Source organism: Rhinopithecus roxellana, chromosome 8, assembly GCF_007565055.1.
Source record: "Rhinopithecus roxellana isolate Shanxi Qingling chromosome 8, ASM756505v1, whole genome shotgun sequence".
In the NCBI taxonomy this organism is placed as follows: domain Eukaryota; kingdom Metazoa; phylum Chordata; class Mammalia; order Primates; family Cercopithecidae; genus Rhinopithecus; species Rhinopithecus roxellana.
In genome coordinates, this window is record NC_044556.1 from 55,876,940 (window position 1) to 55,937,887 (window position 60,948).

Here is a 60,948-nt window from a genome sequence, read left to right on the forward strand (position 1 = left end):
GGCGCCATTGAACCACAATTTCCCTTCTTGTCCTTTGGTGACCTTCCCTCAAGCATAAACTACTCTACCAGTGCCCCGGGGGGGGGGGGCGGAAATCTGATGCTACCAAAGGGTGACCCACTCCATTGCTTACAGATCTGAAGTCTCTGCCAATGTTTTGCTAAATTTATCTCCAAAAGTACTGATTCCTCTTCATGGGTAAGAAGAGGAATCAGTATCTTTTAGGAGCTGATTTCTATTTTCAAACATTTTCCCCCTTATAATGTATCAGTCGGTACCTATATACTTTGGATTACTCAAGCTTTTATCAAATCATCCCATTAAGTAATCTGATTTTTTAAAAAAACTATTCTCTCTGCTTCTTCAATATTAAGGCCGAGATGGTTTTTCGACTGCTCTCTCTGTTCATCTTTAGGAGTGTCAAGTCAAATAGTGCCAGGAAATGTTACAGACAAAATCAATTTTATTCTGAAATTTTGATCAGTGAATGTATTTGTTCTTCTACTTCAACAGCAGAGATGAAAGGGGTGAATATTTTGAAGTCAAATAAAGATTGGGTATCACTTGGCCCCAAATGGATGCAATTTCTACACTTAGGGCAACCTTCAAGTAATTTCATTTTCACATTTCATTCTGGAGCAATATTTAAGGTGAAGAAGTGCCAAAACTACAAGGACGTGGCTTTAGTTGCTAGCATGTGTGCAATTACTCTTTTCACCCTTCCACACACATAGTGCTGTATTCTCACGGTAAATACCAAGGGACATGACTTGTGCGGGATATAAGAAAATGTCGCCAAATTAATTGTTTCTTGTTAGAATAAAATTAGAGAGTGACGCAGGGCAAATTACCAACATGAGCCTATAGATGGAGTGTATTGTTCTGTCTTAAATGTAACTTCAGGGTGAGACAAGGAGTAATGAAAGAAAACAGTAGCTCCATGCCATTCTCGGAATGTGGGTTCAGAGGACAGGGGCAGGGTTGGAGAGTCCTAACCAGTTTTGCTTCTACTTATCAGTTGACTATGAAAAGGGATCCAGAAACAGGACACTTCTTTTTTCAGATGTCCAAGGCTGAATTGAAGCTCTTCTTTCTGTGATGGTTTTGCACCTGCAGTGTGTGACCCTATGGAGTTTTGCCATAACTAAGCAGGTCACACTTGTCAGATTCAGTCATTCCTTCTTTTAACAAGAATTTGTTTAGTTCCCATTGTTTAGGAGCCGAGGGTATGACTGGGGAGCAAGAGAGTCATAAGGTTGTAACCTGCCTCTTTTACATCAGTTTTACCCCTTCCTCATTCCGTAGAAGCCAAATGGTTTGGGTTACTCAGTTCAGGTGGTAGCCCTTCTCCTGTACGGTAATTAGTTCAGGAGTGTCACATGACATGGGTTGATTGTATAAGGCCAGGATGACAATGTATTGCTGTGGAAAGATATGCAACTGGGACTACCACTCACATGTGGCCACCACACAAGCATCCCGGCCTCCTCCCTCCCCTGATCCTCAGCTCACTTTCTACCTCACACTCTTGTTTGTGCTTTATCCTCCTTTCTGTTCATCTAAATCTTATTCAAACCCCGTAAATTCTGGTTTAAAGCTCTTCCCTGAGGAAGCCTCCAACTCCTCCTCACACACATCCCCTGAAAATTTACCACCAATTTCACTTCATTAACACTTTAAATTCTCCAGAAAGAAATATCCTCCCTGGGTGGTTGTTGGATATATCATTTTGCTGTGGATTAGCCAATGATCGGTCCACAGGATTAGAGGCCAGATCACCCAATGATGGGGTCACCAAGTCCTGCCCAGAGAGGGGGTAGAGGTGGCTTCTCCTCCTCTAGCATGTGGCAGAGGGAGAAAGGGCTCTGGCCTAACTGGGAGTCAGGACCTTGGGTCCATTCCTGTGCCTCAGTAATCATAATTTCAGCAGCAAATGCCTGGTGTTACGCTGTGGTTTGTAAGCTAAATCAGTGGGCATCCTCTCTCCTGATCCTTAGAACAGCCCCGTGAGATAGAGCTTAAGCCCTGCTTTATAAATTAGGATACTGGAGTTTTGAGAAGTGGAGTGACTTTCCTAAAGCCCCACTGAAGAAACGTTGGAAGAGGAAAGAGGAGTTAGTTCTTCACCTCAGAGGTCTGTGTGGTTTTCACTACTGCTTCAACATGTTCCACTTCAAGTTTTGCTTTCTGAACCCTCATACGGGAAATAAATAACAACATTTAGTTTCCAGGCATTTGGGGAAGATGAAGTGTGAATACGGATTTGAAAGCATTTTGAGAAGTACAGAGTAGCCTAACAACAAGGTGGGAGGCAGGTGACAAGGTTGGGAAATGGGAGCGTAAGAGTCAGGCCTTGAGAAGACTTCCCATCTTTTGGTTTTATTTCTGCACAGATAGGTAAAAATGAGAAACAGAGATATCCCAAAACGCCTTTGGATGAGTTCTCAGCAAAGTGAGCCAGAAAGTTAAGATGGCCATGAGCATTCCCCACTACATCCCCCGCCTGCCTTTGGAGGTGGAGGGAGCTGGGGCAGGATACCCTTTGTCTTTTGCCCCAGCCGAGACTCAGATGTCTTTGCATCAGGGGGAGTCAGCTGTAAGATGTCCTCTGTAACAGAAAGGGATAACAGGTCCTGCCCGTTGCCACCTCTCTTTCCTCTTGGTTGTCATCTCCTCCCCTGTCCTGTCCCCTAGAGTCTCACGAGTTGAGTGGAGGGAAGGAGCCCGATTATGAGGAAGATACATTATCAGTGCAGCCAGTACCAAGAGATGGCGATATAGCAGGAAGACTTGGGGGGAGGGGAGAGTGGAAAAGCCTACCTCCTGCTTGCCAGCCCCGTCCCCAAGCACTTCTCTGAACACTTGGTGCCTCTGTCCAAATGCACCAGTGTGTTGTGGCACTCTCCTCATGAAAACCATGGACCAGAGCATCTCAGAGCTGGGAGGAGTATCAGGGATTACTTAGTCTGATCTCATTTCACAGACGAGAAGGCTGATATTCAGAAGATTATGGCGATGTTTCCCAAACCAGTGGAAGGCCAGGATTAACAGCCAAGGCTCCTAAGGCAGGATTTTACAGACTGTGCCCCCTGCCACCTTTGGAGGCAGTGGCAGTGCCTCAGTGTATTTCTTGGGAGCTCAGGAGGAGGTTTAAGGGGTGAGCATAGGATAGGAGGCTATGGGACTTGCCTCCGTTAGAGAGACTTCAACTCTATACATTGGAGTCATTTATTTGCTTTTTTTTTCTGTGTAACATTTCATTTCATAAAAGGAAACCATGGATTAAAAAACAAAAGCAAAAAACCCCAAAGTAGTTTGAAATCTATTGCACTTTACTCAAGTCCTCCTTAACGAATGAAAAAGCAGTGTAATTCAATGCCGCACAAGGCAGCCACAGACAGAGGCTTGAAAATTTCCCACTTCACCGCACACCTTTCCCATCACTCTAGCCCTAGCCTACCACATTCACATTTACGTTGCTCACCACTTTGCTCCTCACTCATCACCTGCCCCCTCTTCCTTGTTTATTCTGGTTCTTTTCAACACTCTCCTAATTCCCCTCACTCACTTTTTGTTTTCTTTTTATTGATTGTCTCCTCAACACTACTGTATCATCGAATCATTGGCAGATTACTGTGCCCATTTTTCAGATGAGAATACTGAGACCATGAGAGCTGCTCCTTGGACCCTCTGAGTTTAGCCAGGGTGGCTCCCTGTTGGTACACCCATATCCCAGAAACAGAGCTACCTGTTCTTCTTGGGCCTTTCCAGTTTCTACCTCAGATTTATGTACCTGGCGAGGGAAGAAACCCCAACTCGTACTCCCTGAGGAAGATTCAGCTCAAATACACATGTAGTGAGCATCTCTTTGGTGCCAGGTCCAGTGACCAATGGCTTGTTGTGATTAAAAGAGCACTAGCTTTGAAAACTCAATCTCTGGCTACCTTTTAAACGCTGTGTTATCTTGCCCAAGAAACATGATCTCTCTGTTAAGCCTAAGTTTCCTCATCTATACAACAGGGATAATGATATCTGTCTTACAGACTTATGAGGAGGTGGTATGAAAAACACCTTGGATGTAGTAACTTAATAAATGGTGATTATTTTAATAATAATTTTGCATTTGATATGTCATTTAAAATGTCACAATAATTCTGCAACTTAGATTTCATTCTCTGTTACACACCTGAGAAGAGCAAGGCTCAGAGGGGAAGAGTAATTTGCCCACAATAATACATCTACTAAGTCAAACCCAGGATGCGCTTGTCCAGGGCCAGGACTTGTGCCACTGCCCTGCAGACTGGAAGTTCCAGGACAATCTCTGTCTCCTTTCAGCCTCAGGAGGTGCACTACACAGGCTACCCACAGCCTCTGGAGCAGGGCAGAGGGGGACCTGCATGGCAGGTTTTCCATACTTGGCTCTTTCACCGACAGGTTTCAGGTGGACACCTGGGGCTTTCAAAATCTCTGCCATTTTCCCCAACCCCTCCAGCTTATCTCCCTCAAGTTCCATTTTTGCTCATCATTTCCGTTCAGGGAGTGTTTTTTTTTAAAGTGAGAGCCTATTCCAGAACCACCTGGTTAGACCCAGGTACTTCCCAAAAATACAAACTTCTGATGAATTCAAAGCTGGTAAGAGTCTGCTGATGCTGACCACTTAGCGAGGCCAGATGATACAGGGAAAGTACTGGGGGCACCAGCCACCTGTGTGGTCTTGGGCAGATCACTTCAAGCAGGCTCAGATACACATAATGAAGCAGTTATGTGAAGTCCTCATAGGGTGACCTCATGGTAGTACTCCATGAGATTGATGACAGAAGATATATTTCTCATTTATGGGGCTCCTGATCCTTTTTGAGAGCCCTTAGGATAGAAAAATCTTCAAAGACTAGAATACTAATGACAGGTGCAGAACCAACCTCTGTCCTCCATGGGCTTAAACATAAAGTGCCTATGGTATGAGATGGTTCTTTAAGCAGAGACTGATTAGATTGCTTGAGTAAGGAAAGAAAATTCAATTGATTCTTTCCATTTATATTACTGTTATGCATAACCGGTCTTATAAATACATTTATAAGTAAATAAATACATACCTGTACAGTACCATTTTGTTCTTAAAGTTGCCCTCAAAAGGAGAGAAGGCTAGAAGATAAAGTTTCTGAGGCCCAGGAAAACTTTAACATTCCTTATCTAACTCATGGCAGAACCTGGATTAGAAAAATGGTCTCTGATACCCAGCACCACTTCCTTCAGCTCCTTCATCCCTGGGACAGTCAATAGAGGAGTCAGTTCTCAGAGTCAGTTTTTGCCCTCCCTCTAGTCTCTTCCTGACCTGAGATTCAGAGATCAGAGGATGGCGAAAAGCAAATGTTAGATGAGAACACAGAGCCTCCTGAGTTGAGCCAGAGGCCCCGAATGGAACAAGAAACCTGGAACTATTCAGGATGTGGTAGACAGGAGAGCAGGAGAGTGGAAGAGAATCCGGCTGGACTCACCTGTGTGCTGCCAAAGGATATAGATGAGGATGAAGCATGTTGGGGAACCAGCCATATTGCTCTCTGGAAGTCAGCCACTGAAATGAACCCACTTCCCTCTCAAGTATTACTCAGACCTCTTCCCCAGCTGATGTTTAAAGAACTGGGAGGGGTCACGCCACAGACATGTGAGACTAATTGCTAAATTATTTTCAGAGTGAATAAAGTAAAATCTTTGCCACCAGCAATCTATGAGAGATCCATTTGCTCCCCATCTTCATCAGCATTTGGTATATTCCTATTTTGTATTTTAGCTCTTGTAATAAGTGTTGCAGTGATACCTCATTGTGGTTTTAACTTGCATTTCCCTAAAGCCTAATAATGTTGAACATTTTTTCATGTGCTTATTTGCCACCTATATATCCACATCCTCCTTGGTGAAATGTCTATTTATGTCTTTTGTCCATTTTATAATCAGATTCTTTCTTTCTTTATTTTTTTACTGTTGAGTTTTGACAATTCTTTGTATGTTCTAGGTATAAGAGTCATTCGTCAGATATGTGGTTTACAAGTGTTTTCTCTTAGTCTGTAGCCTGTCTTTTCATCTTCTTTAAGGGGTCTTTTGCAGAGCAAAAATTTTAATTTTGGTGAAATTCAACTTATCAGTTATTTTTCTACCCACCACTAGGGCCCAAAGGTTTTCTCCTGAATGTTTTATAGTTTTATGTATTACATTTAAATGTATGATCCAGTTTTAATGTAAGGTGTGAAGTTTAGATTGAGATTCACCTAAATATATTGTCTATATTCATTGAGAACCATATCAGGTAATACGGTTGACAGTTCTTTTTCTTTCAACACTTGAAACTTTCAGATTGAACACTTTCAGATTGGGCATTTTCTACTGTTTATCTTCAAGTGCACTGATTCTTTACTTTTTCATCTCCACTTTGAAATTTTTTATTTTTTTATTTTTTCATTTTTTCTGAGACAGAGTCTCGCTGTGTTTCCCAGGCTGGAGTGCAGTGGTGCGATCTTGGGTCACTGCAACCTCTGCCTGCTGGGGTCAAGAGAGTCTCCTGCCTCAGCCTCCTGAGTAGCTGGGATTACTGGCACCCAACACCACACCTGGCTAATTTTTATATTTTGGTGGCTACAGACTTTTGCCATGTTGGCCAGGCTGGTCTTGAACTCTTGACCTCAGGTGATCCACCCACCTTGGCCTCCCCAAGTGCTGGGATTGCAGGTGTGAGCCACTGCCACCGGACTCCATTTTGCTATTAAGCTCATTAAACTCGTTCAATTAGCTTTACATTTCAATCACCGTATTATTCAATTCTAAAATTTCCCTTTGGTTCTTCTTTATATCTTCTATTCTTTTTTTAAAGACTTTCTAGTTTTTTTTTGTTTATTTGTTTTCAATGTGTTCATAATCGCTAGTTGAAGCATTTTTACTATGGTTTCTTAAAAATCCTTGTAAAATAATTCTAACATCTGCGTCATCTTGGTTTTGGTGTCTGTTGCTTGCCTTTTGTTCATTCAAATTGAGATTGTCCTGGTTCTTGTTATGATGAGTAAATTTTGACACCGTGATGATAAGGTAGGGGACCACATTACTGCTGAGCAGTGGTAAAAATCCAGACTCTCCATTTGGCCTTTTCTGACACCACCCAAAGGAAGAATTGGGAGGAGTGCCTCATTGTTTCAGGGAGGCAGTGGAGATTCAGTCTTCCTACTTAGCCTCTTCTGATGTCACCCCAGTGGGGAGTGGGGAGTGGGGAGGGATGATTCCTTATTTCCAAGGGGTGGGGTGGGGGCTTGAAATATAGGTTTTCCACTTGGCCTTTGCTGGTGGGGGTGTGTGTCCCGTATTTCCACCTGGTGTTTGGCTAGAATATGGTGATTATTGTGTAAAGGCTTCTTCCAGCAGTCCCCTTTCCAGTCTTTTGGCAAGACAGAACAGAAAATCCTTGGGATTGACATTTCTAGATTATATTCTTATCTAGCACACAGCCTAGAATACACAGGGGTCAAAAAGAAAACACAGGTAACTCATTGTCATGTCATTCCTCATGTCCAGAGGTCCCTTGCCACCACTTCGTCTCTCAACTATTTAGAATCTTCCTGTGTTTGTGTTTTATACATTATGTCCAGGGTTTTATTAAAATCTGTAATTAGTGGCAAGAATGGAGATAAATTCACTCACTCCATCTTGTGTGTAATTTCTCATGTCTGATCACATGTTTTTATATCCATTCTCTGCACTGACTTGATTGAAATAATGGTGAAATCTTTTAAAAAAGACTTCCTGTCAAGTGGCAAAATGAATCCATGTGGACTTGAAAAACACAGTAATGATAGATAAAACATTTTCAAATGTATTAAAATGTATGGCTTTGCTCAAAACTAAGGTGAAAATTTCTGTGAGTGAGAAGCATTGTAGAAATCCACAGCACATGAAAAGTGAGGGCATATGTGTCTAAAAGGAGTCCTGATACCCAAATCCTGCAAATACAGGAAAAGAAAATTACACACCAGCATCACTTATGAAGATAGTTGCAAAGATCCTGAGTGACACTCTAGCAAATCAAAGCCATTGGCATATAAAAACACACCATGACTAAATAGCATTCATCCCATGAATGTGAGAATGGGCCAATATTTCCAAAATTTATCAGCATAGTCCATCACATTGATTAAATGTAAAACAACATATGATCATCTCAGAAGACATAGTAAAAACTTTGATAAAATTAAATATGGATTCATAATTTCAAAAATTTTTAGTAAACTTTAGCAAACATCATACTTAATGCTGAACCTTTAGAAGAAATAGTATCAAAGTCAGGAATAAGACAAGGATTTCTCTAGTCACTGATAGTATTTATTAATTAACTGGTATCTTGGCCAAAGCAATGAGACAAGAAAAATAAAGAAGATGTAACTGTATTAGAAAGAGAGACAAATAATTGTTATTTTCAGACCATATCACTGTGGACGTAGAAAATCCAAAGGAATCTGCAAACAATGAGAACTAATAAGATACTGAGCATAATGTCTGACCATAATTGCAAACAAGACATTTTTCTAACTTGGGTCACAGGTTGACAACTTGTTTACTAACATTGACCTTATTTTATTAAGAACCAGAGAGGTATTTTCCCCAAAATTACACAGCATTTTATTATCACAGCCAAGACAGCAACTAGAGTTTTATGATGACCTCAAACCCAGTAATGTCTCCATTAAGAGGTATCACCCATTTGTGCACCATACTAGTACAAATATGGCAATGGCAGAAATAGTAGTTTTAAAGTGCCATGATTATGAATCCTGAAAATCTTGGCAAACAGAATGAAGATGGAGATGAGATATCCTGTATAAACTGACCTAGAAGTGATTTTGGAGATCTTTCATTCTCATTCAAAGAATTTTACTCTTGTTTCATGTCTCAGCTTTCCTTATTCCTGAAAATGACCAAGACAAGATTTCTGGGAAGATATGGAGAGAAACTATTATGAAATAGAAAGGGGCCTGAACTGGGTGGAATGAGATCAGCGAAAAGTCCTGGGGGTACCCCACCAAAAAATCATCTAGAGAAGAACTGAAAATGAAAGTAAAGCCTATGTTGAATTAGAAAGTAACTGCCTTTGTAAAATAAAATTTAATTAAAAGCATTTGGTAGTTAATCATTCCCTCTTTCTTGAGACATTTTGGCCCATGAGACTCTACTCTCTCTTGGTTCTCTCCTTCCCAAGTGTTATGGCTTGGATATTTGTTCCCTACAAATCTCACACTGAAATGTGATCCCCAGTGTTGGAGATAGGGCCTAGTGGGAGGTGTTTGGGTCATGAGGGTGGATCCCTCATGAATGGCTTGTTGCCCTCCCCACGGTAATAAGTGAGCTTTTGCCCTATTAGTTCATGTGAGAGCTGGTTGTTTAAAAGAGCCTGGTACCTTCCCCCCTCTCTCTTTTTCTCCGTCTCTCACCATGTGACATGCCTGCCCCTGCTTCATTTTCTGCCACGATTGTAAACTTCCTGAAGCCCTCACCAGAAGCTGAACAGATGTAGGTGCCATTCTTGCACAGCTTGCAGAATCAGGAGCCAAATAAACCTCTTTTCTTTATGAATTACCCAGTCTTGGGTATTCCTTTATAGCAATGGAAAATGTCTCTGGGTTCAGTCCTTAGACTTACTCATTTTTTAAGCTATCCTGATTCCTTAGGTGATCTCATTCAGTCTCTTGGTTTGAAATACCAAATTTTATTTCCAACTGTAACCTTTTTCTTGAATTCAAGTCTTGTATATCCAGCTACCTACTCAGAATCTCCATTTGGACATTTAACAGGCATCTAAAAAACTTCACATGTGCCAAATCAAACTCCTGTTTGCCTACCCTCTACCTCCTCCTCCATCTGTCTTCTTCAACTCAGTAAACTGCAGCTCCAATCACTCAGGTTTTTAGGACAGAAAATTATAATTATCCATGACTCCCCTTTCTTATCCCCATATCCATCCATTAGAAAGTTCTATTGACTTTGCCTTGGAAAAAATGCCTAGAACCCGATAACTTCTCATTGCCTTCACCACCTTCGCCACTACCATCTCTCACCTGTGCTATTGCAACAGCCACCTAACTAGTCTCCTTGCCTCTATCTTTGTCACCTATAATGTATTTTTCACAGGCTACTAAAGTGATGCTTTAAACACATAAGTCAGATCATGTTATTCCTCTGCTTGCCAATTGTCTCCCATAGCTCTTTGAATAAAATACAAAGTTCTTCCCAGGGCTCCCAAGACCCTATATGATGGTTCTTGGCTACCTTTTTAATGTCATCTCCCATCACTTTCCCCTGGCCTATTCCACACCTGTCATGCTAACCACCTCAAGATTCTTGAACACTCCAAAGCTTTGCACTAGAGGAGGGCCCTTCCCCAGATAACCATACGGCTATCTCTTTCTTGAGATCTACTCAGTGTCACCTATCAGACAGGGGCTCCTGTGCCCCTACAAAACATCACTCCCTGATCTTTTACTCTCTATCCCCTTACCCTGCCTTATTATTATTTTTTCCTTCTAGGATCTGCTACCCTAAAATCTAAGAAGCAGCAGAAGAAAGACTTTGTCTGCTTTGTTCGCTGCCCTATCCCCAGTAATTAGAACAGTGCGTGGTATACAGCAGACCTTCAATATGTACATCAAATGAGTAAATGGGTAGCAATAAAAATTGAGTAATTATATCCAGCATTCCTTCTTTGTATTTGGAGAAGAAAATTAGGAGCACAAAACAGTCTGATTTCTCAGGCCCTCATGACTCCATCTTTGTGAGATTGGTATGATGGTAGAGCAGTGTGGGCAAAAATTTAGAAACTCCAGAAAGTTGAGAGAAAATTTAGAAAGAATGCTTCCGCTTTTCAAGGGGGGGTAGTTTGTGTCACCTCAAATTGAGAAACTGTTGTTGCTTATTTAAGCCATCCTTAACAGTACTGTCAACAACTAGTGTAGTTTAAAAAATGGCATTTCATGCAAATCAAAACCACAGTGAGATACTATCTCATGCCAGTTAGAATGGCGATCTTTAAAAAATCAGGAAACAACAGATGCTGGAGAGGCTGTGGAGAAATAGCATACTTTTACACTGTTGGCGGGAGTGTAAATTAGTTGAACCATTGTGGAAGCCAGTGTGGCCATTCCTCAAGGATCCAGAACCAGAAACACTGTTTGACCCAGCAATCCCATTACTGGGTATATACCCAAAGGATTATAAATCATTCTGCTATAAAGACACATGCACATGTTATGTTTATTGCAGCACTGTTCACAATAGCAAAGACTTGGAACCAACCCAAATGCCCATCAATGATAAGACTGGATAAAGAAAATGTGGCACATATGCATCATGGAATACTATGCAGCCATAAAAAAAGGATGAGTTCATGTCCTTTGCAGGGACATGGATGAAGCTAGAAACCATAATTCTCAGCAAACTAACACAGGAACAGAAAGCCAACACTTTGTGTTCTCACTCATAAGTGGGAGTTGAACAGTGAGAACACATAGTCACGGGGAGGGGAACATCCCACACTGGGGCTTGTCAGGGGTTGGGGGCTAGGGGAGGGATAGCATTAGGAGAAATATCAAATGTAGGTGACAGGTTGATGGGTGCAGCAAACCACCATGCCATGGCAGGTGTATACCTATGTAACAAACCTGCACATTCCGCACATGCATCCCAGAAATTAGAGTATAATAATAAAAATATAGCATTTCAATAATTACTTGTTTTTCAAGACACTCATAATTAGAGCATGTTATATAGCAAGCATAGCAGTCACCTTCTTTTTATTTTTTAACTTTTTATTTATTTAATTATTTTTTTATTATTATACTTTAAGTTCTAGGGTACATGTGCACAACGTGCAGGTTTGTTACATATGTATACTTGTGCCATGTTGGTGTGCTGCACCCATCAACTCATCAGCACCCATCAACTTGTCATTTACATCAGGCATAACTCCCAAAGCCATCCCTCTCCCCTCCTCCCTCCCCATAATAGGCCCTGGTGTGTGATATTCCCCTTTCTGTGTCCAAGTGATCTCATTCTTCAATTCCCACCTATGAGTGAGAAAATGTGGTGTTTGGTTTTCTGTTCTTGCGATAGTTTGCTGAGAATGACATGGTTTCCAGCTGCACCCATGTCCCTACAAAGGACACAAACTCATTCTTTTTTATGGTTGCATAGTATTCCATGGTGTATATGTGCCCCATTTTCTTAATCCAGTCTGTCACAGATGGACATTTGGGTTGATTCCAAGTCTTTGCTATTGTGAATAGTGCTGCAATAAACATATGTGTGCATGTGTCTTTATAGCAGCATGATTTATAATCCTTTGGGTATATACCCAGTAATGGGATGGCTGGGTCATATGATATTTCTAGTTCTAGATCCTTGAGGAATCGCCATACTGTTTTCCATAATGGTTGAACTAGTTTACAATCCCACCAACAGTGTAAAAGTGTTCCTATTTCTCTACATCCTCTCCAGCATCTGTTGTTTCCTGATTTTTTAGTGATTGTCATTCTAACTGATGTGAGATGGTATCTCATTGTGGTTTTGATTTGCATTTCTCTGATGGCCAGTGATGATGAGCATTTTTTCATGTGTCTGTTGGCTGTATGAATGTCTTCTTTTGAGAAATGTCTGTTCATATCCTTTGCCCACTTTTTGATGGGGTTGTTTTTTTCTTGTAAATTTGTTTGAGTTCTTTGTAGGTTCTGGATATTAGCCCTTTGTCAGATGAGTAGATTGCAAAAATTTTCTCCCATTCTGTAGGTTGCCTGTTCACTCTGATGGTAGTTTCTTTTGCTGTGCTGAAGCACTTTAGTTTAATTAGATGTCTATTAGGTCTGCTTGGTGCAGAGCTGAGTTGAAGTCCTGGATATCCTTGTTAACTTTCTGTCTTGTGGATCTGTCTAATGTTGACAGTGGGGTGTTGAAGTCTCCCATTATTATTGTATGGGAGTCTAAGTCTCTTTGTAAGTCTCTAAGGACTTGCTTTATTAATCTGGGTGCTCCTGTATTGGGTGCATATATATTTAGGATAGTTAGCTCTTCCTGTTGAATTGATCCCTTTACCAATATGTAATGGCCTTCTTTGTCTCTTTTGATCTTTGATGGTTTAAAGTCTGTTTTATCAGAGATTAGGATGCAACCCCTGCTTTTTTTTGTTCTCTGTTTGCTTGGTAGATCTTCCTCTATCCCTTTATTTTGAGCCTATGTGTGTCTCTGAATGTGAGATGGGTCTCCTGAATACAGCAAACTGATGGGCCTTGACTCTTTATCCAATTTGCCAGTCTGTGTCTTTTAATTGGAGCATTTAGTCCATTTACATTTAAGGTTAATACTGTTATGTGTGAAGTTGATCCTGTTATTGTGATATTAGCTGGTTATTTTGCTCGTTAGTTGATGCAGTTTCTTCCTAGCCTCGATGGTCTTTACATTTTGGCATGTTTTTGCAATGGCTGGTACTGGTTGTTCCTTTCCATGTTTAGTGCTTCCTTCAGGGTCTCTTGTAAGGCAGGCCTGGTGGTGACAAAAATCTCTAAGCATTTGCTTATCTGTAAAGGATTTTATTTCTCCTTCACTTATGAAACTTAGTTTGGCTGGATATGAAATTCTGGGTTGAAAATTCTTTTCTTTAAGAATGTTGAATACTGGCCCCCATTCTCTTCTGGCTTGTAAAGTTTCTGCTGAGAGATCTGCTGTTAGTCTGATGGGCTTCCCTTTGTGGGTAACCCGACCTTTCTCTCTGGCTGCCCTTAACATTTTTTCCTTCATTTCAACTTTGGTGAATCTGACAATTATGTGTCTTGGAGTTGCTCTCCTCGAGGAGTATCTTTGTGGCGTTCTCTGTATTTCCTGAATTTGAATATTGGTCTGCCTTACTAGGTTGGGGAAGTTCTCCTGGATGATATCCTGAAGAGTGTTTTTCAACTTGGTTCCATTTCCCCCCTCACTTTCAGGCACCCCAATCAGATGTAGATTTGGTCTTTTCACATGATCCCATACTTCTTGAAGGCTTTGTTCATTTCTTTTTCCTCTTTTTTCTCTACACTTCTCTTCTCACTTCATTTCATTCATTTGATCTTCAATCGCTGATACTCTTTCTTTCAGTTGATTGAGTTGGTTACTGAAGCTTGTACATCTGTCACGTATTTCTCGTGTCATGGTTTTTATCTCTGTCAGTTCATTTATGACCTTCTCTGCATTGATTATTCTAGTTATCCATTCTTCCATTCTTTTTTCAAGATTTTTTGTTTCTTTGCGCTGGGTACGTAGTTCCTCCTTTAGCTCTGAGAAGTTTGATGGACTGAAGCCTTCTTCTCTCAACTCGTCAAAGTCATTCTCCATCCAGCTTTGATCCGTTGCTGGCAATGAGTTGCGTTCCTTTGGAGGGGGAGATACGTTCTTATTTTTTGAATTTCCAGGTTTTCTGCCCTGCTTTTTCCCCATCTTTGTGGTTTTATGTGCCTTTGGTCTTTGATGATGGTGACGTACTGATGGGGTTTGGTGTGGGTGTCCCTTTCTGTTTGTTAGTTTTCCTTCTAACAGTCAGGACCCTCAGCTGTAGGTCTGTTGGAGATTGCTTGAGGTCCGCTCCAGACCCTGTTTGTCTGGGTATCAGCAGCGGAGGCTGCAGAAGATAGAATATTGCTGAACAGCGAGTGTTCCTGTCTGATTCTTGCTCTGGAAGCTTCCTCTCGGGGTGTACCCCACTGTGTAAGGTGTGGGGTGTTGGTCTGCACCTAGTGGGGGATGTCTCCCAGTTAGGCTACTCAGGGGTCAGGGACCCCCTTGAGCAGGCAGTCTGTCTGTTCTCAGATCTCAACCTCTGTGTTGGGAGATCCACTGCTCTCTTCAAAGCTGTCAGACAGGGTCATTTACATCTGCAGAGGTTTCTGCTGCTTTTTGTTTAGCTATGCCCTGTCCCCAGAGGTGGAGTCTACGGAGACATGCAGGCCTCCTTGAGCTGCTGTGGGCTCCACCCAGCACCCAGTTCGACCGACCTGGTGGCTTTGTTTACCTACTTAAGCCTCAGCAATGGCAGGCACCCCTCCCCCAGCCTCGCTGCTGCCTTGCAGTTAGATCTCAGACTGCTGTGCTAGCAATGAGGGAGGCTCCGTGGGCCTGGGACCCTCCTGGCCAGGTGTGGGATATAATCTCCTGGTGTGTCATTTGCTAAGACCCTTGGTAAAGCACAGTATTAGGGTGGGAGTTACCCGATTTTCCAGGTGTTGTGTGTCTCAGTTTCCCTTGGCTAGGAAAAGGGATTCCCTTCCCCCTTGCACTTCCCAGGTGAGGCAATGCCTCACCCTGCTTCAGCTCTCCCTGGTCAGGCTGCACCAGCTGACCAGCACTGATTGGCTGGCACTCCCCAGTGAGATGAACCCAGTACCTCAGTTGAAAATGCAGAAATCACCCGTATTCTGTGTCGCTTGCGCTGGGAGCTGGAGACTGGAGCTGTTCCTATTCAGCCATCTTGCTCCAGGGATCCTATTTTTTAACTTTTAAGTTCAGGGTTGCAAATGCAGGTTTGTTACATAGGTAAACTTGTGTAATGGCTGTGTAGTATTCCATGGTGTATGTGTACCACATTTTCTTTACCTATTGATGGGCATTTAGGTTTATTACATGTCTTTGCTATTGTGAACAGTGTGCAGCCACCTTCTTATGAATGTGATTTTGCACTCAATTATCATCTAAAATTATTCTTTAGGCTAGATGCATCATATCTGTAATCCCAGCACTTTGGAGAGGCTGAGGCGGGAGGATTGCTTGAGGCCAGGAGTTTAAGACCAGCCTGGGCAACATAACAAGACCCTGTTTCTATAGAAAAATTTTTAAAAAATAGCTCATCATGGTGGTGCACACTTGTAATCTTAGCCACTCAGCAGGGTGGGGCAGTAGGATCACTTAAGCCCAGGAGTTTGAGTCTGTCCTGAGCTATGATTGTACCACCCTACTGCAGCCTAGGTGACACAGAGCAAGACTCTGTCTCAAAACAAACAAACAAAATCCAACAACTATCTCTGTAAAATAACTAAGTTTGACATTAAAACATGAAATAGAGAACTTTAAATTTTAAGCTAAAAAAAAGCACAGGAATATTTGAATACCTTACATATGTACATATATATATATATATATATATAATTATATATACACAATTTTTTTTGAGACAGGGTCTTGCTCTGTCACCCAGGCTGGAGTGCAGTGGCATGATCATGGTTCAAGGCAGCCTTGACCTCCCAGGCTCAGGTGATCCTCCCACCTTAGCCTCGTGGATAGCTGGGACTACAGGTGTGTGCCACTATGCCGGGCTAAGTTTTGTATTTTTTGTAGAGATGAGGGTTTCCCCATGTTGGTCAGGCTGGTTTCAAACTCCTGGGCTCAAGTGATCCACTCACCTTGGCCTCCCAAAGCGCTGAGATTAAAGGCGTGAGCAACCGTGCCTGGCCACTATTATATTTTCATTACTATTTAACCAACTTTGGACATCTTGAATAAAATACTTCTTCCAATTTTCTGTGAAATATTTACATTGATGTTAAAGCCTTCCTGAGAATGCATGTAACTTTCATAATTTAATACTTGAGACTTCACGTACACCAGTCACAGACCTGACAAACTGTTATTTTCCTTCTTGGCTGGTGGGCTTGCTGCATCATAGCCACAGTCTATACTCCTGTTGGCAGCAGTGCACACTGAAACCTTGAGCTTGCTGCCTGAAGTTGGAGCACATTTCTTTCCTCTGGGGGCTTTGGTTCACCTCCTACTCACTCACAGGGCTAAACTTGAGTGTCATATGCTGTCTAGCTCAGCAGGCTATGAGTCTACTGTGCTTTTCTCAAGTTTCCCCAGTTTCTACAAGTCACTTCTGAGTGGGCAGAAGGTGTAGAACCATTTTAGATCTCACATCTCTATTGTGCATTCTGGTTTCCACGCTCCTTCACTCACACTCTCTGGTTTCCACCAATCACTCAGCCTGACCTTTGGGAAGGGAGCTCTAGGAAGGGAGGTTACTCCTTGCTTGTATCAAGGACAGTGGCTGGTGCGACACGCTGACCCCAAGCACCTAAAGATCTATCTCAAGTATGGTGGAGGGCCTTGGGTTGAAACCATAGAACACTGTTTTTAGAAACTCATGCAAGATGGTCTGAAGTAGGATACAGCTGCTGCAAGAACTAAGATATAAGGCATGATGTTAGACCAACACAAAAGGGAGATGATACGTTTACTGGATCATGTAAGGAATTTACCTCCTGAAAATATAACAGCATAATCAGAGTTACAAAAACAGTGGAGGGTAACCAAGAGAACAGTGTAATAACTGAATGCAATTTAATCTCTTACAGTACATTGCCACCACCACAGAAAAGTAGAGTTTTAACTTCTTTGTTATGAATCACCACCTCTGATGATCGAGTGTGCCTGCAATTCTGTAAGATCCAAAAGGGGAGGAGGCGATGGTGCCGCTTTCTGTACTCCCTTAACCTCTAGAAAGAATCTTCAAAGTTTAGTCAAATGTGAAATTAGCGGGTATTCCTCAAGAAATCTCTCACTTCTAACATTAATTTGCTAGTTCAGAGATGATATTGTTTGAATGTATGTCCCCTCCAAATGAAATGTGACCCTAGTGTTGGAGATGGGAACTAATGGGAGGTGTTTGGGTCATGGGGTTGGATCCCTCGGGAATGATTTGGTGTCCTCCCTGCAGCAATTAGTTCACACAATAGCTAGTTGTTTAAAGAGCCTGGAACCTCCTCCCCTCTCTCTCTTGCTCTTTCTCTTGCATGTGGCATGCCTGTTCCTCCTTCACCTTCTACCATGATTGGAAGGTTCCTGAGGCTCTCACCAGAAGCAGATGCATTTGACCATTCATCATTTCTTCCACAGAACTTTATGTTATCTGGCTCTCCATGGCACCACTTCTGTTGTCTTTCTCCACTGATTCTATTTCCCATGTTCATTATTATTACCTCATCAGCCTGGCCTTCACTGTTCATAGTTCTGTCAGCATTTTGGTCATAATCACTTAACAAGTCTCTAAGAAGTTCCAAACTTTCCCTCATCTTCTAGTCTTCTTCTGAGCCCTCCAAACTCTTCCCACCCCTGCCCATTACCAGGTTCCAAAGCCACTTCCACATTTCAGCAATTGCTTTATAGCAATGCCCAACTCCTCCTCAGTTCTATTTTTTTTGTATTAGTTCAGTTAGCATTGCTGTGAAGTAATACCTGACACTGGTAGAGTCACTGGCTGCTTATGTCTTCAGCCTGTAAAAGCTGCAGGCACTCAACACCCTTAATATCTTAATTCCTTAAATTCTTTAATTTCCTTTAAAATGCTCTAATTTCCTTCCTTCCTTCCTTCCTTCCTTCCTTCCTTCCTTCCTTCCTTCCTTCCTTCCTTCCTTCCTTCCCTCCTTCCCTCCTTCCCTCCTTCCCTCCTTCCCTCCTTCCCTCCTTCCCTCTTTCTTTCTTTCTTTCTTTCTTTCTTTCTTTCTTTCTTTCTTTCTTTCTTTCTTTCTTTCTTTCTTTCTTTCTTTCTTTCTTTCTTTCTCTCTCTCTCTCTCTCTCTCTCTCTCTCTCTCTCTCTCTCTTTCTCTCTTTCTTTCTTTCGAGACTTGCTCTGTCTGGAGCACACTGGCACGATCTCGGCTCACTGCAACCTCGGTCTCCCAGTGATTCTCCTGCCTCAACCTCCTGAGTAGCTGGGACTACAGGCACGCGCCAGCATCCCCAGCTAATTTTTGCATTTTTAGAGACCAGGTTTCACCACGTTGGCCAGGATGGTCTTGATCTCTTGACCTTGTGATCCACCCACCTTGGCCTCCCAAAGTGCTGGGACTACAGGTGTGAGCCACTGCGCCTGGCCAAAATGGTCTAATTTTCTTTCCTCTTTTCTAGTAAATCTTTGTCAGTCTCATTTACATATGCCTCATCCTTTGCCATCCCTTAAATGTTGGTATTACCAGGGGATTCCATCCCCAACCTCCTTTCACTTTACATATTCTTTCTGAGTCAGAATTTGTGGCCATAATTACTTGTGTGCTGGCACACAGCACAGATCTCTCCCCTGAGCCCCAGATACATATATTCATCTACCTCTTAGACATTTTAATCTTAATATATTCAAAACTGAACTTATCATCTCTCATGTCCCAACTTGTCCCTTATCCTATCCACTGATGTGACCACCCAGGTCAGGAACCAGACTCTTCCTCTTCCCTCTTCCTTTACCCTCATATGCAACCAGGTATCAAGTTCTGCTCATTCTGATCCCTGCCCTTCACACCACCACCTCTGCTTCAGCCAAGTTGAGCAATAATGAAGGCCAACGTTTTCATTATTGTTTAGCTGGATCCCTCCAATAGCCTTAAAATGTCCCCCCTTGCTTGTGGTCTCATTCTCCTGTTTACCAGAATATTCTTTTTAACTTGTGAACCACAGTATATCACGAACCTGCTCAAAATCCTTTAATTACCTCCCTTCACGAGTCTTCAGGATAAAATTTAAACCCTTCATCATGTACACTAAAACATTAGTGATCTGGACCAGTCTGGAAACTGGATCTGCTTTCCATATCCAGTCTTTATTTCAGCCACACTAATATCCTCATTTTCCTGAACTGGCCAAGTTCTTTGGGTAGTAAAGGTATAAAAATAAACCCTTTGGCTGGGCGCAGTGGCTCACGCCTGTAATCCCAGAACTTTGGGAGGCCAAGGCAGGAGAATCGCTTGAACCCAGGAGGCGGAGACTGCAGTGAGCCGAGATTGCCCCACTGTACTCCAGCCTGGCAACAGAGCGAGACCCCGTCTCAAAAACAAACAAACAAACAAAAACCCCTATTGTTATTTGATCTTTTTCGTGTATAAGAAAAGATTGTACTCATGTTCATTACAGCAACCTCCTCTGATCATACACAGTTTGTATTAGCCACCCTTTCTATGTGACACCACAGTTTCCCATTTTGCAGCTTCTCAGTGTTTTTCTTCTCTGTTTTCTCCATGAGACTGTGAGCTGCTTAAAAGCAATATTATGACTTTAATTTCTACATCTCCAGATGCAGCTCAAGAAATATCCAACAGGGAGAAAGGAAGAGAAGTGGGGATCAGAGAAAAGGAGGTGAGAAATGGAGAATCTGGCTTCTGCCTCCACTAAAGTGTCTCTCATCATGGCCAAGGTGGCTCATGACCACACAATTGCTAAACAAAATGGAAGTACTTTTTGTTTATCTGGATATAGTCTTGAAATTTTTGTCCTCACATTTTGAGACCACTTTCTCCTTGCTATCTGACTGATCCTCCTTATTTTCCTCTTCAGGATCCCTTTTTTCTATTGTCTCTTAAATGTTAAATTTACCCTAGGACTATCGTCCAGAGTCCGCCCGTTCTTTTAGTCTCCCTGGGGAATGGCCTCCAAGCTGGCGCCTACTCAGGCAGTGTTGTACTGCCCCCTACTGGTGTAACTGAAAAGCAGGTCAGTCGCACGCTACATGTAGAGTCCAATTTACAAGCGCTAGGCCTGGCACAAGAAAAGTGAATGTATTTCCAAAACTAGTTTGGGAGGAGGGCAGGAAGTGTCCTCCTTTAAATGTGCCACTTCGCCTTTGGAGCAAAAAGTGAACACTTTTATAAGGTAAAAGAGAAGTGAGCAAGGCAGGGAGGTCTCCCTGCTACTGGGCAGTTAAACACTGAGCAGTTGAGTTGGTGCCCTACCTATTCTCCATTGTCTGCATGCTTTATTCCTCTTGGTTGCAGGACAAGAACCCAGGACCTGCTGAACTTCAGGTGTCAGGAACAAGCTGTAACATACCCCTATTTGCTGAGCTGTGGGCAGTGGGACCAAATGAGAGCTGTGACACACCCCCATTCACTGAACTGCAGGCAGCAGGACTGAATAAGAGCTGTGACATGTCGCCATTTGCTGAGCTGCAGGCAGTGGGACTGAACGAGAGCTGTGACATGCCCTCATTTGCTGAGTTGCAGGTGGCAGGAACGAGAGACATTTCTTGGGGTCTCAGACCTTGGGACTCCCCAGGCAAAGCTGTAACACCCCTTGGGGCTCCGCAGTTGTTGGCATCTCCGAGTTTCTTAGTGCCACTGTGTTCCTCTCATTTAGACACTGATGCCTGAGGTGGAAGCAGGTCACAGCAGCACGCCCGGTCCTGCCACTGGCTGAGTGTGGATCCCATGGCTCAGGAGTTCAAGACAAGCCTGAGCAATACGGTGAGACCTCATCTCTACAAAAAAATTCACTGGGAAAAATGTAACATCCAGTTCCAAAGTGTAACCAATTTGACCAAGAGGAATTTGATTCGGGTGCTGTTTCACATTTTGCTTTGCAGGGTTCTTTCTTTTCACTTTTATGTTTTTTTCTTTTATTTTTAGTTGACATATAATAATTGTACATATTTATGGGATACAGAGTAATGTTTTGATACTTGTATACAACGTGTGATGATCAAATCAAAGTAACTGGGATATCCATCACCTCAAACATTGATCATTTCTTTGTGTTGGGAACATTCGAAATCCTCTCTCGTAGCTTTTTGAAGAGATACATAAAATAATTCTTAACTATATTCACCCTATAGTGCTACAGAACGCTGGAACTTATTCCTCTTCTCTAGCTGTAACTTTGTATCCATTAACCAACTTCTCCCCATCCTCCACACCCCTCTACCCTTCCTGTTGTGGGAAGTCAGGGACCCCGAATGGAGGGACTGGCTGAAGCCGTGGCAGAAGAACATAGATTGTGACTTCATGGACATTTATTAGTTCCCCAAAATTAATTCTTTTATAATTTCTTACACCTGGCTTTAGTGCAATCTCTGAACATAAATTGTGAAGATTTCATGGACACTTATCACTTCCCCAATCAATATCCTTGCGATTTCCTATGCCTGTCTTTACTTTAATCTCTTAATCCCGTCATCTTCTTTGTAAGCTGAGGAGGATATATGTCACCTCAGGACCCTGTGATGATTGCATTAACCGCACAAATTGTTTGTAGAGCATGTGTGTTTGAACAATATGAAATCTGGGCATCTTGAAAAAAGAACAGGATAACAGCAATGTTCAGGGAACAAGAGAGATAAGACTTCTGGCCACTGGTGAGTCGGACGGAATAGAGCCATATTTCTCTTCTTTCAAAGGCAAATAGGAGAAATATTGCTGAAGTCTTTTTCTGAGCAAGGAATATCCCTGAGAAAGAGAACACGCCCTGAGGGTAGGTCTATAGATGGCCCCGTTAAGGCGGCCACCTTTTACGGTAGAAGCCAAAGGGATGAAATAAGCCCCGGTCTCCCATAGTGCCCCCAGGCTTAGTAGGAAGAGGAAATTCCCACCTAATAAATTTTGGTCAGACAGGTTGTCTGCTCTCAAACCCTGTTTCCTGATAAGATGTTATCAATGACAATGCATGCCGGAAACTTCATTAGCAATTTTAATTTCACCCCATCCGGTGGTCCTGTGATCTCTCCCTGCCTCCATTTGCTTTGTGATATTTTATTACCTTGTGAAGTATGTGATCTCTGTGACCCACACCCTATTCGAGCCCTCCCTCCCCTTTTGAAAACCGCTAATAAAAACTTGCTGGTTTTATGGCTCGGGGAACATCATGGAACCTGCCAACATGTGATGTCTCCCCCGGACACCCAGTTTAAAATTTCTCTCTCATGTACTCTTTCCCTTTATTTCTCAAACCAGCCGAGATGCTTAGGGAAATAGAAAAGAACCCTTGTTAAATATCGGGGTGGGGTTTTCCCCCAGTACTTTCCCAGCCTCTGATAACCACAATTTTACTCTCTACTTCTATGAGCTCTTTTTTTAAGCTTCCATATATGATTGGGAACAGGTGGTATTTATCTTTATGTGCCTGACTTATTTCACTTAACATAATGTCCTTCCAGTGTGAGGATTGAGGAGAGCAGACATTTTATTGTTCATCTCCATGTTGAGCATCAGAAATGTTCCCAATTAAAAAATGATTACAAATATGTTATATCAGGAACTGTGGCTTGCCTATGGGTCCTGGGTGGGCAAATAACTAATTTAGATTCAGTAGGAATAGGCTTGAAATTTCCTAGACCAAGATATGATTTGGCTATGTCCCCATCCAAATCTCATCTTGAATTGTAGTTCCCATAATCCCCACATGTCTTGGGAGTGACCCAGTGGGAAGTAAGCTAATCACAGGAGCAGTTACCATCGTGAGGTTCTCGTGATAGTGAGTTCTCACTAGATCTGATGGCTCTACAAGGAAGGGGCTTTCCCCATTGTTGCTCAGTTCTTCTCTTTCCTGCTACCATATGAAGAAGGACGTATTGGCTTCCTCTTGCACCATGATTGTAGGTTTCCTGAGGCTTCCCAAGCTATGCTGAACTATAAGTCAATTTAACCTCTTTCCTGGCCAGGCACAGGCTCATGCCTATAATCCCAGCACTTTGGGAGGCTGAAGCACCTGGATCACTTGAGTTCAAGACCAGCTGGGCCAACATGGTGAAACCCTACTAAAAATACAAAAATTAGCTGGGCATGGTGGTGCTTGCCTGTAATCCCAGCTGTGTAGGAGGCTGAGGCAGGAGAGTTGCTTGAACCCAGCAGGTGGAGGTTGCAGTAAGCCGAGATTGCACTGCTGCACTGCCAGTCTGGGCTACAGAGTGAGGCTGTGTCTCAAAAAAACAAGACAAAACAAACAAAACAAAACCCCTCTCTTTCCTTTATAAATTACCCAGTCTGGAATATGTCTTTATTAGCAGTGTGAAAACAGACTAATACAGACCACAGGGGTGGGAAATCCATTCTTTTGGGCCAAGTAATCTTACTTTTCTTCTAATGTTCAGTGGATAGGCTGATGTCAAGCTTCAAATAGTGAATTATCATAAAGGAAGAAGAGTGGAGGGTGGTGCTGGGGGTAAGAGGTGCAGCACTAAGGCTATGTGGGTCTGATTTCCCAGACTACCTACTCTGAGTGACATTTACCCAGGCTTGACTGGGCACCTCCTATGTCTTAGCTCCTGAATTAATCAGAGTGATTCCTTCCTGGGAACAAAAAGCAGATATTCTCTATCAGGGTCTCTTAATCTCTTCTGAGTACTGCCCCCACTGAGAGTCCAGTAGAAACTATGAATCTTCTCCCTACAAAAAAGCACTCATGTACTTTCAAACAAAATTGTTCTCAGTTTCCATGATGCTCTTAGATAAAAAAAATTTACAAGGCCTCCTGTTTCTGGTTTCCGGGGCCCCACACAAGTGTGCTGGGTGGAGAGAAAAGCTCAGTGGTTTTTTTTTCTCTAACCCTGTTTGGTAAGTTCCCTTTTTAGCCCTGGCCTCTTTCTAGCCAGGCTCTCAACTGTCTCCTGCATTGCTGGGAAGTTCTGGAAGGAAGCATGGGCTCCAGAGGTTGGAATTGGTGTCTGGCTCTGGAATTGCTACTGCTGCCTCTGTCACTCCTGGCGATCAGCATTCAAGGTACTTTCTACCATCTGTCTGCCTGTGATTGTACACTGAAGGCATGATCAGTTGGGAAGGGGAGATGGGATGTAGTTCAACCCTAGAAGCCAGATCTGGTATCTGGAAAGCAGGTATTTCCATTCCAATACCATGGCCATGGCATGGTTGAGGAACCTTTCTTAGCACTGAAGGATTGAGCTTCATCTCCTTTCCCAAGAGGATGTGACCAAAACAGGACCCTGGGGAGAAGGAGAAGTAGGCTCCTCATATTTTGTCCCTTGGTTGGTGGTCCATGAAGTTGTGGAAAAGTGTTTTTTCATTTTGAATAAGAAGAAGCTCTACACTGACAGCTGCCGCATTTTATGCTCTGATACATTGTACTTCATTAGGCATTCTTTGAGACCTCTGTATATGTGAGGTGTTGTGTCCTGAGCCAAGGTAAATGATATTGTCATTGACCCAAAGAAAAGATAGATCAGAATTGTAGGAAGAAAAGCTTGGAAAGGATTGCTGTCTGGGGTCTCTGAATGAGGGTCTGAGAAGAGGCTGGAAGTGCGTCAGCAACAAGGGATCCTTAACACATCTGATTACTAAGAGTTAAGGTCCATTCCTCTGCCACAGCCTGTTCGGTCCCCGTCATGTGCCCAAGGGCTGAGCTAACTTTCCTTCTCCTGTTAGAGCTACCTCACCTTCTTTCTTCATCCAGTACCTGTCTTCTTATGCCAGCTGAGAAACAGTAGTGAAGCCTTTGACTTTCTTGCTATTCCCCCAAGTAAATACTCAAGTCTTTTTAATTTAAAGGGCTTTAATGCTCACCACTCCGAGTAAAACAGTAAAAAAGGAACAAACATGCGGTAGTTACACCGTGGCATAAAATGATGATAGTTTGTAACTTTTAGGGAGGTGAGGCAGAATGTGTGGAGGATAGGTCTCTCACATGCTCTGCCTCTCAGGTAGAATCCTTTGGTTCATGACTGTGTGAGTCTACAGCTGTATGGGTTCTGTGGACCTGACTCAATGCATAGGACATTGGTATGGCCTTGGGAGTGGGGACGGATGTGAAGTATTCATCTAACTATTGGGAAAAACAGGGTTGCCAACAAGAACTGGAATATTTCAGGACTTTCTCTTGGCATACTGAAAACATCCTGACAGTTGGTGGTTCTCTGACTTCTTTTCTAGGCTTCATCTTGGTCATGCATTCTTCTTTGAAACACGCAGACCACACCTGATTATGTTATCCTTTGAATGGATAATATTGGTTTTGATGAGGTTAGGTTATCTATTTCTATAACCTAGGTTAGTAAAATACAAATTAAGCACTTACTGGGTGTCAGACATTGTGCTAGGCATTTTGTATACTTTTTCATTTAACTTTCATTAGAAAATAGTGAGGTGGCTATTATTATCTACATTTTTCAGATGAGAATACTGTCTTTCAGAGAGATTGAGAAATCCTCCTAAGGGCACACAGGTCTAACTTCCAAACCATTTTATTACGATTATGCCTTTCCTAGACTAAGGCCAGAGAATCTTGATGAAGGTCAATGTGCCTAAATCCCTTAATTTTACTGTTTGCCTTAAAAGAGGTGTTTTCTCTTACCTCTGGTTTATGTACATGCCTTCTTTCCACCTAGATTTCCCTCCCTCCTCCCCTCTCCCTGCCTCTCTTTTAGGCATCTGTTTTCATGTGACTTCTTCCTGGACTGGCTGCTTGTGACTATGTTCTGAAGGCATGGTCAGGATTGGAACCTGAGGCTCCAGATTATGGTTTGTGAATTGCTTGATTGATCATATGTTTCCTTGAACTTTATGAAGACAGAAACCACGTGCAGTGTTGTGCTGCTGCACTTAGCACAGGCCTGGAGTGTGGCATGTGCTTGATAAATAATTGTTACACAAATGCATGAACAACTTCAAAAAGCTTCCTTTTGGATGACACATCCATATCTTCCTGAAAGTGCAAGTAGTTTTCTCCTCTGCAGTAAGGGATGCTTCTGTGGAAAAGTTTGAGAAGCACTTTTAGCTCTCTTCTTCCTTCTCTCCTCAGACTTGGGTTTCTCAGCTCTTCAGTTTCAAGGCAATGATTCAGGGCATGCTCCACAACTAGCCAACTCCCCATCTGTCCACAACACTTAGCAGGGTGAAGCAGAAAGAGTATTGTACTAGAAATGAGATGACCTGTGTTCTATCTGGTTCCATGCTGCGGGATTTTCAACAAATCATTAAAGCTTCCTGAGGCTCAGCTTCCTCAGCTCTATAATGGGTATAATAATCTGTTCCTCTTTTCTTCAAGGGGTTGCTATTAAGATCAAATCAAATAAAAAATGTGCAATTGCTTTGCATTTGTGACACACACACAATCTGATACAGATGAAAGCCTGGAAAGAGCATCAGTAAATTCCTACGCCCCAAGTACTCACCTGAGCCCAAGACCAGAACTTCTATCTCTTAAACATCTTCTCTAGACTTTCCAGACACATGTCTAAAACTTAACTCATCATCTCTATTCCTGCTATGTGTTGCTATTTAACAAGCTGCCACAATACTGTGGCTTAAAATAATAGCAATGATTTACTTTGCCCACAGATCTGGGGGAAGACTGTTCATCCTGTCTCATTTGGTGCTTTTCATGTGCTTGCAATCACATTATGGTGTGGCCTAGAGTCATGCAAGGCTCTTCACTCACAGGGCTACTGCCTGAACTGAGGGAGGCTCAAAGAGCTGGGTGGCTGGTACCACCCAGCGGAAGCCTCCCAGAGTCGGTGTCCCAAGAGAAACAGGCAAATGCTGCATGGTCTTTTCTAAGCTAGCTTTGCAGTTCACACTTCCGGTGTATTCCATTCACTGAAGCCATCACCAAGCCTACTCAAGTTCAAGGGGAATGGGCACAAAGTCCATCACTTGATGAAAGGACTGTCAAAAAATTTACAGACTTTAAAAAAAAAAAAAAACTTCTACAATCCTTCTTCCCCCAAAACCTACTGCTCCTCCACTGTTCCCCACCTCTATAAATGACATCTCCACTTGTCCGGTTGCTCAGGCCAGAATTCCAGAAATCATCCTTGATTCTTTTTTTTCCCTTGCTTCTCATGCCCAATGAGTAAGTCCTGTTAATTCTACTTTCAAAAATATCTCTCAAATATGTACCATTCCATCCACCCCCATGCTATCTATCTTAGATCGAGCCACCATTTTCTCTTATCACCAATTTCCACAATGATGCACTATCCTAACTTCTCTATTTACTGCACTCTCTCTACTCTCTCTAGATAACCTGTTCTCCACCCCACTATTGGTATACATTTTCTAAAATGGTTCTCTGTTTACTTCACTCTTCTGCTTAAAATCTTCAGTAGCCACTGTGGGAAATGAGAAAGCAGAAGCTGTGAGCATAAAGTTCACATTTCATAATAAGCTCACTTCCTGCCCTCCTTAGTCTATGTTTTGCCAGTGAGCTACTTCCTGTTCCATAAATGAATCTCATTTTGGTGTTTCTGAGCTTTTGATTCTTTTCCCGTTTTGTTGGACTATTCACTACCGCCAGTCCTCATCTTTCCCTGGTTTCATCCCACTTAGACTAATTCCTTTTACAGAAGCCATTCTCAACCCCCAAATTCAAGTGATGTGCTCCCTTTTATATGCTTTCTAAGCATTCCATATTTTCCTTTTCCTAACACTTATCATCAGTAGTGAAAGCATCTGATTAATTGTGTGGATTCACTGGAATGAAGCTCAGGGAAGGAGCTGCATCTATCTATTTTATGCATACAGAGTCAAGCACATAGTAACTGCTTACTGCGTAGTTATTAGATGAGTGAATACATGAGGAAGTTCATGTATGCATGTATGCATGGAGGGATGGCTGGATGGAGGGAGGAAAGAAGCAAAGGAAAGAGGGAAGGAATAAATGTCATTGTTTCAGTCAAGCTGGGATCTCAGAGTAGCTCTTACTGGCCCTGATAAATTCTTTCTCACATTTCCCAGTGGCTATCTCAAACTTTCACCCTATCCTCAAGGCCCCTTACCTCAGTCCTCTGCCCTCTCAGCAAGGTATGTGCCTCCTTCTTTGCAGAAGAAATGGAAACTAGAGACCATTAGGCAGGAGGCCCTTCAACTTCCTGCCCACTATCTTCAAACTAGAAACTTTTCTCCACTACCAGCTGTCTTTCCTCCTCCTCTTTTCCTTCAGAGGATGAAGTATCCCTCGTCCCAGCCAAGACCTGTGCCATCAACTCTGCTCTGAGCCCCCCTAGCCCAGGCTCATCAGTCACCTCCCTTCTCTTCATGTCTTTCCTCCACTGAATCCTTTCCTTGGCTTACCTTAGCTTAAGTCTTTCTCTCTTTGAATAACACTAAGAACAAAAACAAAATACTCTCTACTTTTTCATGACCCTTTACATAATGCCCTACCATTCTTTTTCCCATTCAAATTGCAATGTCTGAAGAGAAGAGTCTATTTTTATTGTTTCTCCTTCCTCACCTTCAAATTGCATTGCAATGTTGCCCACTGAGCTCATTATAGTTCCCATCTCAAAACATAGTAGGCTACTTAGCTTCTCACCAAGACACAAACCTAGGGTCTTGGTAGCTATTGCAAAATTACTTCCTAAAAAGGTTTGTACAGGCTTGTTAAATATTTAATCTTATGAGAGAGCTCCAGGTAACTCTGTCTCCACATCTTTAACACGCATCTTCTTTTCTTCCTTAAGAATTTTACTAGAAGCCGTGTGTTTTGTTTTTATTATTTTTATTTTTCTCAATATACAAGAAAACCAAAGAAGTCAACCATGTGTCTTGTTTCTTTTTTGGAGTAGCCAGAACTTACTCTTTAAAACCTTTCTCTTTCCTGGGGAGACTCTTTGGTATGGGATTATGACTTCCTTTGATCTGAATTTTTTCCCTTTACAATTCTGTTTTTCTACAGACAAGAAACATGGGTGGGCACAGGCAGGATCTGGTTCTATTTGTTCTTTTTTTTAAAAGCGAAAGTGAGTCTATTAAGAAAGTAAAGGAATAAGATCCAACTTTGTTACTTTATCCCAACCATCCAGACATATCACCAAATACTTCCTGTTAGAATTAAATCAAAATAGTGGTTTTTTAAAAGGTTGCTTTACCTACTTCCTAAAAGATGGAATTGTTAAGAAGGCAAATCCAGATTTTATCAGCAGTTAATCACTTCTTTATTTCTCAGTAAGAAGTTACAGCCAACCATCAGGACAGCCTTTTTGGAATTGTTACACATGGGTGGTTAAGGAGGGAGGGAGGAAAGATACAATATTGTATGCGTACCTGTCATCAGCACTCATAATATACTGAAATGGGTTGGGCATGGTGGCTCATGCCTGTAATCCCAGCACTTTGAGAGGCTGAGGCTGAGGTCAGGAGTTTGAGACTAGCCTGACCAACATGATGAAACCCCGTATCTACTAAATACAAATAATTAGCCAGTCGTGGTGGTGGTGTATGCCTGTAATCCTAGCTACTTGGGAGGCTGAGGCAGGAGAATTGCTTGAACCTGGGGGACAGAGGTTGCAGTGAGCCAAGATTGCACCACTGCACTCCAGCATGGGTGACAAGAGCGAAACTCCATCAAAAAATTATATATATAAATGATCTGTCTGGTGTTACTACCTGCCTCTGTCATCAGACAGTGGATTGTGTTATCTTCCTGAGTGTATGAGACATGCTGGGGAGTCTGCCAAGGATGACCTAGCTCAGTACTTCTCAACCAGGGTGAACATGGAAGAATTCTGTCCCTCAAGGGACATTTGGCAATATATAGATACATTTTTGGCTGTCACAACTGGACAAGTGTTACTGGCACCTAGTGGGCAGATACCAGGGATGCTGGCAAATATCTTACAATGCACAGAACAGCTCCCTACGAAAACGAATTATACGGCCCAAAATGTCAATAATGTCAAGACTGAAAAACATTGATCTAGACTGCCTATTATGACCACTTCTGTTAATTCATGTGGAAACAAGTAACAGAAGGAGAACAAGTCAGGAATATGTCTAGTGATTTTAAAATCCTGGAAAGAATGTCCTCCTAGGCTGTATGCTCCAAGAAGCCAGATACTCTATCCACCTTGCTGACAGCAGAGTCTAGCACAGTGCCAAGCATGTTGTGGTTGTGCGATGACTGTTGCTGGCTTGAACTGATTTTGTCAGAGGGATTATAGGACATGGGCTGGACCAATCAGAAGCACTGTAGAAATGAATGCCTAGGTATTTCTGAGTACAAACAAGGACAGGGTAAGCACTCAATAAACATTTGTTGAATAGATAGATGAATGGTTGGAAAGCTGAATGAACAGGAACTTGAAAGTCCTGGGGACACAGATAAAAATCTTTTAGTGGTTGAGAATGTTTTGGAAATGATGGATAGGTGGAAAGTGAACAGCTAGTATACATTATGTTGAAGAGTACAATTGAGTTTTTGTGTGGCAGCATATGACACCAGAGTGATATAGGACATATTTCCTCTTCTCCTACCTTTAGTTTTTTTATACTGCTCTTTTTTAGGCTTTGTATACATATTCTAAGTTCTCTCTCCGCAAAAAAAGCCAACAGACCTCACTTCATCTTGTACCTTGTCCTTATCATCTTTTCTTTCTCCTTAACCAAACCAGGTTTTTAAAAATACCCCAAGGCTTATACAATTTGGAGTATTCTCAAGAAAAAGAAAAAGAAAAAGAAAAGAACAAAACTAAATACAAATAGGAACAAAAATAAATTCAATTAGAACAACAACAACAAAAAAAGAAATCCCAGGGAATTAGTACAAGTTTAAAAAATACAAATACTACTCAGATCATGACAGCAGAAAATATAGCACCATATTTTTAGTTAATGAAATGCCTTCATGTTTCCACAATACTTTGCTACTGAATAGCTCTGGCTGTTGTTCACTTCCAACCTGCTTTCTCCTCTGCATCCCACCTGCAGCCCAATTGCAACGTGTCCTACGGCCATTGCCGGTGAGTCAGTGCAGAGGGCAGCAGGAATATTCCTGGATGCAATTGCTTCACTGAAGTGGCTAGCAGGAACTTCCAAGAGTTTGCAACCCTCATACATGTATCCCACTAATCCCAACTAAGTAATTCCCATTTCTACTTCCCCTTAGCCAGATCTCAAAATGCCCGTAACTGAGATGCCAACCAACAAAAGCAGAAATGTGATGAAGGGGATGTTGTAGTAGACAGAGGCTGTGGTGTGATTATTTGTGTTTAAGATATGTTTTGTAAAATGGATTCCATGAACACACTGCTAGGGCTCCTCCAGGGCCGTCCACGAAGCCTGAAGCTTCAGCTTCATCACTTTCACAGGAAATCTGCCTCTGATCCAAACCTTGTGAAATGATAGTTTAAACAGTCTCCACTTGCTTACCTTCCAATAACTTGCTAATAAATATATTGTAAATGCACACACAAGACATGAGCCGTTTTTACAGGAACACTTTTTTTTTTTTAACAGGACCAAACATTATTAAAGCTAAAATGTCACCATCTGCTCTCCCCAATCCCACTCCCTCTCTGACTGTGTCTCTCAACATCCAATCCCCTTGCTCACTCCACACTACCCACTCACCGCCTCCTTGTTGTCGTTGACGTATGGCAGGCAAACCCCTGCCCCAGGGCCTTTGCTCTGGCTCTTTCCTCTATCTGGGTCCCTTTTACCCCATATATCCTCTTGGCCACCTCTCTCCTCCAAGTCTTTGCTCAGATGTGACCTACTTATCACCTTATAAATGAAGTTCACCCTTTTACCCCTACCAGTACTTGTGACTCCCCTTACCCTATTCTAGGTTTTCTCCTCTGTCATGGCAATGATCACCTCCTTACATACTATATAGTGTGTTGGGTTAGTGTGTTCATTGCTTACGTCTTTTCACCCCACTCTAATGCAAGCTCTGTTAAGGTAGGGATCTTTGCTGCTTAGTTCACTGATATATCCCAAGTGTCTCAAATCGTGCCTGACAGATAGTTCTCAACAAATATTAGCTTTTAATCATCCTTTGGCTTACCTTAGTGGTCATCTCCCCCGAAGAGATTTTTCTTAGTATTTTCTCAATTTTCTATCCCTACCCTCTGGATAGGAATACATTCCCATAGCCCACTGTGTTTATTGTCAGGACTCAGAAAACAATGCCCCAAAATCATGGCCTCAGAAGCAGCCTCAGAAGTGAAAGTTTTTCTCTGACCTTCTCCTGCCCTCCTGTCTATCAGTCCCATTCTCCCCTAGGCTAGCCATAGACACTGGAATCCCTCTTTCCCAAGGCGGGCCATAGAAGCCAAAACCCCTTTTCCCCAAAGCCAGCTATAAAACCTAAATATACCACCCTAACTTTCCTTGAGCCTTTCTATGTAAAAAAAAAAAAAAAAAAAAAAAAAAAAAAAAAAATTATCTGACCTATCTTGTTTAATTGTGAATCATAAGACCCCCATTCTAGAGAGGGCCTGCCCCACACGCAGGAGGAAGGGAGGAATCCGGCACAGAGAGGCCAAGCAGAATCTAGACAGACAGGCCTTGCTGGGTTTCCCCCAAACAGTCTATTGGCATTCGATCATACCCTTTTTGTACAATCATATTTCTCCATGACTGTCCATTCTTTGTTGAACCTAAGCATAAAAATGAACAATTTGCCCTAGACTGCTTAGTTTTCATTGGAAGTCCATTCATTCCACAGGCTCTGCTTACACGTTAATCTGTATGCCTTTCCTCCTTAATCTGCCTCTTGTCAGTGATTTTTGGCAAACTTTCAGAAGGGGGAGGGGAAGCTTTCCCTTGGTCCCCACATTACCTTTATTGCAGTCACCAAGATAATATATTAGGATTATTGGTTTGTGTGTCTGTCCTCCCACATTGGTGTATTAAATATTTTAAATAGAATAATGTACTTTTTATGTCTATGCCTCTAGGGACTAACAAAATGCTTACTGAGCTAGGAATAGACAGGAAACACAAGACCAGAGAGGAGATATGACTTGTCATCAGTTTACTTGAAATCCTACTGGTATGAGAGTAAGGGAGAGAGCCAGGCCCAACCTCAGTTGGCCTTACTCAATTCTTTTATTTTCTGGGGACAGTACTAGATGAATTATAAGCAACACCCCCTTCCCCCATGCCCACTTTTCAAGCTCCAACTTTTCTTGAGTTCCTGAGCAGGAGACCTGGACTTCCAGTGAAAACCATACTCGCTTCTCCTAAGCAGAAATCCCTTCCTTCTCGCCTGTTCCACCAGCCCAGGCTATACCCTAGGCCTCTCAGCAACATTGCCTTCTCTGTGTCAGGTCTCACTGTGACTCTCATTGGCAGGTTACTTGGTACATATGACCGTGGTCTCCAGCAGCAATGTTACTCTGAACATCTCTGAGAGCCTGCCTGAGAACTACAAACAACTAACCTGGTTTTATACTTTCAACCAGAAGATTGTAGAATGGGATTCCGGAAAATCTAAGTACTTTGAATCCAAATTTAAAGGCAGGGTCAGACTTGATCCTCAAAGTGGTGCACTGTACATCTCTAAGGTCCAGAAAGAGGACAACAGCACCTACATCATGAGGGTGTTGAAAAAGAATGGGAATGAGCAAGAATGGAAGATCAAGCTGCAGGTGCTTGGTGAGTCAGGGGAGCCAAAGGGCAAATCTCCACTCCAGTGGCCCTGGATGGACCACTGTGGCTTCCTGGAAGGCATGGGGCACTCTCGGGGAGGAGGAGAGGAAAACCTCAGGACAGGTTTGATTCGTTTTTCCTTGATCCAATTCTGTTTGGGAGTGAGCCTAGGTCAACAGACCCCTAAATTAACAATCTTAGGACATTTAACACCTCTTCTGAAATTAGTGAGTCTAAGCTTTGAAGAGAAGGAAAACTAGAGATGTTTCCTATTTCCTTCATTTTGTCCTGTGGTCATCCTAAATCAGCTCAGCTCATCTTAATTATATCTCTGAAATTAGGCTTCACTGGACTTAAGATAAAAGAGAATGTATTAATATAAAGAATGGGGCAGGAGTTATTAGGAGAATTTTTCAACTTTCATAATGGGTGGGACAAAAAAACTTCCACTCATAGCTCCAGTCTAACCAGTTTATATTGAATAGGGACTAGGACATTATACTTGGAGCCAGACAGACTTGGGTTCAAAACTCTGGTCAGTTGCTGACTAGCTGTGCAACCTTGAAAAAAGATCTTCACATCTCTGTGCCCATATTAGGTAAGACTCTTTTGATAGCAAGTAACAGAAACTAATCCAATGTACCTTTACCAAAAAAGAAGAATTTAGTTTAAGAAACTGGGGCTATTTAAAGCAATTAAAAGAGCTAGGAAGGGCTGAAGGGGAGAAGATTGAAAACCAGGGTCAAGCTAGAACCCCTAGCTTCAGGAATCTGTGGACTGTGCCTATGGATTTGGATTCCTGCCATTTTACACATGTTATCTCTCAAAGCTTAGACTTTTGCTCCTCTGAGTTTCAATTCTCAGGGCAATTTAAAGACAGAGAAACTGATAGTCCCAATTTAGTTCAAGTATGCGTACCTGATCTAAACAATTATGGTGAAAGGGTCAGATTATAAGGCAGAAACATGGATATGGGGAGAGCTCCAGCGGTTCGGGTATGCAATTCTTGTAGAAGAGTGGGGCTAAGTGTCCAAGAGTGGTGCTCCCTTGAGAGCCTTGGGTTCTTCATCATATTATGAGAATAATTCTACTTACCTTTTAGGATGTTATTAGTATCAAAGTAGATAAGGAAAGTGAAAACATTTTTTAAAATGTCAAAACGTGCAAATGAAGAGTGTTGTATACATTCAAGTTCCACCAGCCAGACAGTCCCTGATCCAAGCAGTCAGATTCCCTTTTCACTCTTCTTCCATGTCATATGGGCTGAAAATTCAGAAAGTCCTGGGAACAAAAATATTCAAGGTCTCTTACAGTGGTTTTCTGGTTAACACGCTCTACAAGATAATTTTTTTTTTTAAAGCCCTAATGTGTATCATTTACCAACTTTGTAATTTCTGTGGTTTAAATACCACTACCACAGTTGATTTCAATAAACTAATGGTTTCACAAAAAGCTTGCAACATTTCTGAGTACTTAAAAATCCACAAACTGTCTTGGGCTTCAGCACACCCTGCCTGAGGGTAAGATTTCCAGGATGTGGTTAGCAGAAAAAAAATGGTCCTCTGGTCCAGACCAAGCATTTCTGTCAGCTCGTAGTGAGCATCTTGGAGCTGGACAACCCAAGCTGGCTCAATTAATTCCATCAGCAAAGTGTCCAGTGGTATGCTGATCACCATGGGAAATGCAGAAGTAGTGTAAGATATGAGGCCAGAACACAGGAAATGATGAAAACCAGGATAAAAATTGCTCAATTAAAGCATGTAGGGGAAGTCCAGTCAACTTTTATCTCCTCTGTAGTCTGAGCAATCTCTTAGCAATCTGAGATCGGCTTCACAGAGGAGACAAAACCAGAGTTCTAGAGACCAGATTGGTAGAGCTTCTAGAGCCTCTCCACACATACAACCAAGAGACAAGCTCTGATCTGGTCAATATTTTAATCGTATGGGGTTTGAGCTGCATTGATTCTGCAGATGTTTTGCCCTTGACCAGAATGAAAAGATCTCAGAGGACTGCAGGTAAACCAGCCTTAGCCAAGGAAAGACCAGATGCAGGGACTATCTCTCATTCTCTCTGGCAGCAGTACAACAATAATAATGGTAAAATGACCTCTAGAATGTATGTAATACTTACATTCTGCAAAACGCAATTATCCATGACAGGTGACATTTTATCTTTACTAGCATTGTGTGATGAGGTAGAGTCAGTTCACAGATGACAGCAAGGGGGTTAACTACCTTGCCTAATGTCACTCCACTAGAGTCAAGTCCAGGACCCAGACTGGTCTCACTCCAAAACCAGTGTTTCTGTGCCTGCTTGCCTCCCTTCCTTTCCTTTCCCTTCCCTTCCCTTCCTTCCTTTTTCTCTTTCTCTTTCTTCCTTTCTTTCTTCTATTTTTTTTTTTTGAAGGTCTTCTTCACCTTTTTGAAGGTCTGCTGGAATGCAGGGGTACAATCATAGTTTATTGCAGCCTCAAACTCCTGGGCTACAGCAATCCTCCTACCTCAGCCTCCTGAGTATCAGGGACTACAAGTGCACACCACCACACCTGGCTACTTTTATTTTCTATTTTTTTTTGTGAAAACTGAGTCTCTCTATGTTGCCCAGGCTGGTCTCTAACTCCTGGCTGCAAGCAATCCTCCTGCCTCAGCCTCCCAAAGTGCTGGGATTACAGGTGTCAGCCACTGCACCTGGCTGTGTTTTATCCTTTCTATCTCATAACTACTTCATTCATTCTTTCACGAGATACTTATAGAATACCTGCCGTGTGGCAGGGATTGTGCCAGACATGGAGATATCAAAGCTAGCAGACCAATCTGTTTGTCACAATTGACGTGGCTGGAAGTTACATGAAGTTCTTCTCTGTAGCTCTGCCAGAGTCTAGAAGGTTGGCACCTGCACTGGATGGTTGTGTAAAGGACTTTGCCACGCACAGGCAGGTACCTCTTACCTTAGGACTCTTGCCGAATCTGAACCCGATAATTCTTGAGAGACAGACCAGTCAAGGTGCCTGCCATGAACCATTGCTAGAGAAGTGTCCCTGAGCATCACAGACAGTTGGTATACTAAGTTTGATCCCAGCAATTCTCTGGGCTATTCGTTCAGGCTCACACATGATCATAGCCCCATTTTGTTCCCAAAGCATATAATGGACTCTGGCGCCCCCTCCAGGACCCAGCTTAGCTTCACTGCCTAGGAGCAGCGCTTGCAGTCTGTGAGGCCTCAGGAGGTCAAGGCTGCTCACTGGCTCCCTCTGTAGAACTTCTTCTTCATGACTCTGCCTCCTGGGGCACTCAGGCCCCTTCCCTGGGTCCCTTCGTTCTTTGTTAGCTAAACCTTCACAGCATGAATGCCTCACTGTCTCATAACATCCTCCTCACTTTCAGACCCTGTACCCAAGCCTGTCATCAAAATTGAGAAGAGAGAAGATGTGGATGACAACTGTTATCTGAAACTGTCATGTGTGATACCTGGCGAGTCTGTAAGCTACACCTGGTATGGGGAACTCCCGAAGGAGATCCAGAACAGTGTGCTTGAAACCACCCTTAAGCCACACAAACACTCCAAGTGTTATACTTGCCAAGTCAGCAATTCCGTGAGCAGCGAGAATGGCACGGTCTGCTTCAGTCCACCCTGTACCGTGGGTAAGAAGGATCCCTGGGAGCTGAGGGGGGCACAGGATAACTGGAGTTCTGTTGAACGAAGAAAGGCTGGGGGTTCTATGCAGCCTTCTTGCACGGTGTTGTGGTCAATCCCTAAGGTGTCTGGGAGAGCTGGGAGATGTGGGTTCTGCCGCCAGCTCTACCACCAACTCCCAGCCAGCTCACCTCACCTTCATGGGTCTCAGTGTTCTCACCTGCAAAGGACGTTTGACAGAGATCTCTGATGCTCCTCTTCTCTCTCCCGGTATAACAAAGCATAGTCCTGACACCTGAGGCCAGGGTCATCGTAGAGCAGTCTGAAACATCAGGGTGAGCAGGGAGAAAGAAGGGCAAGTGGGCAAGCAGCTGTCTAGAGGAGCTTCATTCGACAGCCAAAGTCAGCCAAGGAAAGAGGGACCGAGGTCGTTAGACAGCCAAAGTCAGCTAAGGAAAGAGGGACTGAGGAAATGGGCCTGAGAGAGGCCATCGAGGAGGCGTGAGAGCCTGAGCTTCAGGCGAAGCTTCTCCTCCTCAGGCTGATGTTCCTAGGCGAAGTTAGGAAGCCAAATTCCCCTGTCTCCTGGGAGGATCCACTCATTGGAGTGTCACACCTGCTCCAGATCAGGCCTACACTGGTGCCAGCATGGGACAGCTAAGGCTGTGGGTTTTAGAGTCAGTCACAGCTGAGATCACTTCTAGGACTGTCACTTACTAGCTAAACAAGTTTCTTAGCTTCCCCAAGTCATGTTCTTCCTAAATAAAGGACAAAATAACAGTTCTTATCTCGTGCTAAGGATTCAATGAGACAAGACATGGAACCTGCCTATCACAGTGCTTGACAAGTCCTTAATAAGCAGGGACTAAATGAGATGCAGTCTCTTAGAGTTTTGGGGACCCCTTAATAAACTTAGATCAGTATCTCCAGCACTCTGGGCCCCCTACCCTCCACAATCCCGAAGTCAGATTCCTGAGCCCTGGCGTACACATTCTTCTAGAATAACTCAGACCTGAGGTGCTCACCTTCACCTGTAACCCCTGTCATGCTCAGTCAGCAGGGATTCTGGCCTCTGAGAAAGTTGCTGTTTCATGGTCTTCCTGGGCTCTCTCTATGCTCCTCATCTGCACTGATTTCTTTATCTCTACTCTCACATGTGGACTACGGAGCCTGCATGCTCTTCCTTATTCTTCCTAACTCACTGGAGTTAGGAGCAGCCTCTCCTGATATGCCCTGTTCTTCTGCCACCATAGAGCCACTGTGACAGCTTGGTGTTTGACCATGAGAACACAATTTAGCTGGTGGTTCCAACACCACCTTCATATCAATATCACATCCTGAGATCCAGAAAAAGGCAGAAGCACATTCCCTGTCCTCTATAAAATGGGTGTGACTGTTCATCCGAAGAGCAGATAAAAGCAATAATAAATCCATTTTCTTTTTGAAAGGGTAAAACCCATCTGTCAGTTTTTAGTTATCCTAGAAAGCTCCCTCAAACTCCCTTCCCTATTGTATCACTCATTCCTTTTTTGTTTTGATTTTCTCCAGCTCAGCCCTGCCCCACCCCAGCATCTAAGTTTTCCTTCCATCCTCTTTCTTTTTCTTTCCTTTTCTGTCTTCCTTTCCCTTCCCTTCTTCTTTCTAGCTAGTGCAGATACTTAGTGGGGTGGAGAAACAAGGAAAGGAAGTGATCCTTTTCTCTCTAAAGTCAGTTGTGCATTGTATTATGTGGTCATCTGTCTGTACCTGAAGACCTACCCTACCTCGTTGATGTCCAGAGTAGGGCAGTGATGCTTTCCCAGGCCACAGATATGTCAAGGTAACCTTTGAGCACAGGACCCAGCTAAGCCAGTGATATTTAAGGAATTTCTGCACTTTTTATACTTTATGTTTGGGGAGATTGAGGAAGAGAATGTCCCAGGGAAATAGGATGGGATTCAGGGAAGAAATTCATTCTGCTGTTCTGTGAGCTCCCACACCAGTGTCCAGTAACCCCGCCCCTTCTCAATACATTAGTCAAGATACCTAAGTGTATAGGATTTTCTTGCTCTTTCAGCCCGGTCCTTTGGAGTAGAATGGATTGCAAGTTGGTTAGTGGTCACAGTGCCCACCATTCTTGGCCTGTTACTTATCTGAGATGAGCTCTTTTAACTCAAGTGAAACTTCGAGGCCAGAGGATCTTGCCCGTTGGTAACCTTGCTCCTCACGTGGACAGAAACTGTATAAGATGAGTGGAAGCATGCTGCTGAATTATCAACGAGGATTTTCAAGTTAACTTTTAAAAACTGGCTATTATTTAATTTTGTATCTCTTTGTGGTTTTCTAGTAAACTTACAGAGACATAGAGATACACACACGTTTTTCCCACCAAAAATTGTGACAACACCGTGAATGTTTTATTATTTTTTTTAAAAAATAAACATTTGATATAATTGTCAACTAACTGAATTCCTGAAGTTGTCCCAAATCTGTCAGACAGTGCCTGCTCCATCAGCCGGGAGAAACTGGAATCTGGAAACATAGAGGGGAGAGTCTGGGGCCACTGGCTCCTGTGTGTCAACACAGCTGAGGAGCCAATTTGTGCTACCTCTGACCCTTATTCCAACATCGATGCCAAGCCTCCTGGGGTTCCAGCTCCCCTGCCAAGCCTTTGCCTCCTTTCCAATGGCTTGCCTTGCTCTAGCCCCTCTGAGGACCACTCTCCTTAAGTCTGCTGCAAACATAGGTTCAGGCTTGCTCCCTCAGAAGGAAGGATGCAGTTCTACCTCATAAGAAGCCTTCCTGCCCCACAGGCCTTGTGTAGAGAGCTGAGGTCTCTCTCCTCTTTTCCATTGACGCTGTGTGGGCAACTTTTCAACTCTCAGTTGCTTCATGGGATCCCAGAAAACCATCAGATCGACACAATGGTCTCACCAGAGTTGTCTGCTATATGCAGGTAGGAGTCCCCAGGCCCACCAATGACATAACACCTGGGATTTTTGCTTAATGTCCCCTCCTCTAAGTCCTCTCATGTGCCTGGAGCTGAGAGAGTCACTACAGAATGCACTTCCCCTTCAGAAAAAACTGCCCGCCACAGACTGCTTGCCTTTAAAACCAGACCAGCCTCCCTAACCTCACTTGTGGCTCTTCCCTCCTCACCCCATCTCCTTGGTGATAGAGACGGTGCTGTGTGTGTTTGCCACACCTTCTCATTTTCCCCTGGGTGAGTGAAAAAACTCCTTTTCCCAACTACTTTTGTGTTTAGCTGGAGCCATGTCATGAAATCTGCCCAAAAGAAAGTGGGTGGAATGGATATGGCAGGAGTGAAGACTTCAGACAGTGGGGCTACATGATGCAAGGAACTGCATCGGAGCCATTGTTTGGAAGGCAGCTGCCTGCCCTGCATTGCACAAGCATGATAAGAAAGGTAGGCTTTTGTCTTTTCCACAAGTCAACGTGGGCTCCCGAAGAAACCCACCACCCCAAGACCAGCCTGTAGTCCCATCCAAAATAACTTCTGAGCAGCCTGCATCCCCATCCAAACTCACTTCTGAGCAGCCTACATCCCCATCGGAACTCACTTCTGAGCAGCCTGCATCCCATCCAAACTAAGCCCTGAGCAACCTGCCTACTCATACGAACTCACCCCCAAACAGCGTGCATCCCATCCGAACTCACCCCTGAGCAGCCTGAAGCCCCATCCGAACTCACCCCTGAGCAGCCTGAAGCCCCATCCCAACTCACCTTTGAGCAGCCTGCATCCCCGTCTGAACTCACCCCTGAGCAGCCTGCATCCCATCCGAGCTCACCCCTGAGCAGCCTGCATCCCATCCGAGCTCACCCCTGAGCAGCCTGCATCCCACCCGAACTCACCCCTGAGCAGCCTGCATCCCACCCGAACTCATCCCTGAGCAGCCTGCATCCCATCCGAGCTCACCCCTGAGCAGCCTGCATCCCATCCGAGCTCACCCCTGAGCAGCCTGCATCCCATCTGAGCTCACCCCTGAGCAGCCTGCATCCCATCCGAGCTCACCCCTGAGCAGCCTGCATCCCATCCGAACTCACCCCTGAGCAGCCTGAAGCCCCATCCCAACTCACCCCTGAGCAGCCTGAAGCCCCATCCCAACTCACCTCTGAGCAGTCTGCATCCCCATCCCAACTCACCCCTGAGCAGCCTGCATCCCCGTCCGAACTCATCCCTCAGCAGCCTCCATCCCCATCCGAACTCATCTCTGAGCACCCTGTATTCCCATTCAAACTCACCTCTGAGCAGCCTGCAGCCCCATCCGAACTCACCGTTGAGTAGTCTGCAGTCCCACTCGAACTTATCCCTGAGCAGCCAGCATCCTGCACATGGACCATTTCCATTCCCTTTCCGCATCCTGCACATGGACCAAATCCACCCTTCTCCTTCCCCTCACTTTTCTCAGTGAAAGAAGAGGTTTTCTTTTCGGGAATGTCATGCCCGCGCGCGCGCACACACACACACACACACGCGCGCGAGCGCGAATGGGATAAACAAGCAGTAAGAAGGAAACAAATGCCACTTTCTGTCACAAATAAGCACATTGCTCAGCTGCTAAGGAACCAGCGCACCTCTGCGGACATTGCATTTGTATTATTTCCAGTTACTTGGAAACCTGAGGTAAATCTCACCTTAGACGGCTCAGGTCACAGGCACCAATGGTTCCCTGCTCCTCCCATCCCTCAAGGCAGTGCCAGACACATAATTTGTGGGGCTCAGTGCAAAATGAAAATGTTGGCCCCCCTGGTTTGAAAAACAAGGAAAATGTGCCAGTAACAGTACTGAAATATTAAGCTTTTTCCTTTCTTCCACAGTCTCTCTAATTGAATTGGTATTTTTTTATTTGCTTGCTATTTAATGCTGTTCTAAGTAAAGGCAAATTAAAAATTTAAATTTTCGTGAATTTTACTTTCTATTTTTTAAAATGTCAGTTTTAAATGAAAATAAAATATTTAATTCATATTTGGAATCATTGCAATTACTCAGTTCATATTTCATGGCTCATGCATGCATATATATTTTGCTCTTATTGGAAGTGTACAAACGCTGCAAAAATCCAACTTAACTTTTTAATTTTACTTCTTGTTGCATACATGTTCTTCCAACACTCTGTGACAGCCAGTGGCTCCCATAACATTACTACTTTGCACTTGCTTTAAGTTTCACTGAACTCCCACACATTTTGGGTAGGTCCGCTGGAGTGCCGTGCTCATGGGACATGAAAAAGGAATGGTGGCAGATATGCAGATTCCACGTATCTTCCCTTCTCATCTGCATGCTCCATTGTCCCAAAGGACTTCAGTGAAAAAGCAGAAGCTGAAAGAGAAAATTATCAAGAATTTCCAGATAGTGACAGCAACAGCAGAGCACTAACCCAGATACAGGACCCTTCTGACCTGGGGCCCCATGTCACTGCACAGGTCACAAGCTCATTAAGCCAAATTTACCTCAGAGACAACTAATATCTTATATCAAGGCAACAGCCTTCTCTAGAAGTCACAAGGCCTGGTTCTTATGTTCCCCAGCCCCTGATATGTTTCTATGCATCAAAAGTTAGTAGAAACTAGGCACAACGGCATACATTGTAGTCCCAGCTACTCCCAGGGCTGAGGTAGGAAGATTGCTTGAGACCAGGAGTTGGAGGTTTCAGTGTGCTGTGATCGCACCTGGGAAAAGCCACTGCCAGTCCTGCCTGGGAAACAAAGCAAGACTCTGTATCTTAAAAAAAAAAAAAAGGGTTAGTGTGTTCCCTTCTCAGTATACACAAGCCCATTTGTCTTTGTGCAAAGAGGATACTCCAGAATTTGCCTCAAGTTCAAGTCATGAGTAGCCTCTAGTGAACTGAGGTCTCAGGATAAGTTGCTTCCCCTTGTCCTTCAGGCAGCTCAGGCAAGCTCCGGCACTGCCCTCTGCTGGCTCCACCACAGCAAGTTTAAGTAAAACTTAAAGCCTTGGATTAGGTCAGTGCTTCTCTTTTCTTTTTTTTTTTTTTTTTTTTTTTTTTGAGACGGAGTCTCGCTCTGTCATCCAGGCTGGAGTGCAGTGGCCGGATCTCAGCTCACTGCAAGCTCCGCCTCCCGGGTTCACGCCATTCTCCTGCCTCAGCCTCCCGAGTAGCTGGGACTACAAGTGCCCACCACCTTGCCCGGCTAGTTTTTTATATTTTTTAGTAGAGACGGGGTTTCACCGTGTTAGCCAGGATGGTCTCGATCTCCTGACCTTGTGATCCGCCCGTCTCGGCCTCCCAAAGTGCTGGGATTACAGGCTTGAGCCACTGCGCCCAGCCAGATCAGTGCTTCTCAAACCCTAACTTGCCAGCAAATCACCGGGAGAGCTTGTGAAAATGCAGACTCTGAATCAGTAGGTCTGGGGTGGGAACCAGCTTGTTTCAACAGCCAGCATGAGGTTACACATGGAAGGCTGGCAAGGCCAGGAGCTCCTGTGGACTAAGAGAATGTAACCCTCATATCTGGCTTTGCACAAATAAGCAGCTTGGATTGGGCCCTTGTGTTGGGACCAGGTAGGGGTACATATAAATAGACCTGGCCCCTCATTTATGGCCTATATTTACCAAGTGCTTACCTATGCTAGGGGTCCCATGCTGGAAGCTGCTTATTAATAAGGAACACTGACTAAGCCCATGTATGTTCCAGGCTCTGTGCTGAGCTTTCATTACCTGAATGGCTTTTTTCTTCTTTTCTTTTATTTTCTTTTCTTTTGAGACAGAGTCGCTCTGTCACCCAGGCCTGGAGTGCAGTGGTGTGATCTCCACTCACTGCAAGCTTTGCCTCCCAGGTTCACGCCATTCTCCTGCCTCAGCCTCCTGAGTAGCTGGGACTACAGGCACCCGCCACCATGCCCAGCAAAGTTTTTTTTGTATTTTTTTAGTAGAGACGGAGTTTCACCATGTTAGCCAGGATGGTCTCGATCTCCCCACCTTATGATCTGCTGGCCTCCGCCTCACAAAATGCTGGGATTACAGGCGTGAGCCACCGCGCGCGGCCGTGGCTTTCTTTAAGGAACAGGGCTGCAGGTTGTTTGGAGTGGAAGTGTCTCCAAAAGTCTTCATTGAGGATTTGGACTTTAAATGGTTTCCTTGGCCAGAATAATTTTATACAACTGTTGGCACTCCAGCGGACCTACCCAAAATGTGTGGGAGTTCAGTGAAACTTAAAGCAAGTGCAAAGTAATAATGTTATGGGAGCCACTGGCTGTCACAGAGTGTTGGAAGAACATGTATGCAACAAGAAGTAAAATTAAAAAGTTAAGTTGGATTTTTGCAGCGTTTGTACACTTCCAATAAGAGCAAAATATATATGCATGCATGAGCCATGAAATATGAACTGAGTAATTGCAATGATTCCAAATATGAATTAAATATTTTATTTTCATTTCATTCTGTTGTAAGAAAGCCTTAGAAAGAGAGAGAAAGGACATCTCTCATTGTCCCTTCTTGTCCAGGAATAAAAGGATCAAGCTCCTCCACAGTGTTCTTGTGCTATCTTCAAGTGCATTTGTTAAAGTGGCAGCTCCTGCACCTGGAGAGTATGCTCTCTCTTCCCCACAATTCCTTCCACTCCTCCTCCCCCATCTCTAACCTCCTTAGAAGACTGCATGGTGGGGCAGAGGATGGATTTAGCCCAGAGCCACCTGCGCCAGCTGGCAAATGCTAACCACAGGCTCTATTTTCTTTCACCAGCTGCTCTGCCCAGCCCTTTGCTCCAGTTGGGTGAGAGCCCACTCCTTTTGCCTGGTCCCCTCCCCCAACTCCACCCTGTCTGTCTTTCCTCCTCTCTCCTCCACCATCTTCTTCTCCTACAAATTTTTGTCACCATCATATTCTATTCCCATCATCTTTCCATCTCTCATTTTTCTGTTCCTCTGTCTCACCCTATCCTGCTGATTATTTTTTTTCATAACTCTTGCTTTTCACCCAGACCTCACTATGCCAATTCTGCCTCTGAAGTTCCAGCTGCCCATGAGGGTCTGCACATCCCCTGACAGGCAGTGCCTTGGTTTGTTTCCTTCCTCCCTACTGACATAGGAAACATAGTTCCCTCAACAAGTGCCTCCTATCCCCGTGACTAACTTGGTCAGAGACTCCCTAAGGAGCCAACAACGCAGCAAACACGTTGGTGGGTTCTCTCAACAGATATTTGCAATAGGATTCCCAGAGGCACTTTTCCTAATGCCTCATATTAAGGGCTAGGACAAAAAGACTTCACATTCTAGAAAGCTGCAAATAAATTGCGGCAGCACCACCTCTAGGGCTTAGGAAGGGGTGACTGAACTGGTTCTACTACCCCAATGCTCTTCACCCCCACTCTATATAAACAGAGCTGACTAGGGAGAGAAAAGAGAAAGAGGATCATCAACATCAAAAGTGTTGGAGTTTGAGGAGACCTGCAGCCTTCCCCTTCCCTTTCTACGGGTAAGTTTCTCCACCCATAGCGCCACATGAAAGAGACCTCCAAGAGTGCCACGTGAGAGGTTCAAGGTATGCAAAAGAAAGGGAGACTAAGGTCTCAATTCTAGGTTGGGTAGTGGATCTGTTGATTTTCTTCATGGTAGAAACATGACATTGCAGCAAGATCTGGAGCAGCCTGCACACCCACTGTTTGGCATGGCAAAGATGTAGTAGTTTCCACAGTGGACGCTGCAGGCATAGTCAAGCTTCACTTGTCTTGCCACCCTGGCCACCACGTAAGCAGATCCCAGCAGCAAGAGGTTTTATTGATACATCATTGATGAGAGCTGAGTGGGAGGAGGGCCGGAAGAGGCCAAGCCAGAGATCTTCCACATCAGCACACTACTCAGTGGAGAGTCCCCCACCCCCACCCTGAAAGCCGTTACACCTGTGGTCTACAAAAAACAGAGACAACCACCAGCAGCCAGGTAACTAAGACATAATGTGGTCCTCTCCTCCTGGCCCTATATCATTTGAGAAGCTGGAACTAGATGAGGTAAAATAGAAGGGGAAAGATCAGACCACACCCTCTTCCCTATTACAGATTTTTAGATCATGAGACAAGCTTGGGCTGAAGTGACAGGAACAAGTAAAAGGGGAGTTTTACATCTGAGCCGTACTGTTAAGTTACTGGAAGTGATAGAAACGAAAGTGAATGATTTTCCCAAAACATCCTTAAGTGATGGGAGGCAGATTTGACACAGTCCTCATGTGAATGGGGGAAAATAGTTCTTTGATGTTAGCTCCCAACACACCAAGTTCAGACTGTTCAAGAAACTGGTTAGATGTGTTCATTGAACAGCTGCTATGAGTCAAACACCTTTGCAGATTCAACACTGAGAATGAGAATGGCAGGCATAGTTTTTGTCTTCCTACATATTTTGTTCTAGTCTGGAAGATAGTCATAAGGAAAATTAGTAATTTAATCCCAATGATGTCAATGGCTGCATGTGTCATGACAATTGCTAGATGGAAGAACTATTTCAGACTGAGATAAGTCAGAAAGGTTGAATCTTCTTTTAAGCGTCAGAGAGAGCTTCCTTTTGGAATCGAGACTGAAAAATGAAAGGTGTTAGGTAGGTCAGGAGAGTATGTGTGGAAAAGCTTTCAAGGAGGAAGAAGTAGGAGAATGCAAGGATGGCAGAGAAGGACAAAACAATCTGGTTGTCGGAAAGATTCACACAAAAAGTTGCCTAAATAAAGCTGTTGCCTAATTTCTAGACAGTAAATAGCTATCTTGACTGGTGGCTCTGGAAAAGTAAACCAGTTCTCAAAGTATGAAATATTATTTGTCATAATAATTCTGAGGTTATGATTTCACAAAATCAGAGTCCTATTAATGAAAGAAATCTCTTTTCCTAACGTGACTGAGGCCTGCTTATCTATTTAGAAAACTAGTGAGAAAATCTCACCGGTAGGGAGATTCAGCTAGAATGCAGTGGACCCATCTTCTGCCTAATCCCTTACACCTGTGTTTACCTTTCCCCAGTTTAAAATCACCTTTGAGTGAGCAAAGGAGAATTTCACTTAGCATCTGGCCAAAGATGAGGCATTTGCATTTGTAAAAAATGAGAAAGGATGAAAAGGACAGAAACTATGCCTCCTATATCAGCTGATTGTATGCAGGATACCCAAATAAATAAAGGTGGGGAAGAATTTTTCGGGCAAGGTTTTGTAGTAACTTGAAGAATCAAGAGAAAAACTAAATATTAGCATCTAGATAGCAAGATTTAATGTGCAAAATTTTAGAATTCTCAAGATGAATCAGCCCCAATTGTTTTCCAGGCTTGTGACACTATGCTTCATTATGCAAATTTGTATAACCTTTGTTCTTTCTCAAGTTCCCTGTTCTTTTGAGATCTACTGAACAATTCAGTAAAGAACCATATATATATGGTAAAGTGTGGTGTATTTTTTTCTAACGAAAAACTAGTAAAAAGACACTGAAAAGCGTCAGTGATCCCTCCCCAGTCTCTTGCAGGGGCTTTGGAGGGGTAAGACTGGAGAATAATCAGCTCTATTCTTTTGCTGAATTTCCAGGTAGAGTCAAAGATAGTTACTGGTAGCACCGGCCAGGTCCTCAGGCCAGATATACCCCTATACAACATAGCCGCTTCATTATTATTATTATTGTGTATATACATTCAGTTTTATTGTTAACAAAGCAATTTGTACACTTCTAACGTTTAAAACTGAGCATCGTCCTTCCTTTCTAGTGACACAAAAAGAAAATTTAAAAATAAACAGGAACAAAATTACAAAAGAGAATGTGAATTCCAAATAAGATCCTACAGGTTCTGCTGATTCTCTCATTGAGTGGCAGGGCTCGTTATCATTAGGAGAGATTTTATTTCAAAAGTGTCATCTTAAACTGCAAGGATGTCTGTCAAACATCACAATTAAACATGCCAACGGAGAAGCCATGCTGTCAAAATACCCACTTAACCCACCAAATACCTCATATCCACCCTTTGATAACTTTTTATAACCTCATTTTTAAAAGGTTTTTTCTTCCTTTTTTTAAATAAAAGAAAGTAGACAGATACATGTTGGTAAATGACTGTCCATATTCACATAGAGACATGCTGTACTCTCTGACCCAATATACAGAGAAAGGAGGAAAGAAGCTAGAATTCTATGCACTGCTACACAGGGGTCTGGCACTCTCCAGCTTCCGGCAGAGTGAAGGGAGAAGGTTTTTCTTTTCTCTCACAGAGCTCGGTGGTGTTGATTCCATACAGTTCTTGTTCAGACAGGAAGAGATAAGAATAAATTCTGAACAGAAAGAGGTAGAGAATCTTTTCCCATTGTGTTATGCTCAAGGTATTGCCCCCCAAATAAGTTGAAAACCATGGTGCGGAGAAAAGAGACCTCAAGAACAGGGTGACTGAGCACAAGAGGGGAAATAAAGAAAAAAGACTGCAACTTGCTCCCAGGGATTGGAGAAAATTTTCTTAAAAAGTGTTCAGAACATCAGTGTTCCGTTAGTCATCTTCTCCTTCATCCTCCTCTCCTTCCTCACCTTCATCATCATCTTCCTCTCCTTCACCTTCATCCTCATCCCTTTCTTCATCAATATCTTCTAATCCTTCCTCCTCTTCATCATCGTCATCTTCTTCTTCTTCTCCCTCTTCTTCTTCTTCTTCATCATTCACATTGGGAACCAAGAAGCATTGTTATGCGTTTGGCCAAGTACTACCTGTGATGACCTCTCCTAACTCACCAGCACCTGCATCAGAAAGTAAAGCAGGTCAAGAATCTCTCTGGTGCCTCAGGCTGCCTCTTCCTACTGGTTTTATTCTTTGTTCGACTTGAACGTTTTGTCACATCCTTTCAAGATTTCCATTTGATTTCAATGAACTTTGAAGATGGATCACCACTCTCATTTAGATGAAATTCTTTGGAGATAACTTTTCAAAGTAAGGATGTTCATCAAAATAAAAATCTATTCTGTAACTTGATTTAGTATCTTCAAATTATGTCACTTCAACTCTGGTCATATAATGCAGTTCTTCTTAGTCCTCCTCCACAAGCAGTGCAGACACTCGTGGGTGGTTGACAAATGATATTACCCAAAAATAAGGGGTTTGGGCAATCAATGATCAATTCTGACCTCTTCTGAAAAAATGGTTGGCAGAGTTTGTTCTATTTCTGTTCTACTTTCAAATTCTCCTCACTGGCTTGTTCATGAAGTCTGTTTCATTTTGTACTTCACCAATATGTTCAATTGCTTCTTGCTATTCTTTTTCTGAGGTCTCGTCTGCCCGGTTGCAGTTGGAGTTGAACTCCTTTTTACCGACTTAGGCCGTTGGCGCAGACTTGGTGCTGCTCCGAGTCGGGGGCGGGGTTGCGCGGGGCGGCGTGGTGGCAGGGAGAAACGGGGATGGGGAGAGAAGGAACAGGGAAGTGGGTCGGGGGTAGGCGGCTTCCCCTCACTTCACATGCGCTGGCACTGGCTCCCTGGGTCAGGTCGCCTCCGCTCCTCATTCCCTCGCTCTCCCCGCACTTGCTCGCTCTCTCGGCACTTGCTCGCTCGCGCGGGCTGCCCTGGTATATGATATGTAAAATGCATATAAAAGACAGTATAAGTGTAGTTTTTGTTTGTAATTTTTTCTCTTATCTTATTTAAAAGACAAAAGACAATTTTATAGAACAATAATTATAAATCTGTGTTAATGACACACATGTATAAAGGTGTAATTTGTATGACAATAACAGCAAAAAATGGGGGCAAGAGAAAAAGCTATGTGAGAACAAAGTATTATATTATTGCGATTAAGATCATTATAATCTCCAAAGCAACTATGAAGAAAATAACTTAAATACAGTAAAAAAAAAAAAAAAAAAAAAAAAAGACAAGGGAACTTAAGTGTACAGTAGAAAAGATATATTTAATACAAAAGAGGGCACTAATAAAGAGAAGAACACACAAAAAATAAAACCCATAGGAAACTAATAGGAAAATGGCAAACATAAATCCTACCTTATCAGAAATTACATTAAATATATATGGATTAAACATTATAAATAAAAGGCTGAGGTTATAAGACTGGATTAAAAAAAAATGGGCCCACTATATGTTGTGTACAAAGGACACAGTTTGATTCAAATACACCTACAGGTTGAAAGTAAAAGGTGGAAAAAGATATATTATATTATGGAAGCAGTACCAAAAGAGAGCTGGGTTTAGAAACTAAGATCAGTCAAAATATGATTTAAGACAAAAACTGTTGTAAAGACAAAGAAGGACATTTTATAATAATAAAAGAGTTAATGCATCAAGAAGATGTAGCAATTATTAACATATATGCACAGAGCCCCAAAATACATGAAGCAAAAACTTACTGAATTGAAGGGATAAATAGACAATTCAATAATAATCACTGAGAGTTCAATATCCCTTTCCAATAATGGATTGAACAACTAGACATAAAATCAACAAGGAAGTAGAAGACTTAAACAACATTATAAACCAACTAAACTTAACCAAAGTCTATAGAACACCTTACCCAACAACAGCAGAATATGCGTTTGTTGTTCTTAAATGTACATGGAACATTCTCCGGTATAGACTATATGTTAGCCCATAAAACAAGTCTCAACAAATATGATATGACTAAAATTACAGAAATGTCAAAAGTATGTTTTTAATGGAGTGAAATTATAGATCAATCACAGAGGGATATTTGGAAAATTCACCATTAGGTGCAAATCAAACTACATACTTCTAAAACTAATAGGTCAAAGAATAAATCATAGGGGAAATTACAAAGTACTTTGAGATGAATAAAACTAAAAATATTACACATCAAAAACTTATGAGATGCAGGAAATCAATGCTTAGAGAAACTTTTATAGCTGTAAATGCCTAAATTAAAAAAGAAAGATCTCAAATCAATAATCTAACCCTCTACCTTAAGAAACTATAGGCTGGGATTAGTGGCTCATTCCTGTAACCCTAACACTTTGAGAGACCGAGGCAGGAGGATCACTTGAGCTCAGGAGTTCAAGGCCAGCAACATAGACTTTGTTTCTACAAAAAATTTTAAAAAATTAGCCGGGTTGGGGGACTCATACTTGTAGTCCCAGCTACTTGGGTGGCTAAGGTAGGAGGATTGCTTGAACCTAGGAGATCAAGGCTGCAGTGAGCTGTGATTGTACCACTGTACTCCAGCCTGAGTGACACAGTGAGACCCTGTCTAAAATAAATAAATAAATAAATAAAATAAAAATAAAAAAAGAAAGAAAGAAAATAAACTATAAAAAGAACAAACTAAGTTCATTAAGAAACTATAAAAAGAAGAATAAACGCAAAGAAAGCAAGAAGGAGAAAATAATAAAGATAAAAGTGGAAAGAAATGAAAGAGAGAATACAAAAATAAGAGAAAAACAAATTTAAAGTTTAGTTATTTGAAAAGATCAGCAAAACTGACAAATGTTTAGCTAGACTGATAAAGTGAAAAATGGAGAAGACTCAAAGGACCAAAATCAAAATGAAAAGGGGATATTACTATTGACTTTAAAGAAATAAAAATGATTATAAGGGGGATAGTATGAACAATTGTAAGGAAATAAATTAGATGAAATGGAAAAATTTCAAGAATCACACAGACTACCAAAACTGACTGGAGAAGACAGATGCGATAGATCAGAGAGGTGAAAGGAGAGTTCTTGCTTACAACACAATGCCAAATATGGAGTGAGGTGCTAAAGTGAAGAAAGTTATTATTTTGCAACTATCACAATTAAGACAGGCTCAGGCAAAAATTATCAATGGATGCTAAATCTCAGAGGAAATTTTGATGAGGAGTAAGATATTTGCATGGCCTTCCACTGTATGCCAATATATAGTTATTAGTTAAAATGGAAAAAGAAAAAGTAACTATACAATACAGAAATCTGGCAATGTGTTGGCCAAGTGATCAAAATTAACATTATCAATGAGAAGACATCAATGGTCTCTAGATGTGATACCTTGAGATTAAAACATCACTTGTGTAATACCTAGTCTGGGAATGCATAATGTGAATCTAGTTGTAAGGAAATACCAAAAAACCCCAAGTGAGGAATTTGCTATTAAAAAAGAGAGGCTGTAATCCCAGGACTTTGGGAGGCTGAGGCAGGCGAATCCTGAGGTCAGGAGTTTGAGACCAGCCTGACCAACATGGTGAAACTCTGTCTCTACAAAAATACAAAAAAGTTAGCCAGGTGTGGTGGTGCATGCCTGTAATCCCAGCTACTCAGGAGGCTGAGGCAGAAAAATCGCTTGAACCCGGGAGGCAGAGGTTGCAGTGAGCAGAGACTGCACCACAGCACTCCAGCCTGGGTGACAGAATGAGACTCCGTCTCAAAAAAAAAAAAAAAAAAAAAAAAAAAAGAAAGGGTGGGAAAATTGCATTCTTCAAATATATCCATGTCATAAAGGAGAAGATATAGCTATGGAAATGTTCCAGTTGAAGGATAGTAAAGAGATACAACAGCTAAATGGAATACCTGATACTGGACTGGATCCTGACCTGGAGGGAAAAATATGGCTACAAAGGACACTATAGGGTCAACCGACAAAACTGAAGTACAAACAGTAGGTTAGACAAGAATATTGTTATCAATGTAGAATTTACTTAAGTGATAACTATGTTGTGGTTGTATAAGAAATTATCCTAACTCTTCATACTGATGTATTTAAGATAAAAAGCCAAGACATATGCAACCTACCCTATAATAGTTCAAACAGAGACAGAGAAAGAGAGAGAGAGAGAGAGATAGCTAATATTAAAGCAAAATGGGCAAAACATTACAGAGAGGTATTCACAGTCACAGCCAACTTGTAGCTCCCTCCCTGCAAGATATTTATAAGGGTGTTCTTTGTGCTATTATTAATAATAATTGTTTCTTGCAACTCTTTTGGCATTATTTTCAAACAAAAAATTAAAAATACAGATTAATGAAAGGTCTGCAATACTTATTTTCCCTTGGTGGTCCTTCAAGATGCTGAGGGTCTGTTCTGCATTTACCACGTCCTCTTCTTTCCTTGTATAGGCCTCTCCTTTTATAGACCTGTGAGTTCTCAGAGTACATTATCATTTTCAACCTTGAATTCCCATGGAATCCCTTGAATTCCCATGGAATCCCTTGAATTCCCATTGAATCATCTGCAAAAGATGACAGTTTATTTTCCTGTTGATCCAATCAAGAAAAGGAGAAAGCTTCCATGAATAACAAATAGATGAGGACTACAAGTTCCTGTGACTCTGCCAGGCTCTGTCCAATGTCTCTCTCCATTCTGGCTCCCAGGCTACAGACTCAGAGTCTCTGTCAGTCTTGCTATCTCTGGCAGAGGGCAGGAACACAGAGCAGAAGGATCTCTTTAAAGTCTAGGTTTAAATAATGACAACATTTTCATACTTAAATCCTTCAAGGATAGGCTCTTTGAAGAGCCTACAGGGTTCTACTTTCCTTATGTGGCTTGGTTTCTGTGAATTTCTCCTGTCCAATTTCTAGTTTGGCCCCTCCTTTGCACTGAATGCTGCAACCTTCCTGAACTGCTAGCAATTTCCCGAATTTACTCAATGCCTTTGCTCAAACTTTTATACTTCCTGGAATCCCCTCCCACTCCTCGTTGGCCTAACAAACTCCCACTCATTTGTTAAGACTCAAACCAATTGTTGCCTCTCCAAAGTCCAAGAACCACTTCTTAGGAATAAGATTCTCTCCCTGGTCCATAATCACCTTTACCCACCCTCTCTGTGAAAGGAATGATTACTACAAAGAAAACTTGGAAATAGTCAGCAGGGAAGCCCATAAAATTTGCATTTCCTAATTTTCTTTAATCTTGAAGGAGGACAAGAAGGAAGTGACCAGCCCAAGGCCATCTGGCAAGTTACCAGCAGGGCTGAGGCTGGAAGGCAAATACACATTCTCCTTTCTTTGTTGATACTACTGGGTACTCCCTGGGACTTGACCCACTGCCCATCTTATGTTCATAAGTGTCTTCTGGACTCTGTCAAACCCTAGACCACTCAATTTTGCAGGACCTTCTAAGGTGGCAATGTTGGAGGACTTGTTGGCTCCTAGAGAGAGCACTGGAATGAGCATGTTTGGTTGGTCTTCAAGCTTATACCTAGTACCCAGAACCACATTTCAAGCTTCTGGGAGGCTGTATGGTGTAGGCGAAGGAGCATGACCTTTGGAGGCAGACAGCCTTGGGTCTGAGTTCCAGAACCATCATTTACCAGCTTCAGAACCTCAGGAAAAGTAAACTTTCTAAACCTCAGTTTCCATATGTGGATGATTTTTAAAATCAGAATTAAATGAGATAACCTAAATAAATCATTCCACATAAAGTCTGCCATACAGTAAGTGCTCAATAAGTATTAGTTGCCTTCTTCTGTCCCAAATGCTCCTTCCTCTCTTCTGGGCTCTCAACTCTAATTTGAATGAATTAAGACTAGATCTCTTAGCCTAAGTTTCCCCAAGTGTAAAATAAGAGGGAATTGATTATATAACTCATATGACCCAGATCACGGCTTCTTTCTATTTTGCTTTTATCAATCTACCCAATCAGGTCTGTGCACCGAGCACAAAGGCTGCCTGCCCATGGGTGTGACATGAACAATGTAGGTTTTGCTCTCAGAGGAAGTGGAGAGGGGTTGGGAGGTACCTGGGGAAATGCAAATTTCATGGCTAAGTAGGACTTCCCTAGGTCTGCTGACTTCCAAGATGCTTCTGAGGTGTAATTCCAGTGATGATGTGAAGACGTGGGGCCAGCTCTACCCCCACCAAAGAAGGCGGCAATCAGTATATTCATTCCACAAACGTTTTTAGCACTTGCTTTATATCAGGCATTGTTAGATTGGGGAACCATGAAGGTAAATAGAACATAATGAAACTCAATCAGGATATGGGTGCATTGACCTAAACCCAAGAGATTTGGTTTTTGGTCATGGCTTTTCAAAAACTAGCTGTATGGTAAGTCCCTTAGAAGTTTTAGTCTCTAAGTCTTAGCTTTCTGGGGGTGAAATGAAGGAGTTGAAAATATGACTTCTAAATTTGTTTGCTTTCCTTCAGATTATACTTCTCCTCTCAAAGTCTGCTCTGTGTTTTCAAATAGCCCCTGGAACTCTCCATATGCATGAACTGTAAACACTTCAACTGACCATATCCCAAGCCAACAAATAATCTTATGCCCCTTGCTCTCAATTTTGCCCCAAAGTTATCTCCACCTCTTATACTTCCTTTCCTAGAGAATGGCATTGCCATCTACTGGGAAACTAAGCTGGAAGTTTAAAGGCCATAGTATATAGACCACTATCCTTCACAGTCCACATTCAATTAGTCACCAAACCCTGAAAAATCCACCTATGAGATAACTCTCCAATGGATCTCCTTCTTTCCCACCTCATTGTCACTTCTCCAGTTAAGACCCATCATTTCTTCAAATCTGTTCCTAGCCTGTAGGTCTACCTAAATTTGTCTCACACTAAGGCCAAAGTAATCTTTTCTTTTCTTTTTTTGAGACAGATTTTTGCTCTTGTTGCCCAGGCTGGAGTGCAATGGTGCAATCTTGGCTCACTGCAACCTCCGCCTCCCGGGTTCAAGCGATTCTCCTGTCTCAGGCGAATCTCCTGTCTCAAGTAGCTGGGATTACACGCACATGCCACCAGGCCTGGCTAATTTTTGTATTTTTAGTAGAGACGGGGCTGCATCATATTGGTCAGGCTGGTCTCAAACTTCTGACCTCAGGTGATCTGCCCGCCTCAGCCTCCCAAAGTGCTGGGATTACAGGTGTGTAATCCCACCACGCCTGGGCAAGGTAATCTTTCTAAAGCAAAAATATGAACAGGTCACTCAGCTGCTTAAAACTTTTGGTGGCTTCCATCAAAGAATAAATGGCTTTCCAAGAATGTGTATAATTATTTGTGTGCAAAATGGAGTTTTGATCAGGTGAAAGGGGAGACACTGCCTCCTATGGGAAGTCCTGGGTTGTGTATCCTTGCAGGAATGAAAGAAAAACAGATCAAAACAATGAGGAAGAGAAGAGAATAGCAAATATTGAGTGTTCACAATATAGCAAATACTGTACTTTAAATACACTGTTGTTTTAACACTCAGAAAACATATTAGGTGTCTTTGCTCAGGTTTTCAAAAATCAGACTCTGAGATGGAGATTTGTGTATGAAAAGTTGATGGAGGAGTGCCCATGATATAATTAATACCTGTGAGGGAGTGAGGGAAGTAAGAGTGAGCAGAGGGAGAAGTTGAGCTGTGGATGCAGTTGCAACAAAGTCCTCAGCTGACTCAGTGAGGAGCCTTGGAGCTGGAATGACCCTCAGAGCTGTTGCAAATTGAGGCAAAAGGGGACTGGACTTTTATATCCTTTCATCAACCAATTGGCCCAGTTGTTTGATGTGGATTCTGGCTAAGGAACTGGCTAAGGGCAGTTCCTGGGGAGGAACTCAGCTGAGAGCTGTCAGCCACCAATACTTCCTGCATGGAAATGACTGCTTTGGTCTTGAGGGGGAGATCTGAACAGCACATCATAGCATCCACTATGTGAGATAACTTGTAGTGCATTATTTTATAGATAAGAAAACTGATTTTCACCAACACCATGACTTATCCTAGGTCATACAAGTAATGGGCTCTAATTCATATTTGTCTTCATGTTCCTTTAGCCATATACATACAACCATGCAATGATAACCTTTTTTGATGAAGCTAGCAGAAGAAAAGAAATAACCAAGATCAGAGCAAAAATAAACGAACCTGAGACAAAAAAAAAAAAAAAAAAAAAAAAAAAAAAAAAAACCTCACACAAAGGATCAAAAAAATAAAGTTGGTTGTTTGAAAGGATAAACAAGATTGATAGACTGCTAGCTAGAATAATCAAGAAAAAACAAGAAAAGATCCCAAATAAGCACAATCAGAAATGACAAAGGTGACATTACAATTAATATTGCAGAAATACAAAAGATCCTCAGAGACCACTATGAACGCACACAAACTAGAAAATCTAGAGGAAATGGATAAATTCATGGAAACCCATAATCTCCTGATCGATCCAGGAAGCAACTGAAATTATGAACAGACCAATAATGAGTTGCAAAGCTGAATCAGTAATAAAAAAAATAACTACCAACCAAAAAATGCCCAGAATCAGATGGACTCACAGTGGAAATCTACCAGATGTACAAAGAACAGCTGGTACCAATCTTACTAAAACTATTCCAAGAAATTGAGGAAGAGGGCTTCTTCCTCAATTCATTCTATAAAGCCAGTATCATCCCGATATCAAAATCTGGTAAGGGTATGATAAAAAAAGAAAACTACAAGTTAATACTCCTGATGAACACAGATGCAAAAACTCTCAACAAAATACTAGCAAACTGAATTCAGCAGCACATCAAAAAGACAATTCATCAGGATAAAGTGGGGTTTATTTCTGGGATGCAGACATGATTCAGCATACACAAATCAATAAATGTGATTCACCACATAAACAATTAAAAATAAAAACCGTATGATCATCTCAATAAATACAGAAAAAGCATTCAATAAAATTCAACATCTCTTCATGAGAAAAACCCTCAACAAACTAGGCACTAAAGGAACATACCTCAAAATAATAAGAACAAACCCTGACAAACTCACAGCTAACATCCTATAGAATGGGCAAAATTTGTAAGCATTCCCCTTAAGAACTGGAACAAGACAAGGATGTCCACTGTCACCACTCGTATTCAGTAGAGTGCTGGAAATCCTAGTCAGAACAATTAGGCAAGAAAAAGAAATAAAAGGCATTCAAATAGGAAAAAAAAAAAAAGTCAAATTATCTCTGTTCACTGACAACATGTTCCTGTACCTAGAAGGCCCTAAAGATTACTCCAAAAGGCTCCTAGGCCTGATAAATAATCTCAACAAAGGTTCAGGATACAAAATCAATATACAAAAATCAGTAGCATTTCTATACACCAATCACATTCAAGTTGAGAACCAAATCAATAACTCAATCCCATTTACAATAGCCACAAAATATAAAATACCTAAGAATACATTTGACTAATGAGGTGAAAGATCTCTATGAGGAGAGCTACAATACATGTATGACAGAAATCACAGATGAGACAGCAAATGGAAAAACATTCCATGCTCATGGATTGGAAGAGTCAATACCATTTAAATGACCATGTTTCTCAAAACAATCTATGAATTAACAGAATTATTATCAAATTGCTATCATTTTTCACAGAATTAGAAAAAAAATTGTAAAATTCACATAGAACCAAAAAGAGCCTGGCTAGCCAAAGCCATCCTAAGCAAAAGAACAAAGCCATAGGTACCACATTACTCAACTTCAAACTATAGTACAAGGCCATGGTAACCCAAACAGCATGGTACTGGTACAAAAATGAACACATAGATCAATGGAACAGAACATGGAACCCAGAAATAAAGCCATAAACCTATAACCAACTGATCTTTGAAAGTCGACAGAAGTGAAAAATGGGGCAAGGGCACTCTATTCAATAAATAGTGCTGGGAAAACAGTCCAGTCATGTGCAGAAGAATGAAAGTGAACCCCTACCCCTCCCCTTATACAAAAATTAACTTGAGATGAATTAAAGACTTAAATGTTAGACTTCAAACTATAAAAATCCTAGAAGAAAACCTAGGAAAAACTCTTGCAGACATTAATCTAGGAAAGAATTTATGACTAATATCTCAAACACAAATACAGCAAAAACAAAAATTGACAAATGGGAGTTAATTAAACTAAAGAGCTCCTGGACAGCAAAAGAAAAAAAATCAACAGAGTAAATACAACCTACAGAATGGGGGGAAATATTTGCAAACTATGCATCCAACAAAGGACTAATAGCCAGAATCTATCAGGAACTTAAGCAAATCAACAAGAAAGAAACAACCCCATTGTGTTAGTCCATTTTGCATTGCTATGAAAGAATGCCTGAGACTGGGTAATTTATAAAGAAAAGAGGGTTTTTTGGCTCATAGTTCTGCAGGCCATACAAACATGGCACCAGTATCTGGTGAGGCCTCAGGAAGCTTACGGTCATAGTGGAAGGTAATGGGGAGCAGGCATGTCACATGGCAGGAGAGGGAGTGAGAGAGATGCCATGCTCTTTTACACAACCAGCTCTTTCATGAACTCATTATTGTGGGGCGGACACCAAGCCATTCATGAGTGATCTGCCTCTATGACCCAAACACCTCCCACTAGGCTCCACCTCCAACACTGGGAATTACATTTCAACATTTGGAGGTGAGAAACATCCATTTATATCAACCATTAAGAAGTGCACAAAGGACACGAAGAGACACTTCTCAAAGGAAGACAACAAGTGGCCAATAAACATATGAAAAAGGCTCAGTATCACTAATAATCAGAGAAATGCAAATTAAAACCACAATGAAATACCATCTCACACTGGCTAGAATGGCTATTCCTAAAAAGTGAAAAAATAACAAATGTTGGCAAGGATGTGGAGAAAAAGAACACTTATGCACTGTTGGTGGGAATGTAAGTAAGTTCAACCCTTATGGAAAACAGTATGGAGATTTCTCAAAATTATTTTAGAACTACCATTTGATCCAGCAGTCTCACTACTGGGAATCTACTGAAAGGAAAAGGAATAGTTTTATCAAAAAGACACCTGTACTCATATGTTTATTGCAGCACTATTCACAATAGCAAAGTCATGGAATCAACTTAGGTGCCCATCAATAGTGGGTTGGATAAAGAAAATGTGGTATATGTACACAATGGAATACTATACAGCTGTAAGAAAGAATGAAATCATGTCTTCTGCAGCAACATGGATGCAGTTGGAGGCCACTATCCTAAATAAATTACACAAAAACAGCATGTCCTCACTTGCAAGTGGGAGCTAAATAATGGGTACATACAGACATAAAGACGGAAAAAATAGACACTGGGGACCCCAAGAGTGGGGAGCAAGGGAGTGGGGTAAGGGTTGGAAACTACCTATTGGGTATTATATTCACTATGCGAGTGATGGGTTCAGTAGAAGTACAAACCCCAGCATTGCACAATAACAAATCTATACCTGCACCCCTTGAATCTAAAATGTAAATAAAAAAGAAACTTACTTGGCATAAAAATTTTATTAGCATAAGGTCAAACTTGAACCCTCGGATTCTTTGGGTGGCAGTATAAATTGTTCAAACATTAATCATTCAAGGAACAG

At 42.3% G+C, this 60,948-nt stretch overlaps 2 protein-coding genes and 1 pseudogene across 5 annotated transcripts in view; 1 reads left to right on the forward strand and 2 right to left on the reverse strand.

Annotated features, from left to right (window-relative positions):
• The window catches only part of SLAMF7 (SLAM family member 7), a 14,789-nt gene extending 9,017 nt beyond the window's left edge, over positions 1-5,772 (reverse strand). For all 3 annotated transcript variants that reach the window (XM_030936614.1, XM_010360732.2, XM_010360731.2), the window contains exon 1: positions 5,496-5,772. In XM_030936614.1, the coding sequence (XP_030792474.1) occupies positions 5,496-5,550 (55 nt within the window). In that variant the 5' untranslated portion in view covers positions 5,551-5,772. The remainder of the gene's footprint in view (positions 1-5,495) is intronic.
• An 18,573-nt stretch (positions 5,773-24,345) lies between these two features.
• On the forward strand, positions 24,346-40,199 carry CD48 (CD48 molecule). Of its 2 annotated transcripts, XM_010360734.2 has the most exons (4): positions 24,348-24,512; positions 33,822-34,124; positions 37,502-37,759; positions 39,808-40,199. In XM_010360734.2, exons 1-4 carry the CDS (start codon positions 24,431-24,433, stop codon positions 39,885-39,887), a joined length of 723 nt encoding a protein of 240 aa, XP_010359036.2. In that variant the 5' UTR covers positions 24,348-24,430; the 3' UTR covers positions 39,888-40,199. The 2 variants fall into 2 exon arrangements, with proteins under 2 accessions (XP_010359035.2, XP_010359036.2); XM_010360733.2 differs by having other exon boundaries at positions 24,346-24,512; positions 37,502-40,199.
• Positions 40,200-48,240: 8,041 nt separating this feature from the next.
• Positions 48,241-55,529, reverse strand: LOC104660424 (annotated as a pseudogene).
• Positions 55,530-60,948: the final 5,419 nt, after the last annotated feature.

Bases quoted from the DNA above. Each gene is read 5' to 3' on its own strand.
- CD48 (XM_010360733.2), top strand. From the start codon at position 24,431: ATGGGCTCCAGAGGTTGGAATTGGTGTCTGGCTCTGGAATTGCTACTG. The intron at 24,513-33,821 runs GTACTTTCTACC...TCTCATTGGCAG, and splicing joins CCTGGCGATCAGCATTCAAG to GTTACTTGGTACATATGACC. The intron at 34,125-37,501 runs GTGAGTCAGGGG...CCTCACTTTCAG, and splicing joins GATCAAGCTGCAGGTGCTTG to ACCCTGTACCCAAGCCTGTC.